This window comes from Pinus tabuliformis, chromosome 9 (genome assembly GCF_031772625.1).
Source record: "Pinus tabuliformis cultivar Carrire ecotype Pingquan chromosome 9, CPIR1, whole genome shotgun sequence".
NCBI lineage: Eukaryota > Viridiplantae > Streptophyta > Pinopsida > Pinales > Pinaceae > Pinus > Pinus tabuliformis.
In genome coordinates, this window is record NC_142307.1 from 1,559,517,325 (window position 1) to 1,559,589,413 (window position 72,089).

At 37.3% G+C, this 72,089-nt stretch overlaps 1 protein-coding gene and 1 pseudogene across 1 annotated transcript; both read right to left on the reverse strand.

Annotated features, from left to right (window-relative positions):
• Nucleotides 1-31,136: 31,136 nt before the first annotated feature.
• Nucleotides 31,137-31,742, reverse strand: LOC149154568 (PHD finger protein At1g33420-like). The gene has a single exon (XM_089444164.1). It carries the CDS (start codon nt 31,740-31,742, stop codon nt 31,137-31,139), a length of 606 nt encoding a protein of 201 aa, XP_089300290.1.
• Nucleotides 31,743-43,218: 11,476 nt separating this feature from the next.
• Nucleotides 43,219-44,270, reverse strand: LOC149154569 (glucan endo-1,3-beta-glucosidase 7 pseudogene; annotated as a pseudogene).
• Nucleotides 44,271-72,089: the final 27,819 nt, after the last annotated feature.

A 72,089-nucleotide genomic window follows, 5' to 3' on the forward strand; every position in this document is an offset into this window, starting at 1 on the left:
GCAACAATTAAAAGTAAGATGAGAGTCACGAGGACAGGGAAGTATCCAAGTACATGGGGTGGCCTTGATCTCTACGATGTGCCACTGCTGCCAATATTGGAGGTAAGCCCATTTCTACGTCGGAAAAATGGCCTTCGACATCCATCAACAACATATTTAAATCATCTAGTTTGTGTAGAATATTATACCTTGCATCATGTATTTCCATCTGTACTTTCCATAGAAGAAGCTACAAATATAAATCCACTATATATAGGCAATGGTTATGTCTTCTTCTAGTATTCCTGGTTTTAGGAATCTAGTTAGAAAGAGTATCCAAAACCTCAGAATCCAAAATTACCTAACAATCATGGCAAACCTCATCCTCCACAACATTTATGTCAGACTGAATCTCAGGGGGAACATGGTCCTAAAATTGTCTTGCAAAAGCCTCAACACGAAATCGAGCTCATGAAATTTCAATTCCCACTTGACCTTTGTTGCCTCAACAAAAATGAGAACACTAGCATGCCATTGTTGGTGACAAAAAGAAGAGTCGTGATAGATAGAGGAACCTCAGGGCTGAGCGATGGACAAAATATGGTTAGAAAAGCAGATAAAAACCTTCTAAGAGGACCTCCATTGAATCAGAGAGAAACATCAGAGATAAGAGTATTAAGAGTATTAAGTTGAAGTGATGGAGCATATTTGGGAGTCTAAAACTCAAGTCATTCACGAGAAGTCTAGATGCATGAAGGAGATTAATTATGGAGCATATTCGGGAGTCTAAAACTCAAAGGCACAAAGGATATTAATGCAGGACAACATGTGAGGTGATGGATTCCTCTCATGAGATCATAGTTAATGTACATGTAGTCCAACTGGTACATTGGAAGCCTACAGTTCTTAGAGCCAAGGCGATTCAACCTATGGTGCCCAAATCCAAGGTAATTCATCCAACCACCATGTCATCATCAACATTGTACACCCCCACTGGGGAATTATAACCTTATTATTACCTTAATAACATTTATCTAATTACATGAGGGTGAGGGAGAGGGTGGAGTGATGAGAAATATTAGAGAAAACATGTAGTTGATATATGTTTTTTTTTATATATATTTCCTTCCGCCCCCACTCTCACATACCATCATATCCTATTTTTAGATTATTATTATCTTTATCCTTATTATATGACTGCTATATTATTAATAACATTTATACTATTAGAACTTTCTATTACTTTATTGTGTTATTATATTTCTTTATAGCACTATTTCCATTATATTATTATTATTATTATGTTGTTGCTACATTATAAGTATTTTGTTTCATTTTCTTCATTTTATTTTTAATTTTCTCATTCTCTCTCTCAAGGTTTTTTTTGTCAACTTTGTCTTTTTAGGTTTTCTTTTTGTTTTTTTTGTTTCTCATTCTCTATTAATATTAGGTTTTGTTGACCTTCTATGACAAACTTTTTCCTTTGAAGGTTTCATTGTATTATTTTTCTCTTCTTTCATCCTGATGATGGATTGTTTATTGTTGGTACAAAACATTGGCACTAATTCTTCATACACAATGGATCTGAAAACTCAAAATGCCATACTATCATTTTTTTTTGAGGAAAAATCATAACATTTTATTAAGAAGATAAAAAGTTACATGTGCACATGCAGAGAATTTCACCACCTGGTTCATAGACTAGTAGCTAGCTACAAAAAGACAATAATTAGATCCTCCTAGAGAAATTGACAACCCACTGAAAACTGATCTAAACAACCATACACACCATCCTCCTGAGGCATAGAGATCTTGAGGAAGCTATCAAACAAAACTGTAAGAGTCTGACATATATATGAAAATTACAAAAAAGCATCATCATGCTGTCTGATATACATGCATAATATAAAAGCGAAGACAATCACTGATATGAGAAAAGTAAAGTATGAAGCAAAATTACAGAGTAGTGAAAGGATGATGAAAGTAGTTATGTATAGTCCCCTCTAAGTGTTCTTTGACTTTCCAGACACCTAGATCTTGTCCAACACCATCCTTAGATAAGAGATCTACCTCTGAGTTTCGTTCTCTGTAGATATGACAACAAGATATATAGTCAAAAGATTGTTTTAGAAGGTGTATTTCCTCAAGAATAGGCAGTAACAAATGATTTTGACATCTCTAAAAAACATTGAACCAATTGATGACATTTAGCGAGTCCCCAAAAATTTGCAAAGAATTACATTCTAATTCTTGGGCCCAACATAACAGAAGTTTAAAGGACATTCTCTCAACATAATTGTTGGTGCCTCTACCCAGGCTGATTTTGGATTTCAGGAAGTGTTGTTGGTCGAGGTGGATGATCAAGTCTTCACCACACATACTATTTTCATCTGACGCTCCATCAAAATAAGACCATGAAATTTGTGTATTAATCTCTTCCTGGACAATAATCCGAGGGTTAAGATTCGAAAGCTTTGAAGGGAGAAGAGCATAAATTGCAACAATTTCTGAGGCAATATGGTCCAAGGCTAAAGCTTGGTTTCTAAAGATAGCCTTGTTATGAGCTAGCGACACTCCCTAGCAGAGTAAAGGGGGGATGCTTATGATTATTTCCTCATGAGCCTGATCCCACCAAGGTTTCTAGGCTTCCTCAAAACTTTGTCCACTCCAATCGAAGGTGTAGTCGAGCCATCGATTTACAAACTCTAAATAGCTAATCACGAAAGGACAAAGAAGGAACAAATGCTTGACAAGTTCGACCACATTTTTGCATAATATGCACTAGCCAGGGCCCTACTTTTGTCTTTTTTGATGGTTGTCCCACGTCAAGAATTTATTTCTAAGCAAGCGCCAGAGGAAAAGCTTAGACTTTGCTCGACATTCCAACTTCCAAAATTTTCTCCACCACCAGATTTTTTCCATTTGCAGTCAAATTTCAATTTGATGACTCTAGCCATATTTGGGGGAGTAAGTGTTAGAGGGAGCAAAGATCCATCTAAGGGAGTATTTTCGATCCCTGATTCGAATGTGTGATATTTGGAGGCTTGCGATATATTCTTTCCATATAGCTGCACAATCCTCATTTAGGTTGAGTTGTTTAGTAGTTTTCCACCCTTGCAACCAGAATGTTGACTTACCTGACTTAAAAAAGCAATTCCATACTCATTCAGGGAAGCCACCATTTCCGAAGGAAGTTGATAGTGGTTTGAGCATCCCACCCACGAATCGATTCCAACTCTGAGTTTTTCTCCGTTACCAACAACCATACTATCACATTGTGAAAACTTTAAACATAAATAAATGGTTACCTATAATTAACCAATTATGTATTTTTTTTTTTTTCATTTTATAATGCTAGATATGAAAATTTAGCAATCATTTACATTAAATAGTTTTCAAATTTTAAGCTCTTTCATAAAATATGAATAATTTTTAATTATAACATTTACATGTTGTTTTTTGGGCACACACACACACATATATTAAAACTAATAAAAGTTTTTTTTTTTTTTATGTGCACGATCATCTTTGTCTTTGTGTAATAACGCTTAGTAACTATTGGATTGAGTGCACAAACATAATATATGCACAAGCATATAAGATAATCAATATATATTAGATACATATTTAACAATATGCACTAAAGACATTTTGTATAAAAATAATTACATACTAAATATGTTATTGCAGCCGAAGCCAAGTGCATTCTACAACATAATATGAGTAAAATACATATGTTGGATAATGCTCATAAATATATCAATTAAATGAATAAATTATTAAATTCAACATCAAAACTAAAAAATGTTGAAGATGTTACAAAATTTTCACAAATATCTCGAACCTCAAACTAGAGTATTCACAAAAATTGGTCCAACCAACTACCTACTCCAAATCATCTGTATGTCCAATACATATAATGTTAAAGAATTCATTTTCAATCAATGACCATAAGTTTATGTGCAAAGGCTATCCACATTAAAAAGAAATTTGTGCTCATTCATTTAATGGTAAATGCAACCAACTCTAATTTGTTTATTTATTCTTTATATCAAATACACCCTAGGATACCCCTCAAGGCTCTAAGTAATGATGACTCTTGTAATTCTCCCCACGAAATACATCTCTAAAGGAATCCCACTAGGTATTTTCCCCCATTTCAAAGATGGTACTAGAGGTAAACTAGATTCCAAAGTAGATTTAGACTTTGTCAACATAGAGTTCAAGCCCATTATAACAATATTATAATTAAGAATTGAACATATCACTTACAAAAATTGAACTTGAGAGGGGAGGGTCATGACCATTCCTCTCAACCGCCTTAACTGGGCCCATTGATAACGAGTCCTGTAGATACTTACAACTCAGATTGAATATTAACATCTAAGATTATTTTAATTAATATTTTTTAATATTAAATTGTAGTTTTATTTATTATCAGTAAGTGTAATTATGATTTAGTTATTGAAACAATGCATCTTAAATTCAAACTTATTCAGTGTATAAGTTAACCAGAGTATATGGTTTGTCTTTAAAATAGACATGTTATCCTTAAAAAAGATTTAGTGCACACCTAACATAATGAAAATAAAGTGTATGGAATCTAATACAACAACATATTCAAATCAATAAATGCATAATTAAGACCTTCAATGGTCTATAACCTATGTTGTATTAAAAAATGTTAAAATTGTTGTTTTCTTATTAATTACGTGAAATTCATTAAAATAATTAGTTCTTACTTAATTATATTGATAAATGTATATCCATATTTTTTAAAAGAGATTGATTATTTTTAATTTAGAGGAAAAAATGAATGAAAAACATCTTTTTTATTATGGTTTCCCTTAAATGGGTTTAATTTTTGGTTCTCTTTTTAAAAAGTTATTATTAATAGTCAATGATCATTAAATTCTTAAAAAACAAAAAAATGATAAATTACTTAAAAAAAAGTTATCCGTATATGGATGATCCTTATGCCTATTTTTAGAATAGGCTAAATGAGTAAAGTCAACCGTTTGATTTTGCTTATACTCATTCAGTTTTCAAATATTTTAAAATCTACCATCGACTTATACTCAAATTAATATACATCAATCAATATATATTAGCCCGTCAATCAATATATATTAGCCCGCTAATATATTGTATTTTACTTATTCATCATCTACTTTCTCTATGAGGCATGTGATATGTGGAAGCACATGTACTATAAACTCTAAATAACTCTAAAATATTCTCTTGCTAATGTACTTGTGCTCCATAATAAAATTTCTAATAGAAACATACTATGGACATGTTGGATACCATCATGTGACTCAAGATGGTATTGAAGCAATTAAATATACAACTAAGAGAACACAATAAGATTATGTCATAAAATATCACAATATTAAAAACTGGATCCCAACTTAACAAGAAATTTTCCACTGTGTTATTTGTAGTTTCAAGGCTAAGGTTCAACCAAAATACGTAAGTGTGGGTTATTAATTTACATGTTTTGATACCCAATGCCAAACTATGATAATCAACTTTAAAAATATTACATTATGAAATTGAATAATAATTGAAGTTTACATTAAAAAAAAAATGAAATTACTAATTTTAAAAATACAAATTTATTTTAAATTAGATTTAAATATATTTTTTTAAAGTTTAAATATTTTTTATATAAAATTTAAATTTTTTTTTGTAATATTTTTTTTTGTAAATTTGGTAGGATTATATCTTCATTGTATATAATGTATCACTCTAATTAAAGTAGAGAATTAAACTGGTAACTTCATATCAAGGAGTGTTTTAATAAAGCACTCGATCACCATCTATCCAAGATCCCGTGAACAAATTTTTTGTAATATTTATTTGTAAAATTCAAATTTATTTTCTCATTTTTAAATGTAAAAGTGAAATTTACACACCTAAAGATATTAAAAAAAATACCAATAAAAAAATAAAATAATAAAGATATTCCTTCATTTAATAACTTTACCATATAGATATAATATCACATTTTAAGATACAAATATATATGTATATAATGGCATGCCCTTTCCAAGTATCTATTTTTATATAATATTGTTAATAATATAAATGGTTTTTTTTTTTTTTTAATCATATTAATTTAGTTTAGTATTATTATTTATAAGTGGTTAATTTTGATGAACATGAATTAAAAAATAATATATATAAATAAATAAGGGAAATAATTGCTTTGCAAGTCCCCGCCTTTATACCGTGATTTTTAATTTGGTTTTAAACGTTAACACGAGGAAAGATAACTATGTTACAATTTGTTCAAACAATCATAGAGTTTGAAAATTTGATAGAAAATAAGACAATGCAAAATATTACATTGCACAAACAAACACAACATAACACAATGAGCTAGTTAGAAGTTTCTATATAGATTCCATGCACCTAAAAACTTGCAAAAAAAAAAACATAACATATGGATGAAACGTATGGAGTACTAAACATAATTTATAAGGTGTAAAAAACCATCAAACAATGATAAACATTATACCACGAAATCTTTCTAATCATAACAGGTGGCGTGCAAGCAGTTAATAGCGTTGAGCAGGAAAGCATGCAAGAAAGGACAAATGAAGAAAAACAATCGTGCGAAGTAGTACATGTGTGGAAGAAGTGTTGTGTGGAATGAATGTGTATGGAAGAAGTGTGCGGAGGCGATAAAGCGTGCGGAAGTTCTAAAGGGGAAGTGTTGTGCAACTAAAGGTTGTGTGGAGTTAAAGATTGTGCAGAGCAAGGCACGTGCAGAGCTAAAGTCTATATAGGAGTAAACTATGTGTAGAGGTAAAATGGTAAGTATCATTTGACTCCTTCCGTAAGTTAGAATATTTTTTTTGTTTTATTTTAGTTGATTTGGTCTCACACCAAATTATTTTTTTTTTCCCGGGGAAATAGTATCGTAATTTTCATTATCAAGGAAAATTACATATTGTAAATTCCATAGGCATATGCAGAGTAAGTGACCAAAGTCATCTGTGGTCTGTTAGATCTATAGGATTCTATACAAAAAACCCAAAGGAGGGTATGTTGTTTGTATCTGTTCATATACATTATATATACATATATTAAAAAATTTCAAAATGTCACCCATTGTGATTACTGTTCTGTAGTAATAGATCAAAACTGAAAAAAAAATTAAGGTCTGTCAGCCCTATGCAAATCCTGATCAATTTATGGTCTATGGAAATACTGGTAGATCTACTCTGGTCTGTGCTCTTTGATCAACCATTCCCCTCTAAGATGATGTGTTGCCTCTTTTGAAAGCCTATCCGTGAGTTCATTGTGCTCCCTATAGATATGAGCACATGAAATATGATCAAAATGAGATTTTAGAAACAAAACATCATCCAATATGGTTATGAGAGTATGAGCATGGCATATAGAAATGCAGTTGAACCAGTTAATAACAATCTTGGAGTCCCTAAAAACTTGTAAAAGCTTGCAATTTTTGTTTAATGCAAAGTATAAGAGATGACAAAGTGTAAGGAGCTCCGCAAAATTATTTGTGCCATCCCCTAACCCCATGCAAATATGGAAAATATGTGTCTCAGAAAAATGTAGAATAATGCCACCGCCACAACCCTGATCTTGTGTTGAACCGTCGAAATAGGCCCAAGGGTGCGATTTATCTATGACCTCTGGAATGATTGTTCTAGCTGTGGCAATCAGATCATCATCCAGAATTTCCATGAAACTGTTGCGTATCTTTGGTATAATGAGTGGCCAGAATATATGCTTTCCCTAAAATATGTTGCTGTTTCTGCTCATCCAAATGTGCCAGCAAAGCATTAATGGGAGATTTCGGGCTTTTGGATTAGGGGCTTCAGACCACCAGTGGTTCCAGGCGTTTAGGATACAATCTCCCTCCCAATGCAGAGATAAATTTAGAGTGTGTATCACCTGTTCCCAGACTTGCTGAGTTATAGGGCAGGAGAGAAAAATATGGTGATTTGATTCCTCCTCCCCACGACATAAGACACACCATGAAGGTCCCTGAAAAGAGCATTTCCTGAGATTTGTTCCGGATGGGGTCTTATCCATAATTATGTTCCACATCAGGAGACGAGTACGCGGTGGGCCTTTCAGCTTCCATATCTAGCTCCACCAGCTTTCCAATGAGTTTGGTTTATGGCTAGCATGGATAATAGGATATCCCTCCTTTGGTGTATAAATCCCCTTCTGAGCCAGGCCCCAAATCAGTTCATCATCTGCGTCCCTAAGTCTCACATGGGATTCAATTAATGTCGCAGTGTATCTCCTCCACTCCATATGCCACTGGGCTGGTATATCAAGGGCCTCCGCTGATAGCCACCCTTGCTGATAAGTTGCCACATCCAATCCATGGATCAGTCCCAATGCGAGTAGACATACCATTTCCAATCCGCCAAGTTAGGCCACTTCTTATGATGGGGAGGGTGTGTATAACAACTCTCCAAATCACTGATATTCCTTTCCTGTTCTAGGCTGGTAACCATATCCAGTCCATAACTACACAGGGCTAGATATATTTATAGGTCACCACCTCCGTCCAGAGGCTCTTGTGCTTCAGGAGAAGCCATCCTTGTTTAGCCGCCAGTGCTTGTGCAAATGCAGAGAGGTTTTTGAGGCCCCAGCCTCCCCATTTTTTGGGAGTTGCAATTCTGTTCCAATTGACCCACGCATAGGGTTTCCCATCCTTGTGCCCTTCCATAAGAAATGACAACATAATTGCTAAATCCTTTGTATAATACCTTGGGGGACCTAGGCCAGAGACATCTAAAAGATCGGGGTTGCTTCCAGAAAAAATTTAATGAGCACCAGTCTACCAGCTCTGGACAGTAACTGATGGCTCCAAGTGTTTAATCTTTTTTCCACCTTGGCAATCAACCAGGTCCAATCTGCAATTTTGTATCCATCTGCTTTGATCCTGAAACCCAAGTACTTCAATCCATCTTCCATTCTCAGGTTTTGGAAGGGGAAGTTATGGTATGCTTGACAGGTCTCATGTTGAGAGCAAGCAAATAGAGTAATAGTGGATTTAGCTCCATTAATTTCCATCCCTGTTGCAGCACAAAATAGTTGCATCACTTCAAGGAGAGTATTGTTGTCCTGAATGCCTCCATCTAAGAAAATCAGTATATCATCCACAAAAAGCAGATGTTTAAGGGTGCAATTCTTCGTGATCTTGAGGCCCTTGAGCCTTCTAGCTCTTTTTTCCAAAGCAATCTGCCTACTAAGACCTTCCATTACAATGAGGAAAAGTAATGGGGAGAGTGGACACCCCTGCCTGATTCCTCGCTCTACCTGAAAGGAATGGGAGGTTGATCCATTGATTAAGGTTCCAAAGGATACAGTGGTGATACAACACATGATCCATCTGATGAAAGCTAGTGGAAAGCCCAAGTTAGTAAGGATCATCCTAATAAATAGCCAGTTGACCCTGTCAAAGGCCTTAGAGAGGTCTATTTTGAGCATAACCCCTTTAAGCTTCTTCTGTTTGATGGAGTGCAAGGCCTCTTGAGCAGTACCGATGGCCTCATGTATTTTTCGATTATGTAGGAAGGCAAACTATGTAGAAATTCTGCTCTCTACACATCTTGTAGAGAAACTGTAGAATAATCTGATTATGCAATGTACTAAAGAAAAATACTTAATCTACTTCTACAATCAAACTTGCGGAAGCTTAATTGATTTTGAGCAAGATCAAATAGAACACACATATAACAGAGAAGAAGATTCAATCACACATGAACCGTAGAAGAATACTCTGGGGAAAACCTCAGCTAAAAACCCCGCTATTTGTATTATCATACAAGTGGAAATATATCAAGATTACACAAAGCTTTAGCTCACAAGCTATCTAGCTCTTAGTACAATCCCTCACTGCTACTCATAGACAGAATAGACAACACATATGCCTTCCTTTAGTCCTCCAAGCCTCCTATTTCCTTGCGTAGTTTCTCCTGGGTCCTCTAGCTGCCACCTATGTGATTCTCACCTCACACACAACTCTGACCTCTGAAATAACTGCGCAATCTTGAAGGAGTTAATTCCTTATGCATGGATGAGTTTCCTCTATAGGAAAATTCCTCCAACTGATAGTACAATGTCCCTGTCTTTAATCTCAACTGGGTCTTTCTCCAAACTGACATGCATTGGTTATTTATGAGAGAATATTCAGTTATCTGGAGAACACTAGTTGCATGCATGCATTAACTGACTAAAGTCACAATTAGTTCCACAAACTGTTTGGAACTAATTTAACTGGACTTAACTCAGTTAACTGAGCTAACTAATTACAACTCAAATACAACTCATCCTTATCTCCTTAATTAAGGGATAACTTCCTCAATCAAAGGGATAACTGTTGCATGTCTTCACAAAGACTTCATGTTTGATTTTCACCAACTAATTAACTCAAGATGAATTAATTAATTAATTTTCAAACAGCTAGTGAGACTAAATTCGAATTTTAATTCTCAATTTTGATTCAAGGACAAATCAAAATTGGAATATATCTCGGAATGCTATTTATAGCAATGCTATTTTTAGCATTTCTATTTTTTTTTCTATTTCCAGCAGAGTTGGAGTATATCCTGAAATGATATTTATAGCAATGCTATTTTTAGCATTTCTTGTTGCTATTTTCCTAATAAATAGCCAGTTGACCCTATCAAAGGCCTTAGAGAGGTCTATTTTGAGCATAACCCCTTTAAGCTTCTTTTGTTTGATGGAGTGTAAGGACTCTTGAGCAGTACCGATGGCCTCATGCATTTGCCAATTATGTAGGAAGGAAAACTATTCAAAGGATATGTTGTCCGATAGAATCGGTTTTATGCGATTAGCAATAATTTTGTACAGGCAATTACAGAGGGAAATGGGCCAGAAGTCGCTGAAGGATAGCGGGGAGTCCAACTTGGGAATGAGGGCTATATAGGTGGAATTTATAGGTTCATACATTCTTCCAAATGAGCAGCATTCCTTGATCACATTGAGTAGGTCTGGGCCAATAATGTCCAAGAAGGTATGATAGAATTCCATTGACCAACGTCCAGCCCCAGACTTTTGTCCTTCTTAAACCACTTTAGGGTACCCTCCAGTTCCCCCATAATTACAGGTTTGATGAGGTCCTCCTCCAAATCTGGTTCCACAAATCTGGGGTAATGCCCCGCAATGCGAATAATGTTAGCAAGGGTTGTACCAGGTGGGGCTTTGAATAGCTTCTTGAAGTGAGAGGTCCCTAGCCTAACCAACTAACTATATGTATTAGCAGTCAGACCCTGTTTAGTAGGCATCTGCCAGATAATGTTGCTGGCTTTCCTTCCATTGGCATATTTGTGAAAGAATTTGGTGTTGCCATCCTTAGCTTGTAAGCAAATTGCTCTGCTTCTGAGTCTCCAAGTTTCTTCCTGATCCAGCAGAATCTTGGATTTTTGGGCTTCCAAGTCCACAAGGTGAATTTTAGCTGTGATAGAGGTGTACCCTCTGCCCCGATCATCCGTTATTGAGGCCAACTGATTTTCAATAACACCGAGGGTATGATCCTCCCTGACCTTTTTCTCCTTGGCCCAATCAATGGATAATATATTGAGATTGACCAGGTTGCGATAGAAGCCAACGACCTTCCTCTGATCATTTGGTAGGGGATGGGATTTCCAATAATCCTTGACCAACCTGAGATATTCAGGGTCCTTTAACGAGGTCGAGTTAAACTTGAAAGGAGCCCTAGGTTTTTTGAAGGGGCCTGCCACTTCCAGATAAATGGGGGAATGATCCGAGATCCCCCCAGTGCCCACCCACTATCTGTAATTAGTGAGGGTAATGAACATGTCTTCATGAATAAGAAACCTGTTAAGTATCCGACCTAGAGCTGCTTCTCCAGTCCTTCTGTTGTGCCAAGTTGGCATCTTCTTGTTCATAGGGACATCAATAAGACTATGTTGCTCCAAGTATACCCAACTGATCTGAGAGTGGATCTAGTTGTGAGTGGTGTCCCCAGGATTCTTCATGACCTATGGTGAAGTTAATATCTCCCCCTATAATAGTGGAATGGTCTATCAAGGGGTTCTCAAGGATCTTCTACCAAAAGTCCATTCAACTGTGATTGGGTGCATAGATGTTCATACTACGGACATTTCTTCCCAGTCCAACTGAAAAAATATCCATACCCAGGAACCCATGACCTCCCCAAGCAGAAGTGACCTTGATGGATTGAGGGTTTATCCCGAGTGCTAAACCCCCTGATCTCCCAGCAGCATCCAGAGCTTGGAATTTCCATCCGGGCTTGATAGATAGGAGGGTCCTAACAATCTGCGTAGATCTACCCAGTGATTCTTGTAGAAATATAATATCACAAGGCTTACTTCTCAAGAGTCTCTTGAGAGCTAATTTTTTAGAGGGGCTAACTAAACCCCTGCAATTGAAGGATAGCCACTTCATGGGGGAACATTTCCAAGGGTGTCCTGTGCTCTAAGTACCCTTTCAATGGTGTTTTGTCTGCCCAGAGCAACATCAGCCCCAACAATCTTGATGGCTTTGGACATCTTGGAAGGCCTCCCCTAGGAGGGTTTGTGCTCGACTTGAGAGGGAGTGATGCCTAATCCAAGTGAATCAAAAGCCTGGTGGTGAGAGCGGATGTTGTATGGATGAGAGCTTGAGGTAGAAGGGAAATAGGAATGTATTGGAGCCCCTGTACTCGTACAACCGAAGGGGGGGGGGGGGGGGGAGGTGGTGGAAAATATAGGCAGCAGGGGATCAAGTGCACAGGTAATGGGGGAGGTAACCATATAGGAAGTAGATGCAGATGATGCCAAAGAGAAATTAAAATGATTAACATTCAGTGCAGAGGAAAAGGGAATAGAAACTGTACCCATTCTAGGAAAAGCCACCGCAACAAACCGAGATCTAGTCATAGGAGGGGAAGTAGGTGGTATATGGGAAGCACCGGATGGTTGAACAATGTCCCCAACCACTTCCTTTGGACTATCTAGACCTATGGTTTGCTTGTCCACAATCAGGTCTTCTATTTGGCGGTGCTTCGTTACCTTTGATGCAGGAGGAGCAGATGGCGAGAGCAGAGGGCAATCCTTGTAAAGGTGTCCAACCTTATGGCATCGCCGACACTTGAATGGAACACCTTCATAATAAATATTTTATCTGCGCAAGAAGTGCCTCCAGTGTAGGGTAATCTTCTCCTCCAGGCCTTCTCTCGTATCTAGATGTAACAGTATGTGAGCCATAGTCATATTCCCCGATGTTTCATAGGACTGGTCATGTTCCAAATAGGTGCCCAACGCATTGCCAATGCGCTTGAATACAACCAGATTCCAATATTGCATAAGAAGCCCTTGCAAATGAACCTAGATCGGCCCAGATCCCAGCTTTTCCCTCTCCGGGTCAAATAATGGATCCCAACGTTTCAGTAGTACTGGGGCTAATTCAATATGCCAGAACCTAGAAAGTATCTAGTCAGTATACTCTTCCCTGTGAAATCGAAGGGCGAACCAACCTCTCGTGAGCACTCGAATGGTGGGCAATTATTTGAGTAAGGTGCCCTAAATCTCCAAGGTCCAGAGACGAAGTCTCTCCACAATATAATGCCGCCCTCGAACACGTCCCACCAGAACCTTTTTAGTTTTATCAACAACTTCCCCCATTGAGAGGTCTTCCCCCAGTGAGAGGTTGATATCCCTATCAATGGACTTCAGACACCTTCCTTTCTTTACTTTGTCTGACCTGCGAGCAGTCGGGTAATCCCGAAGGAGACCCCTGATGCCCTGGTTAACCATCTGTGGGGTGGAAGGGGTAGATTTAGGGTTTGGGACCGGCGTGCTGAAGCAACCAGACCAGATAGGGGTGCAGGGTGTAGGGCTGCTGGGATTGAGGGTGCTTCCGGACTGAGCAGGAAAAGGGTGGTTAGGAGCTCCAATAGGGGGGATGCCTAAGGAGGAAGGGTAACAGGGCGGGGTAGAGATATGAGGTAGACGAGGTAACGACACATCAAATGAAGGGGACGGTTGCAGGCAGGTGCTGAGGAGATTCAAGGTAGCGGGGACAGCGGAGGGCAGTCCAAGCCGTAGGCATCTTCGAGGTTGACAAAGGGCGGTAGATGGGTCACATATGGCCCAGGTCGGTCTAGTGTAGCGTGAGGAGCAGACAAAGGTCGCAGGGATGAGCCAAAGGAGCCGGAACTCGACACGGCGTGCTGGCGAGTTCAAATTACCTCATGGGGATTGGGGTCCTCTGAATAATCAACCTCATCCAGTTCCATTGCTAACCGACAGGGAGCTGGTTAATGGAGTTTACTGTCTACGTGGAAAGCGTGAGGACCATAGTAACGGACCGCCAAAGAACCCACGGGAGGGAGGTAGGCAGAAACAGATTCCGTATCACACTTAATATATTGGAAGAAGTTAACATATATTATGACTTCGATGCATGCAACACAAACATATAACCGAAAGTAGTATATTCAGTTTAAATTCAGATTAATTATTTAATTGGAAGAATTTACTAAATTTGATATATTCCACTAAGAAAGGTTTCCAATGGTATTTATATAAAAACTAAGGGTAAAGTCAACAATGAAAGTCTCCATCATTGGGTAATGTCTATAGGCTTGTGTTATAAGTCTCCCCGCTTGAAAAATGTTACTAACTTTGAAACGGGTGAAAGTAAAGGATGTGTGCAATAAGACATGTGTAGAGGTAAGGCATGTGCGGAGTTAAAGATTGCAAAAGCAAGGTATGTGCAGAGCTAAATTCCATGTGCAAACATAAAACACATGTGAAGGTAAAATGATAAGTTTCCCTGCTCTGTACAAGTTGGGACCAAAATGAAAATATGTAAGTCATAATCGTGTTGGTAAAGATACCCAACTATTTAGACTTGGGTGTAAATGTTAAATAATAAATTTGTGATGAATAAATTAAGAAGAGGTAATAAATGATTATCTTCTTTGGAATTGGACCTGATTATTTAAAGTGAAAATGAAATAATAAAATAAAACAACTATAGAAATAAAATAGAGAATTAACATAACTATATGTTACCAGCTATGTAGATCCTGCAATTTATACAAGGAGCCCATCTTTCGACATCTCTTCAATCATTATGCATAAAACACCTCTAACTGGAAACAACAAGATTCGAGTCCATTCTTTATAGATTGAGATAATCATACGCAACAACCAGAGCCACAGTAGCAAGAACTCAATCTAGATTTAAATCCTAAGTAGGGTAATTATCATTAAAATCAATACTACACATTGAACACAAATATGAGACCCAAAACTCATGTTGAACCCTTATAGTCATATTGATCAACAAAAAAAGATAAAATATAATATCCAAGCTGAAAGCATAACCTGAAAAAATCATGCTCAATTAAAATTTCTGGCCAGTGTAATAGGATTTAGACTGACACAAGATTTCATACAAAATCATCTCAAATTTCTTCACAACATTGCTCAAAAAACTCAAAATATGCAAAATATACGAACTATACAACATTGCTGAACAAACTCAAAATATACAAAATAGACATACTATAAACTAGGATTCCCACCAAAGCACTAGAACTATAGTTGAAGACAAAATTCAAAACCCCTTATTTACAATGATAAACCTTTTTATCCTAGAGGTTGCTCATATCCAACATTGAGAATATTTTTTCAATTCAGCTTACCAACTCACCAAGTATGTTGTTCTCGCACGTTCCCTCCTCAACTATTTGTCTATCAATTCCAGAAAATAGTTGCAAAGTGAAAGTTGTAAAACCTAGTTTCAAATATTTCATGATGCCCAAGATCAAAGTAAATGATAAAAAATAAAGCTGTGGTCAATAAATTAAGAAAACACAATAAATGATTATTTATCTGTGGAGCGAAGGCATATGCTAAAGGGAAGGCATGTACAAATACTTAATTGAAAAATAAATGCATTCATCCCAAGGGGATTTGGGAACCATAATGTAAATAAGGTGCCTAGAATAAAAATGAGTTCATAGAGGCATTTTTTGATGAAATGAAGCATAAAATATACACACAAAGAAGAAAAAAAATTACTAATTAGGAGCAAACTATGCAAAGGGAAAAATTAAAAACAATATCATGTTTATTTATTATTATTGTTAAGTGCACAATGTAAGTGAACTTAAATTTAGATATTAAAAGTTGTCTAATTATATATATATATATATATATATATTTATTTTATTATTTTATTATTTTTATGTCGAAAATATTGTTTGGTGCCTAAAGCACTCATCAAAATCCTGATACTTAATCGAAAAAGTAAATGCATTCGTTCCAAGGGGGACTGAGATTGGGCTCTTGTGAACTGTAATGTAAATAAGGTACATGGACAAAAAACAAGAAATTGTAGCTAGGGATTGGCTTAAGTCATGGATAACACAATTAAGAAAGCTGAATAATCAAAGAATGGAAAGAAGATAAATGAATGCTTCAAGATTTAAGTATACTCACAAAATGTGAAAGGATGGACCATGGTTGTTGAAGTGTCGACTAGCTTTTATCATTATTGTTGAATTCATTAAGATAACTGGTTGATAGTCAACTTGGATTGATGAATTCTTGGAGGGATTGCTTTAGCCAATTTTGAATGTAATCTTTCATCAGAGGGGCTGTAATGTCCATTTTGATACATTGGTTGAATACCTCCTCCTCAATTTTTTGAGTCTCCACTTGTAATTCCACATTAAAGACAGATTGATCTTCATTTTCATTATCAAAAGTAACTAACCGTTTCCTAATTTTCTCTGCAGTAAAGTTAGTTATATTATCAAACTTTGCTCCCATTGACTCTTTTAGATTGTCCAATTAAATTATTAGCACGTCCTTTATCATGCGTGGACCATGTAGATAATCAACAATTTAAACACCTTGAAAAAGGCATTTCTTATTCTATCATTTATCTTGTTACAATCATAATATATCCCCTCCAATATGTTAGTTTTCACACACCATCTAGCTTTTATATGCTTCATTTGTTTAGTGCCTAGGAGGTTTTATTGTTTTCTTTGTACTTCAATGAGTGAACCAACCTTCAGAATAAAAGTAGATAAGTGATTATCTATGAAATGCTTATCGTGATTAAGGTCACTTTTAACCCAGTTAACAAATGATGTAATTCTATATGCTAAATTCATCAGATGGGAAGCTACTTCCCATGCATCTTCAATAATTTTCAATCTTTTTTTATATTACTGAAAAATAATCATTTTACTCCATTTAGGAGGTGGGTCGCTTTCTTAAATCTATGGGGTTTGTTAGGGGTAGAAATTTTCGATGTTGGTGATTGTATTATGAGTGGAGTCATAAACATAGGAATCATATTTAGAGATTATTCTAGCTATTTTATTCTTCTTTTGAGCCTCAAGTTTTCTACTTCTTGTTTCATAACAAAGTGTGCCAGTTCCTCTCCAATAGTTTGATGCAACTTTCTGAGCCTGATGGATCCAACTTCAGAGACATCAATATCCATTTGTATTGAGTAGTAACATTTTTATTACGAACCTTTACTCTTTCAATTTTCAACTTTTTATAGCCTATGTCATAGCTTGCATTCTGCAATGTGACAGGGTGGTGATTGAAAGTGATGAATTCCTCAACAATTTGTTCCTTTATACTTTGATTTTTAGATAAATGAGAACTAACCTAATCAGTTGGTCTAATGCTATCAAATTCCATGTCCATAACTTCTTCTACACTTATTTTTTCTTTGAGACTTTTGACTTTGGTTGATTGAGTCGTGTGCGCTCTTTCTTGGGTGAATTTTTGGGGGTGGAGTCTTCCTCATCTCTACCACCTCAGAGCCTATCATTACTTAGTCTTCCACTTGAGGTAACGTTTCTCTTTCTTTGGGTGGAAGATGAACTTGTAAAAGTCTTGAGTGTGGAGGTTGGAGGTTTCTCTATAAGGTTTTTGCCTCTCTGTTTGTATATTCCTCCCACACTCGTGTTGATTTCTTAAACAAATTCTTCAATATGTATTAGAAACTCTTTGTTTCTGGGTGTATTGATGTGACTTTCTTCATTTGACATTTTCCTCTGACACTCTTGTAATTTTTTTTCCATATCTAATAGTAGCTAGGTGTCTAGAAAATATAGCTGCTGGATCAAATCCTTGAACGAATTCAACTTCACTTAAGTTAAAATAATTTAAATACTCTACAAACTCTGCAAGGTGAGTCCCATACTTCACACTCACTTCTCCAATAGTAAATGACAAAGAAATAAATTCTTTTTTCTTTTTGTGTTCAAATAAAAGTAACTGTTGATGGTGCTGGAAATCCGTTAACCAAGGGGTCTCACCGATGTGAATTCCCAATCATACCTCACACCGTTTGGAATAGGAGCCCCATCTGGAGTATTAGCCTGGTTTCCATGTATTCTTACAGATTTTTCTTGGCTCTAACTATCAGTAAGAGAGAGGAACACATGGTGCCTTCGAAAAGCAAGAAGGTGTGCTTGGTGAGTGTTTGGTTGTAGGTGTGTCAAAGTTCTTCTACTGCGGAGGGAAAGAGTAAAGTAAGCAAGAGAGGTAATAGTACCACCCAAGTAGAGACACACGTGAACAAGAAGGATTTGTCTGACACCTAGTGGAATAGTCCACAAAAGATGCGACGATCATTACAACTAATGTATGAGAAAGATCTGTCTAGTATCCTGCAAAATAGTCCACAAGGATGGGACAACAATAACAACCATTACAACACATTCTCAATAAGGTAAGTACTAAAATAACTGAAATAGTTCAACTTATTTAAGACAGATGAAAGCGGACATGAAATACAAACATCTGCAGAATAGTCTTACAAATATTCATAATCCATGCATGAAGAACATGTCAACCATGAAGGATTCTGCTATTAAGTAAAAGTCCCAAGACACATATATACAATGAACATCACTAACTCTAATAGTGGAGCGTTGGATCCACTCCTTGCTCCTCAAAAGAACTAGTTTGTCTCTCTAATGCCTTGTGGGAGGAGCCAATGTGAAAAGTCCTTTGATCATACAACGAGGGTGTATATATAACCAAGAGGTGATGCTTCACCTTCCTTGTGACTCTTTGACTACCCTCATGAGTGTTTGACTTTATGTGACTTTTCAAATTTACATGACTCTTCATATTCTGAATGTGTCCTTTGGACTTCCACTTTACAATACATTTTGAATAGGTAATTACATAATCCACATAAATGATGTGGCATATGATGAATTGTGACAGGACATGACATGACATTGCTGACATGGACTGCATGATGAAGTGACAGTGCCAAGATCTCCTTCTTGCTGCTTCTTTCTTTGTGTCTTCTGTAAAATATGGTACATGTTCTTCTTCCTCCTCCTCCTTATGAATTGAAGATGAGGAGTCTTCCATGTGATCTTGATCTTGATCTTTTGTTATAGTCTGTTGTTCCTTCGTCTTCTTTCATGATGATTATCTTATCTCTTCATCTCCATATGTGTCTCTTAACATGTCCTCCTTCTCCATCTCCTTCTTCATCATATTACCATCGCATGATAGAGTGCCTGCATCTACAATCCACTAATGACAAGACGACATCAGTCCGCTAAACCCTTAGTCTAAGTTGGTGCATATTAATCCACTGACTTAGCTGGAACCGGGTGACAGGCTGGGGAAGAGGCTCAATAATTTTACAATTTCATAGCTCAGGAAGTAAGGGGTGAAGCTTGATCCTTGAGACTGTGTAATGCGTAGTTTAGGCTGGACTGAGGAAGAAGATTGCGCAGTTTGGGAGCTCAGTGAAACAGGCTAAGGGGTTGGGCACTGTTTCAGTCAATTGCGCAGTTCTGGGAGGCAAATCAGATATGGTGATTGTGAAGTTGTGCACATCAATAGCTCAAGGGTTGGGTTTGAGGTCTAAGACTATACATTCCACAATTTAGGCCTGGCTAGAAGGCATGATTGTGCAGTTTTGGAGGCTAAGGCCTAGGTTTGAGCATAGAAAATGCGAAATGCACAATACTGGAAGGAAAAGAAACTAAATGATTTCATAATTTAGGTGATCAAGCCTGAGGCTTGAGGAATGAGACTGTGTAATGTGTAGCGCTGGCTTGGCTGAAGAGAAATATTGCAGAGTTCTAGGACTGGGCTTGAGCACTGAGGTTGTGAAATGCGCAGTTCTGGGAGGCATAGACTGCACATTACACATTGCTAAGAGATAAGGTTGTTGCTTGAGGGCTGAGACTACGCAATGCGCAGTTCAGGAGGGTTGAGACTGTGGAATGCGTACTTCAGGAGGGTTGAGACTGCACAATGCACAGTTTAGGAGGGCTGGATGAGGCTAGGTTGCAGGGGAATTTATGGAAATTTGCCTAAGTGTGGGATCAAAGAGACTGTTGTGAACAATGATATGACTTCATTGTGATCGCACACTTGAAACAATTTGAGAACACAACAACATAGATCATCCAAAACATGTCAACAAAATATTTCCCTCAATGTGACAACTTTGTGACGACTTTATGACAAGTGTGACATGCCGTGATGACACTTGTGCGACAATGCTTAAAACTTTGGTAGTGAGCACGATTGATGTTTACATGGTTAGACTAACTTATTCACATGAATATAACCCTTTGAAACCACTAGAACACGCGTACATACATTGTGCGACAACTAATATGCGAAAATATGACAATTGATAAATTGCGAACGACCCTTGCGATATGTGAACAACAGTGATAGTGAAACATGCCAGAGAAAAGATAACATAAAAATGACACTAATTAAAGTGAAAACAATCAATAGAGACATCCAGAATCATGAAAATGACACTCGCGAGAATAAAGGTGCACGAAAGTGACAGTTTGAAAAGCTCACCGAAATGGAAGTACAAACGTAGCTAGAATGTGATAAATTGTCGTTGCCAGTGCACACTAACTATCGACATGGACAGGACATTGCACGTGCATAGTCTTGATGGAATGTGCTATGCTTGTTCAAGCTTGCATAAAGTAATGCACTCATGCACTTGTTACAGGATGAGCATGTGTGAATAAGTGAGTTTGACACTTTCAAGCCAAGGAGGGAGCTCAAAAAGCATCAGCTGAACAAGAAGTGACTACGGAACGATCGATCGTAGGATCCATAGTAGGCTCCAAAATTCGAGTGTACGCAAAATTTTGGAGGGTTTTTTTCGCAGCGACAACAGTAACCATGGGTGGTATGGCGTGCAAAGTTCAACAACAAAATAATTATCCATAACAAATTTGGGTAGCGGTAGTGGCTTATCTTGAAATCCATATATTTGAATCATGGTATTACTCTCTTTGTCTTAATGGACACCTTTTCCTCGTAGGAAAGTTTGGGCTTCTGCTGATATTCAGGTCAGATCTCGTCGAGTTATAATGTAATGGACTTGCTTTACAAACAAATCTTGAATTTGATAAAAATAAAAGGAATCTTTATGCTTCCACAATATGGGATACTAGAACTTGGTTTGTTCTTCATATGGGTTGAAATTAGCTTTATGGGGTAGGTCGTCAAAGACATGGTTGGACACAATGGTTATTATCAAATATGCCATCATAAATAGTCTATGGATATTGGACAAATTGACCAACTGGATATCCAATGAGGTTAGACTAGTCGAATAAATAATCTCTTTTGTAAGGTTGTTAGAGGACATAAAGTATGGCTTTTGCGATATTTGTTGTAGTTTCTCACCCCATCACATGGGTGAAAAGCTAAGAAAAGTCTATAAAATGTTGTCTAAAAAGTAAATATATAGAAAGGAAATATCACAAGGAAACTGGGAAGTTGCTGAAATGAATTCTTGAAAGATGTTCATCCTGCCTGCTTGCGACTCTAGGAAATTATTTTCTTCCGATAGATTTATGCACTTATTAAGCTCTAGTAGATTGAATATCCTTTTGAATGCCTTGGGAGTGAGAGGATTTGGTCTCTTCTTCACTCATAGTGCAATTGTTCTTGTTGTTGGATCAAAATTCTTTTCACACAAATAAATATTTTCTTTGAAATAAAAAACCTTTGGGACACATGCAACATTTTTTAATCCACTCATCTAAATTTTGTTGTTGTTCTTCTGTTTGGTGGGTAGGTTCACATACCATGGGTACGAACTTGACTAGTGAAATTTCTTATCAATACGAACAAGTGAGTTAAATGTATCAGTGTAAATAACTTATTTCCTTCCTCTACCTTCCATCTCTACTTTGCACTTAAAAATACCTGGTTAAGCATCAACGTTCTCAATGCCTCTTAATTGTAAATTCCTATTTTTTCCTTTATAATCACCATATGTTACTATTTTGCGTGTGAAATATGTTAGGTATGACAACCTTAATAAATAACAATTTAACATACTAAGGCCATCGTTTATGGGAGATAGGACTCGAAATTTTAAAATCATCTCATCCATTTATGCTGCAACTTGCTCCTATTTTAATATCCTTGATATAGATAAAATAAGTGACAAAGGAATTTATGAAGTGAAATAAATATGAAATATTTGTGATCAAGATAGTTGGTGTACAAGAAATTAATAATAACACTGAGTGGGAAAGAGTGCAAGGATAAATGTCGTGAAATATTATGTCGAGTAGAGTGTGTGTGGAGGTATTTTTGCAAGGAAGTAGTGTTGTGCACGATGGAGGAGTGCCGACGGAATTGTGTGCGGAGATTCTGATGCACTGAGAAAGGAACATGACAATTTCCTTGAAATTAAAAACCTCAAGGACATATACACCATTCACCAACTTAGATGTCCAAATTTTGTTATTATTTTCCTGCTGTGGTGATAAGTTCACATACCCCTAATATTCCATTGATGAGTGCAAATTCTTATGTTGATGGATAAGTGAGTTAAAGGTATCACTACAAATTGCTTCTCTCATTCCTCTATCAACCATATTGCGTTTGTACTTAGAAATGTGTGATGGATTACCGAAGTTCTCAGCGCCACTTACCCATGAATTTTTCACTTGCCTATTACCAATTGTTACTCTCTCGCGTGTGACTTCTATTGGGCCCAATAGGATCATGAATAGAAACTTAATAGATTAAGCACGTTGTTTATGGTAAATAGTGGAAATAAACCTCAAAGTTTTAAAAACATCTTGTCAATTTAATTTGAATATTGATACACTTTTAACATCCTTGATATCAGTACCATTGAATGACATGGAAACGAGGCAAGATAAATCTTGTGTCTTGAAATATTATGATCATGAATAATGGCGTGTAGGTAATCAATAGTGGGGAGTGGGAGAACATGTGAGAAATGAAAACTATGGAAGAAGTATCTATGTGGAACAAGAGGTTTGTAGAGTCAGATATGTGTGTGGAATAAAAAATATGTGCAAGAGGGAGTATGTGTGGGAGAATGTGTGTGTGGAGAAAGGAACACAAACATTATTCCTCACACATAAAATTTGTCTAAGTATAAAAACACTTAAGAGAGAAATTTCGAGGGTCAACATGCACAAGGTGAGGCGAAAGGAAAATATTTAATTTATAATCATGTCGAGAGATTAAAATTGAAATAATTAGTGTAAAACACAAATGTAAAAAATATTAAAATAAAAGAAGGACCAAAATATTTAAACAATGCCCCTGTCTAGACTATACGATTACATAATCGAGTTGTAGGGTTAGCCAACATGCAACGTTTCATTAGGCCCACATGTTCTCGCATCCTCACTCCCAAATGTAGGAATTTGGACAAAACCCCTCCCGATTATGCAGTTTAGTTGATTTCTCTCTCTCTCTTTTTTTTCATTTGAGTTTCATGGATCACTCTACATAGAGAAAATGGAAAATAGTATTGGTTATTCCTTCAACAACTATAGAACTACCAGAAAGGAGTCAGCTAGCAAGAATTGACAGTGAGGAGGCACAAATTACAATAACCTCCAAGCTTATTTATCTTAAATCACTACACTTTGTATTTATGATGCACATTGTCATCCTTTCTCCCCTTGATTCCTCAGCTCAGCTCGATGGTCCTGCTCATGGTTTAAGGTTTGTGTTTTCACAAGACAAAGGGCATGTTATTGACTCCCTAGTTGGCTGACCCTTCATTCATCTCACCTCACTTCCTTTAAAGACTAGGTACTGTCTGTTTGGTTAAAGACTCCATCAACAAAACACCTAGACAATTGGATCTTGACTTCTATAGTTCTTGGCTTGAAAATACGAGTCAATAAAGTAGCCACATAGTGTATTCAATCTGCTGAAACTAAAGAATACATTACTGAACATTTGGTGAATATTTGTATTTGATTACGGTTTGGTTAAAGGGTCTATATTACGGTGTAGATGGCCTAAAATTGGTGTTTCCGACCATTCTTAGATACACAAATAAGTATAATTGTTTGTGCATATTTGGATTATGAGCTATGACATTATTTCTTCTATTTTTTGCTATGCATGGTCATGTATATTCATGAATGAGTAATGAAAATTTCCCTCATTTGCTAGAAATATTTTATTTTTTTCCAACATTTTTGGTGGGTTAGAGTTATTCCGTGTGTTAAAAAAGATAGTATGTCCAAATGCAATTCTCTTGTTTTTTCTTGGCAACAATTACATAGAAATTTATACTTACGAGATAAAATTTTAGCTTATGGGAACTAGATTTATTAATTCCATCAATGGAAATATCTATGTCCATATATTAATGTTTATAGGCCTATGTGATAAGTATCCTGCTTGCAAAAATCTTACTAAGTCTAAAACTGGTGGAACAAAGTCATGTGCATAAGTACCAAGACATGTTAGGAGCTAAATTTTGTGTGGAAGTAAGGCATGTGCGCAACTAAAGCCTACCTTTCGGATCCATCTTATGTGGAGCAGTGGAACTTACCCTATTACCTCCATGCATGCTTTACCTCCACATATAATTTACTTCTTCACAAACTCTACCTCCGCATATTGGTTTCTCCCACACAGAATTCAGCTTTACACATGGCTTACTTCCACCAGTTTTAGAGCTAGTAATATTGTTGAATCAAGGAGACTTATCACACAGGCCTATAGACATTAGCATATTCACATACATATTTTTGTTAATGAAATTAATAAAACCTGTTTCCAAAAATTAAAAGTTTATCTTTGAAGTATAAATTCCTCTCCAATTCTTCCCAAGTAAAAACATGAAAATTACTATTGGAGGCAGTGAATAAAGCACCCGCACAACGGACTCCTTGCCTTGATTATATGTTAACGAAAGTTTTTTCTAAACTCACTCCAATATTTAACCCCTTCATACTTTGAATTTGACTTGGGAGTGCTCAACTGCACCAAAGTTGTGGTGTAGCTAGCATAAAAATGGTGTTTCCAACCATTTTAGATACACATATAAGTATAATTGTTTGTGCATAATTGGATTATAAGGTATGAAATTCTTTGTTGTGTTTTTGACTGATGCACGATCATGTACATTCTTGCAATTCACCAAGATACTTGTTATCATCATAAACTAGTTGTAGTAGGGAACCTACTCAGTTAGTTTGTTTATGATGCAGATACACTTATTGCATCTAATTTCTAGAGGGCATGAAAATACGAGAATATCACCATGATCCAAGTATTTTTGACAATGCTCGAAAGAGTATTCTTTTTCCAATTCCACGTCTCTAGTTAATATATATATATATATATATATAGATATAGATATATATTTTTAAATCAACTTGTTTATTTGTTATAAGATCCTTTCCAAAGGAAGTTCAACAACAACATGAGCAGTCCTAGATAGGCATGTCAACAACTATTTTTTCAAACATTTGTTCAATGAGTGTGACAACATTGTTTGATTGATACTTCCTATTCTTATGATGAACTCTAACTGCTTTTGATTTCTTATTGATGTTTTTATGGTTTGGTTCAATGTTGTTTCTAAGAATTTTTTTATTGCTCAATGATTATTATTATTATTTTTCGTTCCACATAATTGGTACTTGTTCAAAGCATTAGTGTGTTATTTATAAATATATTGCCTCTATGTTCCAATGGTTCAAAATGACATTGCGCCAAATTATTTTGATACTGAAAAACGTTGAATGTGACTGAATTGGAATTGTCTGAGTTGAATTGAGCCAAAATATCTCCTATGTCTATAGACCACATAGAAATGTCTAACCCCAAAACATAAGTCATCTAGGCAAAAGAAAAAACACCACCTATGTCACCTTTAAATACTTATGAGATACAATTTAATTTTTGGGAACACAATTTATTAATACCATTAACAAAAATATCTATGTGCATAGACCTAAGTGATAAGTGTCCTGCTTGGAAAAATATTACTAAGTCTAAAACTAGTGCAACAAAGGCATGTGAGGAAGTAATGCATATGTGCATGTAAGGCGTGCAGAAACAAGCCATGTGTGGAGCAAAATTATGCCTTTTTATCCACCTTGTTTGGAGCAATGGAAATTACCCTATTACCTCCACACATACTTTACTTCCGCACATACTTTGCTTCCACATAGACTAACTCAACATATTTCTCCCTTCCACATAAACTTCAGTTCCACACATGACTTAGTTCCACAAATTTTAGACCTAGTAAGATTTTTTAACCAGAGAGACTGATTGGACATGGATATTGGCAATAATATATGCACATATATATTTCCATTAATGAAATTAATAAAACTTCTTTGTAGAAATTAAAAGTTTATCTTTCAACTATAAATTCCTCTTCATTTTTTCCCATGTAAAAACACGAGTATTACATTTGGACATAATATCTTCTTTCACACACATAATAACTCTAGATAAAGTCTCTATGGAAGTAAAGTATGTGTAGAGATAAAAGGGTAAGTTCCATTACTTCGCACAATGTGGGCCCAAAAGAAAATATATTTAATTTATAATCAAGTTGGGAAAATGACCTAGATATTTACACTTGGTGTAAATGATAATAATAAAGTTTTAGTGAATAAATTAAGAAGAGGTAATAAATGTTAACATCCACAACCTGTTCACTCTTTTCTGTGAGTTTGACCACAAACCCATATATTCAAAATTTTCTTCCTTTCTATTAACGAAATAGAAAACAAAATTATAATTTTACAATTATTGTAAACTACCATCATCTTTATGTAAAAGTTATGAAATTTAATCAAAGACAAATTCATCATGTAGATAGTTTAGAATCTTGATGGAAATGCTCTATATATAATCCTCAGATTTACGAATTTGTTAAAAATATTTCTACAAATAAAACCCCAACTTATTCACAACTACTACTATTAACTTGCAATGAACTTGCAGATTTGAAACAAGATAACAAGACCAATGAATACTAAATTTCGTAATCAAATGGTTCTACTCTTTAGATCCATATACAACCAAAATCATATATGACCAAAATTAATCAAATTATGATTAAAATAAATGAATTGCAACCAAAATAGGTCCAAAAAGTAAAACAATTAGACAATAACCTAAAATTTAGGAATTCCAGGGTTTGCTTATTGAAACTTGACAAAAACTTATACTAGCATTTGCACCAAGAGGTGCAAAAGAAGTCAATAGGAGAAGTGGGGAATATGGAAGTAAGTAAAACCAACATTTGAGTAAAACAACATCAAATAAATTTAATTTTCATTTCTAACTGCAACACCTAAAAAATTTCGACTAGTTGCTTAAAACTCAGATACATCTTTTTTCACATTCTACATATGCTTGAAATCCATGAATGTGGTACAAACTTCAAATATATTTATGAAAGAATGCCCATGACTTCATGTAACCACCATAGCGATAAGTACATTCCTTGGATCTGGATCCAACAATATTCATCCACCAAAACTTGAATAGGTTTCAAATATGCAAAGTATGGCATGCTCTTGCCTCAAAAAGACCTAAAAACTATATATAGTTGAAATATTATTAGATTCAAGCACTTTCAACACAACATTTGGTAAAGTTCAAAACTTTGCATATAAGAAATTCAGAGATCTGATCCATAAGTAGTTCCTATATAGGGAATGGTTTCACATTAAAATAGTCCATAACATGTTCTTTTGGTGGAAATCTTCTAGGAAAAGGGTCTACCCTAAACATTATCCTCTGCAGCATAGGCAAAGCCATGTTTTCTGAGGAACAAGAATCTATTGTTGTCGAAAGGAGGAATAGCTCTGAGCTCTCCTAAACCCGACGTGTGTTTGTTGCATCCTATGTCACATTGTTCGATTTCGAATTCGAGTTTGACGACCTTGAAGTTAGATAAAAAATCGACAGCAAATATTTTTGGAATAAAATTCCACATTAAATTTGATATGCTATATATATATTATTAAATCAATTTTAAACCTTAATAAATGTTAATTATCATCAACATCAGTAATATATGTAGATTGATAAAATTCTAATTCTAATTCTAATTTAAACAAATAAAAAACATATATTAAATATTGCACACTAACTAAAAAACTAAAATTGCTTTGCTTTTGTGTTACATTATTTCCATAATCATTCCCTTTCATTAAAATCAAGTAAGGAAATTTTTTAAAGAGAAGCTACATTATTTCCCAACCATTCTCTTTTATTTGCATCGAGTCTCTTTTTATACAATTTTTCACTTTAAATTAAAATTAATTATATAAAAGAGATGGGAGGCGAATAAAAGGAAATGGTTGGGAAATAATGTAGCTTCTCTTTTATTTTTTCCAGTACTTGATTATAATGAAAGGGAATGATTAGGAAAATAATGTAACACAAAAGCAAAGTAGTTTTAGTTTTTTTTTTAAATTTTTTTAGTTAGTGTGAAATATTTAATATATGTTTTTTATTTTTTTATGCTAAACATAGCACAAAAGTGGCGAAAGTCTTCATCACAAGCTTCCAGATGTCCTTTTATGCTAAACATAGCACATCTCCAAGCTAAGGGTTCAACTCCGACAAATTAGAAGACAACATAACTATAACTGGATTGATGCAAAGTAATGTACGCAAGGTGTAGTTTTAACATTATTACAATTGCATTATCGTTATAAACTATTGGCACTACAACTTTTATCATGTTACATAATGAGACTTTTATGGTTCTAGTGTATAAGAGAAGGAAGCTTTAAATCTGATCCAATGAGGAGGTTAGTTGAACAGGAATAAACCTAAATCTAGAATTGTTACAAGTTGAGCACTGCGATTCTGTCAAAATCATCAGCCTTCACAAGCTACAACACATTTTGAGATTGGCCCAAGTTAATTATAAGTAAGTCAGTACATTGAATCAGTAGCGTGGCATCACTGTAATTTCTTTGTTTGTTCAGGATGTCTCTCCTCATCCTACTCTCACTTCTGTTATTGATCTCATTAGTTCTTAATGTAGAGCCAGATTCGAGTTCTACTCAATTGGGGGCCAATGTTCTATATCGACAGACGTTTTCAGACAAAGTTCTTGCATCGTGATTCTTTAGTTCAGGGCCCAGAGAGACTAATGTGTGAGCTTCTGGGAGCTCTGGATTCACATGGGCTTAGTAACGATCATGATGAGGGTTCGATTTCTAGAACAAGGGATTATTTGTCTCAGAGAAAGTGCAGGTTTGAATCCAAGCAAGGCCACCAATTGCACCGTTATGCTACACAGGATCCTCACAGCTTCACAAGGTTATGAATAAAGCACATGATTCTTATCTCCACTTCTACTTCAGTTGAAATCAAGATAATCCCTTAGCCATGTGCATGCCCATATCATCCTAGTTCACCAATAGTTAACTGAAATGCATGGAAATTTAAGGTGAAGTCTTTCATCGATAATTCAACTTCAATCATTTATAAAAGGAGAAGGTCTAAAATGCATGGAAATTGAAGGCGAAGTCTTGAATGGATAATTCGACTTCCATCATTTATAAAAGGAAAAGGTTAACTTGATAGCTAAGTAAGATATACATTGTGAGTTTCTATTCTACGTCATTGTAGATTTGGGCTTAAAGTCTGACAACGTTGAGTATCTCTGGTTTCAGAGAGACATATAGACTCCCATAGTCAGAAGGGTTTGTTTCAGTGGAAGAGCTTCGGTTTGTGAGACCCTAGCACGCCATCTTCTCTGGGATGAATTAGAGATAAAATTCAAAATACAATTTCAAATTTGTGTTCATTTCAACAAGTAATTTTCATAATTGTAATTCCTTATTTTTATAGGCAAATAAAATTTCAGATTCTGTTGTGCTCTAGTTTTAAAAATATTGTTATTTTTCTAGTATCTCTATTTAGAAATATTACACATTTTCCTCAACTAATCAAAATTGTAGTTGTTTATCAAATTTGTGGTTGTTTATGATCTTACTTTTCCTTCTACAACCATAATGCTTACAAATCTCAGAATAGTCATTAACGTTATATCATTGCAACCAGTGGTTGCCTGCCTTGTATTGCAACCCATTTCTTACAAGCCATTGATCCATAGCAGTGGAACATACAAAGGTAAGCATTAGCATTGTTGCATTAAATTCTATATATCTTGAGATAACAGTATATATGGAAGGACATTTTGATTGTCCATAGAGTAGATCGAGAGTCCTGATTATTAATAGTAATTTTTATTTTTTAAACAATCGATCCATTTATTATGATAATCAATCCTAATAAGAATCAAAATTGATATTCATATTTGTGTTAATCATTAAGAAATGGTTAGTACAAATTGATTTAAACTACATTACAAAATAATTATTACAACTTTAGTTATTTTGATGATGTAATGGAAATAATGGAATAGCATTAGATTTTTTTTATTGTACAAACTAAAATGATAAAAGACTGTTGCGATGAAAACTGAATATGTAAAAAAAATGACCGTGAAAATGATTCCAATTTGCTTTGTACACTTTCATGTACTGTCCTTGAAATTTAATATTACCACATTAACCACTGCATGGCCGTAAAAAATCCAGAGATGGAGACTCTGAATGATAACAATATATATTGCAACTCTTATCAACTTCGAACAAAGCAAGATATAAACTCATATTTTGAGCCACAGTATACTGCCATTTTGACAAAGATGAGCATTGGAATAAGGGTATATTTTGCTTTCCAAAATAGCTCTAAAGTAACCCAATAAGAACCTCATAGACAGATTCTTTGATCCTTTACAACCTCTATAGGCACAAAAAATGAAGCTCAGTAAAAGCTTGAGACAAATGAGCTACCTAGCAAACTATGATCAAAATCAACATCAACTTCTAAAGAATTATCATTACAATCTTCACACATGTATTCTGTTGGAACATCCTCTGAATCTGAAATACCAACACATCTGGTGTGCTGCCAAACCTCACAATTATCATAGGTAATCATTCTCTCTCCATCATCCTCCCTTGTGCCACATGGGCAACTAATAATCCATACTTGTGTGCCTCTCTCTGTCTTGTACTTAGAAATATCACCATTGCAATGACCTTGAACAATAACAACACTCTCTGGCCCTATGAGTAGCATCAAGGTAGTCGAATCTTCGATATTTTGTAGCTCTCTTACATTTTCTACTTGAAAACTTTTGAAACAGATATAAACATCTGCCACAACAAACACTCTTATGCTCTCACTGTCTGTTGTAGTCATGCGATTTTTTGCCTCATAATTTTTAATAAACTGTTTACAATCCATTAAATTTCTTGAGGCATTAGTGAGTTTCTTTCTTAACCCATAACACCATAATTTCTCTTTTATTCCATAACACCATAATTGCTCTTTTATTCCTGTTGATGGTGCTGGACCCGCCAACATTCAGGGGATCACCTTGGTATGAAGTCCCAACTAGACCTCACACTATTTTGTGTGGGAGTCCCATCCGGTATGATGGCCCGGTTGCCATTATCTTAAGGATTTGCCTCAACTCTTTCTTGTCAACACCGAAGAGTGGTCTGCTTTGTCTTTGAGAAGTGAGGTTCGCGTGCTTAGTGATTACTAGTGTTACTTGTGTCAATGGTTCTTTCATTGTAGAGGGAGAGGGTGGGAGTGAGTCCCAAGTCGGTTGGGAGGAAGCCCCAACTCTGTTAGGAACACACAAAACAACAGGATGTGCATAGCTTCTGGAAGAGCAGTCCACACGAACGCGGCAATCATAAGACACAAGGGAAGATAACACGTACAACACTCAACGGATGAGCCCGCACGAGTGCAACGATTGTTATAGTGAGTTTTATGTGAAAGGTCTGTCTAATGTCTGGGGAGGTAACCAAGACGGGCGAGACATCATTAACAACATATAAACCACATTTTCATTAATAGATATGTATTACAACAAGTGAATGAGTTCAAGTGTTAAGCACAGGTTAAAACAACATGCATTACAAGTGTTCAAGACTAGTCTTACAACAGTTACAATAAATGTGTGAAAACGTGCTATCCTGTTAGCAGGCTTTTGAATTAAGTGAAAATTCCAAGACACATCATTACACCATACATCGCTAACCCTATGGGTGAGGCGTTGGAGCCACTACTTACTCCTAAAAGAAAAGATTATAGACTCTCGAGGTTATGTGGGAGGAGCTGAGGTGAAAATTCCTTTGCATGTACAAATGAGGGGGTATTTATAGCCAAGGGTGAAACTGACCCATGGCTGTTCGAATACCATCATGACTGTTTGACTTCCATGACTTTTCGACTTTACATGACTCTTCATACAACAATTGGGTCTCTTGTACTTCTACGTTACATTACATTGATTGACAGTATGGCCCATAGTATAGATGTGGATGACATGACTCGACATGATAGTGCTGGTACATTCGTGCTGCGGCTGGTGTGCATGTCGAGCTGCAGTGCTGCTGGGTGATGGATGTCCTCATGGTGTGTCCAGCTTCACCTCCGCATGACAAAGTGCGCGGATTCTTCAATGGTCGTTGGTTCGCTTAATGTTGTATTCACACATTTCTCCTTGCTTGTATGTTGGTAAGCTCGACAGGTTCGTCCGCTCACGAAAGGTGCATGTTCATCCATCCATCCGTCCTTGAGCACATCTTGCATGTTTTCTCGTCTGTCCATCCAGGAACACATCTTTGCATGATCATCCGTTCGTGAGCATATCTCTTTGCATGCATCGTCTGTTCGTCTATTGGTGAACCTGTCCTTATGCATGTGCTCCCTTCATTAATCCCATCCGTCATCGTGCCATGTTTGTTTGTGTACCTGTACCTACAGTCACTCATGATGAGATGACATCAAATCCAAAAACCTCCTAGTCTACCATGATGCATGATCATTTCAGATGTAGGTGACCGGGAGAGGTAACAAGGTTGCGAGGCCAGATTAAGGCTACAGACACTTCTGATGAAAACTGTGCAAGAGTCACTGGGTGATGAAGATGGGCAATCCAGATCGATAGTGACTTTCCGTGGGGTCTGGCTCAACTGGAGGACAAAACTGCGCAGTTTTGGGAGGAATAGTCCGGGTTGCAGGAAGGCTGGGCAGGGAAAATCTGTGCAATTTCTGGAACAAGCGGGTAGTGGGAGCTTGGTAGCCAAAACTGCGCAATTACTGGAGGGAGCTTGCAACTGGCTGTCGGGACACTGGAAACAAAAATTGTGCAATTCTTGAGGGGAACTGGCAGTCAGTTGCTGGGTCACTGGCAGTAAAAAATGCACAATTCCTAAGGGGAACTGTTAGTCGGCTGCCGGGAGCTACTGGCGGGAAAAACTATGTTGATGCTAGGAGGCTGGCTTGTTGATCACCTCTGCGCAGTTTCTGAGCTAAGACGATTGCTAGGCAACAAGACTTGCTCATGAAAACTACGCAATTTTCTTGGTGAGCAACCAGTCGACGGTTAGGAGGTATGGCTGGAAAAACTACGCAATTTTCTGAGGGAGATAGGGATGGGCATTAGGTGTCTGTCTGAACTGTCTACGTAATTTTCCCAGTCAGCGGAGCGGGCAAGGTCTACAGCCTCTGCGCAATTTTTGAGGGGAGTCACTCCTGGGGTGGCTGCTAGGTCAAACTCTCCAGTTGACCAGCATGAAGGCTGATTGATTTGGTTGTGGGCAACACAACTTGAAATGGCTTGCTTTGTGCTTCTACACTGTTCTGGGTGACAGTCAATTGAGTCGATGGCGGGGTGATGGCCTGACTGTCAGAGGGGAGTCCAGCGGTCGAAACTTCAACAAAATGACTAAGTGTGTGAATGAGTGAAAGATGCATATGTGATCCTACAGACACACACTTACATGAATTGACGACGAGATGACTCAAACCATCCAGACACACATGCTCAACATGACTGACCGACGGTGTGAGCGACAAGCGCGACAGTTGTGATTGATCGTTGGTCTACCGCGACGACGCTTGCGCAAAAATTTATGTGACTCCATGTGTGAGTGCAATAGATGTTTTCATAGCGAACACAACATGTACACATGAAGCGAAGACCTTGATCATGACCAAAACATGGTCGCAAGCATGACATTGACATCAACATGCAAAAGCTTGGGTGAAATGATCAAGAAAGGTGGTTGCGAAGACTCACACGAACTCACTGAGTGAACCCGAGTGTTTGCAATCATCAAGTGAAACTCTCAAGGGATGCTCCAGAATTGGGTGCAGGCCAAAATTTTGGAGGGTGGTTGTAGCTGCTGCAACACTTGGTGATGCACTGGTAGAACTCCAACTTCTCTATTTTGGTTCATTGCTAGAACAGGGCCTTAGTCTTTTAGGGAGTATTGAATGGTTGTGTGGGTTACTTCGACTTATGCACTTACCCCATGGTCATACATGGTTCACCTATTTCCAACTCAGTCAAACACAATCAAAAGTCCAGCTTGATCATAGTGTTTCGAATTCGGGAAGGGTAGTTTAGCTCACGAGTTGAAGATTTTTAGAGTATAAGTTTTAATCTCTGGTGTTGCTCCGCTACCAGCAGGCCTGGACAGTACCCTGGCGGAGTCACGTAGGAACACACGCATCACTCCATTGCCAGCGAGCCTGGTTAGTACCCCAGTGGAGTTGCATGCTTCACCTCTCTATGCTAGAAACCTTTCTCTTCTTTCACCTTTATATTTTTTCAAGAGGACTATGCATATGCACTTATTTATTTTTGGGGCGGAAGAGGGATCTCGACTTATTGAGAGAAGAAGAGTTTGTTCCTTCAAAGAAGCATGTAAGACCTCTGACATAGGTTTGATCGTTTATATTTCCCCTTCTCCATTTCTACTAGTTGGATGAGCTTGAATACACAGAGAAGAAGGCTGAGTACAGGCATGGGGCTTCCCAATGTGGACACAGGTTCATGGTTAGACAAAAACTTCCCTTGCAGATGGTTCATATTTTCCATCAAGACTTCATCGGCCGAAGGTTATAACCAAGCACATAGAAGATGGACACAAGACTGGCCAAGTGCTGCAGTGTCACAAGTCTCTTCAAATCTCAACCACATATTCTATTCAAAAGTCAAAACGTAGTAGTTGGCAATGCTTATTTCTAGAAACAAAAATAGTAAGGTATCAAGCAAACAAAAAAACGTAAACAAAAATAGTAAGCAGAACAAACAAAATAAAAACAAAGATAGTAAGCAAGGAAAACAAGATGAAAACAACAAGCAACAAGTAGACTATGTACATGGCACGGGTGCGGACCGACCTACTGGAAGTGATGCTTGAGATCTTGGTCATTGACAGGAAGGTTGTCAACCCTCCCATCAAGTGATTGCAGATGGCGTGTGTGTGTGCCAAGCTTCTCACGGACCAGTATAAGGCTACCGAGTTTCGCTACCGGAACCTGGTGGTATTCCAAAAGACCTTTAAGTGAGGATGACACCACTGCTTCAGATACTACATGCAACATAGGCTTTGTTGATGGCACGAGGTAGGGTTTTTTTTTTTTTTTTTTTTTCTTTATTTTATTTTATTCCGGGAGCGGTTCAAGTTTCTGAAATCAATGCATAAGTGGATTTCATCGGATTTCTTACATGTAGAACTTAAATTAGAAACCCATGTATGGTGATGAACTTTGTAAGTAATCCAAACATCCAACAACTTAGTCAATTCTTTCTGTATAAGGAGTTCAAATGACATATGTGTTTTACCTAGATTTTGCTGCAATGGCTTGGCTCCTCCTTTACTTGGAATCCCGTGTTGGATTATCTGCGTGTCGTATGTACTCAGCTCGTCATCTGCCCACACAGACACATCCCTGCACTGTTTGATCAAGTGGTCAAAGACTTGCCGTTGTTGCGGTGTACAGTTTGTACAGAGACTGGCTATCTTCGGATCGTGGTTGGTTCCCAGGTTTCTCTGTTCGTTCGTAGTGGTGGACCTGTGGGTTCTGCTATTTCTTGGCCCTTGACAGAGGTTCTGTAAGTCATAGAGCTTTTTGAGAGAAACCACACCCATGGGGATGGGGTTGCCTTTATGCCACCAACTGCAGTATTCAGGGACTTCTCGTGCTCATCTTCTTCAGTTGTTGTGTCCTTGAAAGCATCAACACTGAACGCAGGGTGCATTATCACTTTGAGTGCAACCACATTGAGGCCGATGGCCTTTTGTAAGCCTAACATGAGTGCCTTATACTCATAAACGTTATTTGTGCACTCGAACTTCAAATGGCTTGAAATCATGCATTTTCTATTGTTTTGGGCGATCGAGATACACTCGGTTCTTGAGCCGTCATGTGTCTTTGATTCGTCAAAATACATGGCCCACAAATCATCTATACAAGGACCGTTTGCTGCAATTGCACTGTTGCTACTGCTACTACTACTATTGGTGCAATGCATTGTACATGTTCAATTACCACCAGTTGGGCATGGAAGGAGTCCCAACTGCGTGTCTGGTGGGGTTGGAGCTGGCCGTGCAAGATAACACCCCAATGTTGTTTCAAGGAGGCAGTTGCCAAACATGAGTTCTGCGAAGGCCAACGGTTCATTTTCATTGTTAAGGGAGTGACATTGTGCTTCATATACCTCTCGGACAATACCTAGATTTGGTTGCATTTTCCCTTGTATGGAAGCCACATGTGGGACCAGTCTGTAGCAAAATATCCGTCCAGCTTGTTGGACCAGTCTCTGCTGAGTAGTAGACCGTATGCTTCCGGTATGTCCACAAAAACTATGTTGATGCATTGGTGGACTCGACTGTCATGAGATAGTCGGATGATAACGTATTGCAGTACACCAATGGCTGGTACTGATGTTCAATCAAGGTTGATGATTCATGTGGATGTCTCGCTCTATTGTGCATTGATCTTTTTCACAATGGAGAGTGGCATGATGTTGGCGGTCGCGCCAGAATCAACCAAGCAATTGTGAACATTGTAGTTAAAAATTTCAAATGATAGAAGGAATGGAGGGAAACCCAAGTTTGGTTTTTCCATCTGGAGCGCATTGAGCACAGTAGAAAGTGATCCGAGAGGTGCGCCTGCTCCCTTGCTCGTAGAGGCTGTGTTGTCCGTTGTTGTCTGTCCGAATGCACACAGAAGGATGTCTCGCTGACACTGGATCTTAGCTAACTTGAACAAACTAATGTCCGCCCGAGTTTTCTTCATGTCATCTACAATGTTGTAGTCCAGAGGTGGTAGGCTCACTGAGGTGTCCGGGGTGGGACTGATGTTCATGTTGTCCGGTAGAGTGTTTTTCAGTTTTTTGCTTATGGAGGTACTCTTGTCCACCACTGTCTTCCCGGACTTGTTTTGTGTCTTCTTCTTTGGGGCAGTCAGTGGATCAACCTTCCTCATCAACAATCTCATCTTTTCTTGTGCTTCCCCAAGGGTGAGGGGAGCCCCTTTACTCCTGAGATTATATCGATCATTTTTCTTTTGGGGCTGCTTCTCGGTGTTTGTCTTCAACATTGCTTGTGAGCACTGATATGCATTCACCACATGCCCAGAACTTGATGCTTCATCAGGTGCAACCTCTTCATCGTTATCAGTGTCTTCCGACTGCTCCTTCATACTGCTTTCCACATCAAATGTATGACTGCATACAGAGCTTGCAACTCGCTTCCAGTACGAACAAGAGTTCTCGGGGTGATGTTCTTCGTGGAATGAGCAGAACTTAGAATTTTCGCACTGTTCGACATGGATCATAAAGCTCTGAACAATTTTTGGAGCGAACTAGTTGCTGCCTAATGAGTTGCTTCCCTGTCTCTGTATAGGTAGATGGTTGCTTGCAAATGTGTCTGTTTTCCATTGCTTAAGCTCGGAAACTTCCGTTGTTAAGTTCTTGATGAGGCAAGTGAGGGTTTCAATATCATTTGCTTCCTTGTCTCTACCCTTGCTCACCATCTCTTGGGACTTCCTGCTCGCGTCCTTGGAGTCCTTTGCTGGTTCATCATCCTTGATGACTCCAATCGCGCACAAGTCTTTCTCTACAACAATAGCCTCTTTGCAGTTTTCCAAGAGTGTTGGTTTCGCAGCTTTCTTGACGAACTACACAATGCTGGTCGGCAGTGCAGACATGTAGTAACCGACAGTGATGGAGTCATGAGGTTTGGTGTCCGCTGCAAATTTGTTTAATATGCATGTAAACCTCTGATTGAAATCTTTTACCTTTTATTTTCCCTCCATCTTCAGGCTTCCCAATTATTTGAGTAGCATGGGTGGGGTCTTTTCATCAACAAACATTTCAAGGAACATGCGTTTGAATGTACCCTAGTTTTGTATGGAGTTCAATGAAAGGTTGTGATAGCATGCAGCTGCGTGACTGTCCAAGGTACATGGAAACAATCTACATGCTACGTCGTCATACCGTACCTCAAGGGTTTGCAGCTGTAGGTAGAAGTTGTCCAAGTGATCTTCTGCCTCCACCATGCTGGCAGGGTTAAAGTTGATGTTCATTATCTCCACTCGCTTCGGCACCTTGTGCAAGACACCTGGGAAAGCCAATGGTCCTTGACTCATCCATTCTAGATTTTGGTCAACCATCTCTTCTTCTTCTTCTTCCTCCTCCTCTCCTTCAGAATATGGTGGTTCCAGCTCTAAGTTTGTTGGTTCATCTCCGCCTCCGTTGCCTTCCCCTCCACCTCCTATACCAAAGTCTGATCCTAAGATCACAAGGGTGTCTCGTTCCCCTTGTCAAAAGAACAGAGGTTCCTCTCATTCTTCGATAGCTTCTACCAGACCTTTAAGTGTGGAAAGAACTGCTTCTTCCACTTATGATACAACAACCCCTGTGGGAGTGGCTTTTGGCTTCCTTGATGTGTATGGAAGACGTTGTATGCTTGGGATCAGTCTGACTGATTGCGAAATGGCGAGTGGTGGGACGGACAGAGCAAAGGTGATGATATGGAATTACGTGTTCAGTCCTGGGAAGTGAGAAGTAATCAATCACAGAGTAGCGCGTAGGTGAGAGGGAGTGCAAGTTACTACCTTGACCAAATGGTTCATGAATGAGTGTGAGAGGATGTTCAGCCATATACCACTGGATGCCCTCCTTCTAAGGCCAGAAATGTTGATGGTGTTGGACCCGCCAACATTCAGGGGATCACCCTGGTATGAGTCCCAATTAGACCTCACACCGTTTGGTGTGGGAGTCCCATCCGGTATGATGGCCCAGTTGCCATTGTCTTAAGGATTTTCCTTAACTCTTCCTTGTTAGCACATGAGAGTGGTCTGCTTTGTCTTCGAGAAGTGAAGTTCACGTGCCTGGTGATTGCTAGTGTTAGTTGTGTTAATGGTTCTTTCACTATAGAGGAAGAGGGTGGGAGTGAGTCCCAAGTCAGTTGGGAGGAAACCCCAACTCTGTTAGGAACACACAACAAAATAAGACGTGCACAACTTTCAGAAGAGCAATCCACACGGATGCGGAAGTCACAACACACAAGTGGAGATAACACGTACAACACTCAGCGGAAGAGTCCGCGTGAGTGCAACGGTTATTATAGCGAGTTTTATATGAAAGGTTTGTCTGATGTCCGGGGAGGTAACCAACATGGGTGAGACATCGTTAACAACATATATAACACATTTTCATTAATAGATATGTATCACAACAAGTGAATGAGTTCAAGTTTTAAACACAGGTTAAAGCAACATGCATTACAAGTGTTCAAGATTAGTCTTACAACAGTTACAATACATGTGTGAAAACATGTTGGCATGTTAGTAGGATTTTGAATTAAGTGAAAGTTCCAAGACACATCATTACATCATACATCACTAACCCAGTGGACAGGCCGTTGGAGCCACTACTTACACATCAAAGAAAAGGTTACAGACTCTCGAGGCTATGTGGGAGGAGATGAGGTGAAAAGTCCTTTGCATGTACAAATGAGGGGGTATTTATAGCCAAGGGTGAAAATGACCCTTGTGGTTGTTCGACTACCCTCATGACTGTTTGACTTCCATGACTTTTCGACTTTACATGACTCCTCATACAACAAGTGGATCTCTTGGATTTCCATGTTACATTACATTGATTGACAGTATGGCCCATAGTAGAGATGTGGAAGACATGACTCATGACATGACTCGACATGATAGTGATGGTACATTCGTTCTGCTACTGGTGTGCATGTCGAGCTGCAGTGCTACTGGGTGATGGATGTCCTCATGGTGTGTCCAACTTCACCTTCACATGGCAAAGTGCGCGAAGTCTTCGATGGTTGTTGGTTCGCTTGATGTTGTATTCACACATTGGTCCTTGCTTGTATGTTGGTAAGCTCGACAGGTTCTTTCGCTCGTGAAAGGTGCATGTTCATCCGTCTGTCCGTCCGTGAGCACATATTGCATGTTTGCTCGTCCGTTCGTCCGCGAACACATCTTTTGATGATCATCCATTCGCAAACATATCTCTTTGCATGCATCGTCTATTCATCTGTTGGTGAACTTGTCCTTCTGCATGTGATCCCTTCATTCATCCCATTCGTCGTTGCGCCATGTTTGTTTATGTACCTGTACTTGCAGTCACTCATGACGAGACGACATCAAATCCAAAAAACTCTTAGTTTACCATGATGTATGATCATTTTAGATGCAGGTGATTGAGAGAGGTAACAAGGTTGCGAGGTGGGATGGAGGCTCTGGAAACTACTGATGAAAACTGCGCAAGAGTCATTGGGTGATGAAGATGGGAAATCCAGATCGACATTGACTATCCATGGGGTCTGGCTCAGCTGGAGGACAAAACTGCGCAGTTTTTGGGAGGAATAGTCTGGGCTGCGGGAAGGCTGGGTAGGCAAAATCTGCGCAATTTCCGGAACGAGCGGGCAATGGGAGCTTGGCATCCAAAACTGCGCAATTCCTGGAGGGAACTCGCAGCTGGTTGCCAAGACACTGGCAAAAAAAACTGCGCAATTCCTGAGGGGAACTGGCAGTTATCTGCTGGGTCACTGGCAGTAAAAACTGCGCAATTCTTGAGGGGAACTGGCAGTCAGCTGCTGGAGCTTGGCAGCCTAAACTACACAATTCCTGAGGGGAACTATTAGTTGGCTGGCGAGAAAAACTACGCTGATGCTGGTAGGCTGACCAGATGATCACCTCTGCATAGTTTTTGAGCTGAGTGGACTTCTGGGCAGCAGAGGACTTTCACATGAAAACTACACAATTTTCTTGGTGAGCAGTCGGTCGACTGTCGATAGGTCTGTTTGGAAAAACTGCACAATTTTATGAGGGAGACAGGGACAGGCACTGGTTGTTTGTGTGACTTGTCTACGCAATTTTCCCAGTCAGCGGAGCGGGCAAGGTTTGTAGCCTCTGTGCAATTTTTGATGGGAGTCAGTCCCGGGGTGGCTGGCGGGTCAAACTCTCCGGTTGACCAACATGAAGGCTGATTGATTTGCTTGCGAGCAGCGTAGCTTGAAATGGCTTATTTGGTGCTTCTGCATTGTTCTAGGTGACAGTCGATCAAGTCGATGGCAGGGTGATGGTCTGACTGTCAGAGGGGAGTTTGGTCATCAGAACTTCAACAAATGACTAAGTGTGTGAATGAGTGAAAGATGCATATGTGATCCTGCAGACACACACTTACATGACTCGACGACGAGACGACTCAAACCATCCAGACATAGATGCTCAACATGATTGGCCAATGGTGTGAGAGACAACCGTGACAATTGTGATTGATCGTTGGTCGACCGCGATGACACTTGCGCGACAATGTATGTAACTCCGTGTGTGAGTGTGACAGATGTTTTCGTAGCGAACAAAACATGTACACACGAAGCGGAGACCTTGAGCATGACCAGAACATGGTCGCAAGCATGACATTGACATCAACATGCAAAAGCTTGGGTGAAATGATCAAGAAAGGTGGGTGCGAAGACTCACATGGGCTCACTGAGTTAACCCAACTGTGTGCAATCATCAAGTGAAACTCTTAAGGGAGGCTCCAGAATTGGGTGTAGGCCAAAATTTTGGAGGGTGGTTGTAGTCGCTACAAGAAGTCCATAATACAATGAGCCAGAAATAAGCACTTGATGTAATGGAGAATGATCAGCGGTATGCAAAGGTTGTCATGGAGGATGTAATAGGGCATGATAGAGTGTCTTCAGGTCTTCCAAGATATGCTCTTCCTTGAGTTGTTTTAGGATCAGTAGCACTCTTCAAGTCAATGGATGAATTGTTTCTGTTTATCAGCTCGTGTTTACATTAATACACAGAATGTCAGTTAATTGAAATTGCACAATAGATTGATTAGGAAGAACAATAAATTGGACAACGAGGAACAAAAGAATGGATGCAATAAACCTGTACTCAAGAATTTTCCCTCTGAACAAGTTAATATATTGATAATGTTTAAAACTTCGAAACATGAATAATGACAGTAATAAATACAATAGGTAAATACAACCTTAATAATAATTTTCTATAAGATCCTATAAAGTCTCCTGATGAATTAAATAAAAATATTATATTTTATTCTTCTAATAATAATCCTAATAACCTATCCTTTTTCCTAACTTTCTCTATTCCAAATTATGCAAGACAAATGATTATAATACACATCTCCAGTAATAACTAGATGTACTTTTAAAACATTTGACATATACTCATGGATATATCCTCTACCCACAACTACTTTCATAGTGTTTCAATGGTTGTGTCACGTATAAAAAGGCCATTCAATGGGTTTATAATGCCCCATTAATAGATTGTAACCCTTTACTGGCACCCTATCAGATCCATAGACCTCGAGCAAATCAATCCCAGATTAGTGTAGTGCCCAAGGGTAAAATCCTCACAGCTGACAAGCCCACCCCTCCCCCAACAAACAATCTCGGATCATATTAATACCTCTCGGCTACACATGAGGGACTTGATCAGTTGCTAGTCTAGCACATCATTCATTTTTTACTAGGACTTTCTGGCAGAAGACAAAAATAACAGTGTTGAAAGAAATATTAAAGTTGAGACGTTGAGCGTTAAGAAATACCTCAGACTTCACGAGGCCAACATCATAAACCATGGTCATGTCTGGCTTGAATAACCCAAAGTTGCGCTCTGCAGTAGGACCGAGCTTGAGATCTTCATTGAAGAGAGAAAACGTATAAGTATCTAAGGTTTTGTTGGGCATCAACGAAGTTCCTACATTGGAATTGACAAGTTTAATGAGATTTCCATTGTAGGAAAGAGCATTCTCCATATTGACAACTGGTTGGTCAGGATCTCCGACTGATGGCCACCCAGTTTCAGCCACAACAATATCTACATATGAAAACCCCAGAAGTTTCATAGCCGAGTAGACATCATCCAAGTGAGCTTGGAACATGTTGGTATAGGTGATTCCAGCATTATCGTCAAAAACACCTGTATTTGGATTAAACAAAGCATAGTCGAAGGTCTTATCTATGTAGCCAAAGTATGGATAAGGGTTGATCATGAAAGGAGCCCCTGTTGTTCTGAGAAAGTTCAACAATGGATTTAGAATAACTCTGTCATAGCCTCGACGGAAGCTTCCTATGGATGGGGGCTCAAAAGAAGCCAAAATACCAAGCGAATGGGGTGTAGAAACCTTGATTTGCTTGTCGAGCGAGGCACCAACAAGAGCAGTATGAAGATTTTGCATGGCAGGGATGAGTTGGGATATTAGCACTTTGTTTCCCATGGAAACAATCTCATTTCCCAAGACATGGCGATTATATTTGTAGTTGGCACGAAAGGAGCCACGTTTTTCTTCACCCAATCCTGCGCTGCAGGCAGTTTGTTAAGGGTTGCGATTTGGTCATTTGCCACGGCGACAACAACCCCTATATTTGTATTGGCAAAAGTCCGCAAGACACTAGGATCTGCATCGAAGAGCTTCACTTTGTCAATCATTGTGGTCTGTAGGTATTTCACCACTTCACTCGGAGGAGGAAGATTGTCTCCCATTCTTCCATAGTTCACGCCTATTGCTTCAGCTGTTGGAAAACCAAAAACACAATGGAGTCATATAGAGCCATTATATACAAACCAAATGGTATCATATAAAGCCATTACATACACAAACACAATTGAGTCATATAACTGCATTACACATCATTACACATTGTTACTAACCATTTGATGTCCCCTGCAACTATAAACAACAAAGAAGGTAAGATTTTGATTTCTAGCTCAGCTCAAACACTCATGCCCAAGATTTTGAAGATTTTGAGTTTTCCTGAACTCCAAACTAAAAACCAACTACTACATGTTGATATGGGTTCTTTATAAAATTCCACTCAAAGGCATTAAAAAAAGTAGCCCACACCAAAAGAACCAACCTTTATCACCAAAACATCTAGAAATATATAGATACTTTGATCTGGGTTAGATAAGATGGGTTATCAATGTCACACCAAGATTCAAATATTTAAAGATGTGTATCATCCCTCAAGCACTCTCACAACCATGCAAGCAGTTTCAAGCAGTTGGGGTAACTGCAAGTCCTAGACAAATTGGCAAAATAGCTACCCCAACAACTAACTTCTTGCTTGACAGAGATGTACGTTATAATATTCATCTATTGGGAAAACAAAATCTTACCTAATCATAAGAAAGCATTTGGTATTAAATAAGATATAGAGACATATAGAACACATCTCCAACTTCATCACAATAAAAAGCAACATTTTGTATTAAAAGAAGATACAAAAACATCTCCAACTTCATGATAATAAAAGGCAACATTTTGCATGAAAAAAAGATATAGAAACATACATAACACATATTCAACAAAATGAAAAGCAAGCACAAAGAAGAGGTGTTTTTGCAAAGATTTGATACCTGGCAGCTGTAATATCATCTACCACCTTGGGTGCACACTTTGATTCAGTGGATTCTCTATTGATAGAATCTTTGCCCTTGTTGATCATGATGTTCCCTAAATATTTCTGTCAATGTTATTATGGAATTTGTGTAACAATTGCATTATAAAACAGACCAAATATTGTACTGTTACAAGGGGATTCTTAGACAGGGAACGGTAAAATGATACAATCTGCTTGAACTGTTGGTCAAATCCACCCACACCTGAAAGAACTAAATCCAAATGAAGCTTTGATAGACATTGAAGAGCTCTCTTGTATGTCTCATGTGTTGTTCCAAAACTTCCTCTCCCAAATTCATAGCCCCAATTACCGTACTAGGGGTGCCCTTTTTTCACAGTATGTAAAAGTCGATAATCAAGCTCGTATTTCTTTGAAACATCCATGACACTAATTTTTCTGTGTAACAACGATTAGAAATATTTTTTTATCACTTATCAAGTATTAAAACAAATTGATGGTCATAATTTAACATAATCTCTATTTTGCAAAATGAAAAATGACAGGTGTTTTGTATGATTCCATAGAGATTTATATCTACATATGAGGAATAAATTCCAATTTCATGCACATCGCCTTTGTTATTTTCTGAGTTCAATATGGAAAAAAATGGTTCTCACAACAAGTGAATCGTATAGAGAAGTATACAATATTTATGAAGTCATGAAGAAATTCTTTGCAGATTTTTTTGAAGTGACAAAAAACATAAATTCATTTTTTTGGGTAATCAATTGTTGGTCTCTCCTGTAACTTTTTTACTGTCAATATTCCCAAGGTATTAGCCTCTCCTATGCAGGTTATAAATCATCAAACATGGTCAATTGCTGCATATTTGTAGAAGTGTAGTCACAATTTTAGTTTGTCACAGATAAGTGCATTTTAACAGACATCCACTGAGCATATGTAGACTACATCTTTTGTTAGTAGTACATTTGGTTTGAGGATCACAAATTATCAAAAAAGTAATCACAAGGACTTCACACCACCATCTTTTTCCAATAGAACTTTACATAGCCATTAGGACTCACAAAGAGTTTGGTATTGTAAAATTAGTGATTAGGATAATTCATTTGAACATATTTTTAAATAGATTGCATAATCACAATACAACAGGCATAGATGATAACTAATTCTGGGTGGTAAAATGCTACTTTTTCCTTCAAGTTGGGAATGTACACTGAACTTTTGCACATTCCAACAGGTATATAAGAAGTTTTCTCAAGTTCTTCATCATGATATAACATCTCATTTGTGTTTTTTCACAGTTTTCAAAATATTATTTCACAAGACCTTCAAATGGTCCATATTTATCGGTCTGGACAGAATACACATATCCTTTTGGAAATCACATCTATAGAACTTGCAGGAACTCATAGTGTTCCTTTTCGAAATACAAAGTTCCTTTTGCTTCTACACAAGGAAAATTGATAATGGAATCTAATGTTGAATCAAAATTGAAAAATCTCTCAGGTTGCCCTACCTTTCCTTTCGGAAATCACATCTATAGAACTTACAGGAGCTCATAGTGTTCATTTTCGAAATACAAAGTTCCTTTTTCTTCTACACAAGGACAATTGACAATGGAATCTAACCTTGTATCAAAATTGAAAAATCTCTCAATTTACCCTTCTTTTACCACACAATTCCTTAAGGCAAGGTAAGCCTTGAGACACAAGTGGACAAATGTCCAAAATAATTTGTATCATCAAAGTGCCCTTCTCCCACAGAGCCCTTACAGCATGAAGGTTCCAGTATACAGAACCCTAATAAGAAAGGATCATGTCATAAACAACCCTGACCATTCAAAGATATCATGGCAACAATACCATAAACTAATTCAATTTCCTAGGCACATCGTGAGTTGGAGTGGATTCCAGAATTGGATGTCATTCAAATTGAGTATCAATCCATTCAAAGCACCTACTTAATTGTTGTTACCACATAACCAGCCATGCAAATCCATATTAACCTGATTCAATTTCTCAGAGTATTAATTTCTGTGTATTTTGTGGAAATTACAGTTCATGCATGCATAACCTTCATGTATTCAAGGCTGAAATAAAACTGAAGCTTACCTGGCTTTCAACATGATGCCATATCATGTCCCATAGGCCCATAATATCACAGCCAAAAAGATACCGTGAACCACCTTCCCATCCATTCACACGAAGCAAGTGGCCAAACCCATTTACATGTATTATGCCATGTAGCAGGTGCCTTTCATCTTCCAAATCGAGCCTAGTTTCATCTTCCAAAATAAGTATCCTTGCTTATCTCCAATTCACATGCTTTGCATTTGAAACCACAACAATCTAGTTTAGGTAAAAATTCAACCAAAAAAAAAATATAAAAACACCATTCACTCATCTAAAAATTAATATAAATGACACCAAGATCACTAAAATCTTCATGGTGGCATGGCAGGGCTATCTAAAGGCTCTAGATCCACCACAAGGAGCTTTAAAAGCTGAAGTTGACAAGAAGAAAATACTCACTAAACACTGCAAGATTTACAATATATGCATATATTGGGTGTATAAAACCACTGAGAGGTACACACTGACAGCAGAATTGAAAGAGAGCATAACATAAAGCAATACAGAAGATTGCACGAGTCTCCAACTATGCATATAATATGCTTTTCTTTCGATTACGCTAGACAGGCATTGCGATAAGTAATACAAGCTTTAATACCAATTTTTTAGGAAAAACAAAGAACAAATGAAAAATACATCTTTTAAGTCACCCACAATCAGAGAAACAGATCCCCCAAATAGAGATTCTCTTTGACTTGGATGTTTTCAAGTTTAATCATTTTCCCCGACGTCTTTGCCTCTCAAAGAAGACATCTCAACATGAAATACATAACCCTGATCAAAGTCTTTTCTCTACCAATCAAAGTCAATACATAACAATAGAAAAGAGCTTTGGAAACCTATAATAAATAAATGCATACATGAAAAAGTTAACAACTCTCTAACTGGATTTGACCCACATTAGCTAGCAACCTGGAGACTATACAAGTCCACATACAAATTCCATTGACCTGGGTCATGTACATACAGGCATATAAAACAGGGAAAATGCACAAGATTCCGTGGGAGTATAACTTGAAGCTTGTGAATCTAATACACTAGCACAAACACATTTAAATCCGGGTCCAATATGCAAAGTGGGCCTTGTGTATGACATCAACATATGCATCCTCCAGCATTGAAACCTTCAATCTTCATACCCAAGTTTAAATGAGTCTCTCTTGCTGTACATATCCAGTGTACCCATCACAGAGTCTAGATTACATGGAACATGGGGCACACATATTGATGGATCCCTAAAGCTAGTTCTTTAGGTGTGTTAGTTTTAAATGAAGAACGCATGGGAAATGGAAGTGAGGTGCCACAAAGAAACACTCCCTTGCAGTTCACTTGGAAAGTCTAGTCCCAGTATTCGACGGAGGTTTGGGCGAGGCATTGATACTTGGCGTTCAACACTCTTGCACAATGCACCAAGATGTGAACGGGCCCAAAAGTCTGCTCAGCTATGTCGAATAGCTAGGCGACCTGGGAAGGGTTTGCGATGTCGTCCTTGCAAGAAATTGCCTTCACACCATCACCAGAAGAAGAGGAGTTATTATTAATGGAGGAGACCACCTCCTATGCGGTCTGTTGATTAGAGGAGTAATGGACGACCACTTTGGTTCCCTTCTCTACCAAATGGATTATGATTTCCTTGTCGATCCCGCCGGACGCACCTGTCATGATGGAAACTCACCCTACTAAAGGCATTCCCATTATTTTCTTGTCTCGTGGGCTAAAGTCCAGTTAAAACGCCTAAATTGAAAATCTGAAAATTTGATTTACCAATAATTGTACCTTTCCCTAGGGTTTGAAGTGGATCGAAATTACAAATTTAACAATGTATTTTTAAACACTGTAAATTTGGTTAGAGTTTTTCCAAATCATTTAAATTACAAATCAATCTATTGCGCAAAAACTACAAGTCTTAGATGACACCCACTTCTTCTTGTTGCGACTTTTGTTTATTAGTGCTTGCCTTTGTATCTAAAGAAACCCTTCGCCCTAATAAAAAATTATGACTGGTTTGCAGACATTCATAGTTGATAGTTCTGCATAATCGACTACTTCAAGTTAACATTTTAAGCTAAAGAACTATACCTTCCAATGATCTCACGATATCTTTACCCATAACACTGTTGGGAAAAGACACAACCATCAGAGGCAGTATGGGGAGAATATGCCGTGAGTATAGAACAATTATAGGCAACATGGTGAGAACGTGGGTGGAAGGCCACATGGAAATTTTTTATTGTATGGATAGATTGAACACATGGAATAATTTAACTGGTTGGAAGGGCGAAATTCAAGCTCTCCCATTGGTTGGGTGAATAGTGTTTTCCCACCCAAAACCAGCAAAGGAAACGCCTATCGGCGTAAAGATCAGCTAATGATATGTCTCAAAATAACAAAGAACAATTTGAGACATAGACCCTTGAATATTGTAATTGGCCAAAGTATGATCGTCTTCTAGCTGCTATGTCATAAAGATGAACCTCTGTTAGCCAGAATGGATTCTATGGTTATCCTGATTGTAGCATTCACATTATTAATGCTATCTGAGCTCTCCAATGCCAGAGTGGTGTTTTACCTACAAGGTTTTTATGAATAATTTCATACCAAATTTTAGACGGACCAGAAGAAAACTAAGTTATTTTTGAATATATAGTTGACCAAGGTCCTCTAGACATCTTTTAACCACTTATTAGTGAAGACAAGTCTCTGCTAGTAAGTCGAAAATCCTTGCTTGTCCTAGATATTGACACTGATTTTGTCAATTGTATTTGATCTCTCATCTCCCAATGTTAATGTATTTCTACACTTAGACATAATAAATCTGTCTAATCAATGATCTTGCACGCAAGACATTTTACAAAACAAAGAATAACATTGTAAAACAACTAAATAAGTCAAATTAGTAAATAAGTCAAGGTAGTAAGGATACATCCCAAAAGGAACACAGAATAATGTGAGAATTTCCAAAACACTTGAACAATGATAGTTTCCATCTTCGAATTCAAAAATGTGGACACTAAATATACAAACAAAAAAAGGACAATGCATAAGGACCCATAGAACAAGACTTAAATTTGACGAGTACAACCTATTATGTGTATATCTGAATCTGTTCCATTTACCAAACACACAACCAAGCTTAGTCATAATAAATATATTTAATCAACTCCTATTTTAAGTCTGTATCAGATTGTGCATTTCATTTGCCAAACTAAAGATACTTTAACATAGTAGGTCTATCTAATCAACTCCATGGTAAATAATGACATTTGCAAGATTTAAAGTACATGTTTTTATTCAAATCACCTAGGAATAATACCTCGCGGTGTTTCTCTCCATTTTACAACCATTGTTAATCACTTCATTTAAATTTGAAAGGTCCAATAACCAACTTCTTGTCTGTTTCCAATATATGGGAGTCTATGCAAGCTTGAACTACTATGTACTCGAAACAAAGCAAGAAAGATTACCAACGTTCCCAATGCCACTTACGTGTAAATTACTTGTTTTGCAATATAATTATCAGCTTCTATTCTGTCACGTGTGACTTATGTTAGGTGAGAGAAGATAATAAATAGAAACATAATACATTAAGGCCACCATTTATGGGAGATAGTGGCAATAAACCTTGAAGTTTTAAAATCATCTCGTCCACTTAATTCAGAGATCAATTCGATTTTAACACCCTTGATATTAGTACCATTGAATGACATGTAAAGTTGATGAAGCGAGGTAAATATTGTGCCTTGAAATCTTGTAATCATGGCAAGTGGCATACATGCAATCAATAGTACGCAATGAGAGAAAATGTGAGAAAAAACATGCGTCGAAGAAGTAGCTGTAAAGAAACAAAAGGCATGCAAAGATGACAATATGTACAAAATAAAAGAGTTGGGAAGAGGAAATATGTGCAAGAGAACGAGAGTGCGGAAGGAATGCATGTGCGGAGAAAGGAACACAAACTTTCTTCCACACATAGGAAATTTGGCTAAGTATGAAAACACTTAAGAGAGCAATTTCGAGGGTCAACATGCATAAAGTGGGGCCAAAATGAAATATTTAATTTATAATCATGTTGGAAAAGTGACCTAGGTATTTAAACTTGGATGTAAATGATAAATAATAAAGTTGCGGTGAATAAATTAAGAAGAGATAATAAATAATTAGTTATTTTCTTTGTTACTGCACTGTGACATAGGCCTAAAGTGAAGTGTGCCTTACATTTTGCCACTTTCTGACAACGTAAACACTATTGCAAATCAACAGTGAGATTTTATCATAAATGTTCTTAAAAGGCTAGAATACAATTCTTTTATTTAATTTTGATCTTCACTCTGAGGCCTCAAGTGAAGTGCCCTTGTTTCCAGTATAAATCTAACTGAATTGAAGTTTTTGTAATTAAATTTTGGTTAAAAAATGCCAAGAAATGAGTAATAATTTTAAGTATCATCATATGATAAAATTTATGTATCATGACATAATGTTTTTCAAAATTTCTCCAATTTTGAAATGACCCAATTTTTCAAAAATTCAATGTTGAATTCTTCGCCATTTTTTTTTCAAACTTGAATTCTTAATGCCATTTAGCGGTATTTTCCCTGATTGCCTATATAATTATGAGATGTTGCTGTTGCATGTGACTTTCCTTGGATGGGGCACGCTAATAAATAAAAACTTAATAGATTAACACAGTCATTTATGGGAGATAGTGGCAATAAACATCGAAATTTTAAAACCATCTTGTCCAATTAATTCAAAGATTGATTCAATTTTAACACCCTTGATAACAACTCCATTGAATGACAGAGAAAGTTAATGAGCCGAGATAAATATTGTGCCTCAAAATCTTGCAATCATTTTAGCATGAATGTTTCCACAGTCCATAACTTGATGTAGTTGAAAACTTATGGTATACCGTGTGTTGTGTTTGTTGATGTGCCCGATGTTTCGGGTGAACACTTCACCCATTCAGGGACATTAAGTTGTTCTAATGATGTGAAGAGTGCTAGACTGAATTAAATAGAAATTGGAAGTAGAATATCACTATTAGGGTAGGTAGGAATGAAGAGAATATAAAGAAAGAAAAATAATAAATATTATATTAGAATTGAATTTAGATTGAACGAATGAATTTGAGAAGTTGAATTAATATTACTTGGTCAAAATGAAAGAGATATAATTACAATAAAAAAAATAAAATAAAAATAAAATAAAAAATATTGATTATAGTAAAAATAATATTAATTTAATTTAAAATAATTTGTTAAGAATAAGGCGAATATATATTTTGAGATAGAATGATTAGATTGAAAGATTATTTATTAGAATGACCCTATGTTAATTTGAGATAAATATTTATTTTAAAAAAATATAAGAATTAAATTGTTTTTGATTGCGTCAAATTTAAAAATAAATTTAATAATAGTAAATATTTAAATTAAATAAATTTAGGTTGAAAGAAGTTAAAATTATAAATTAACCAAATTTAATAATAGTAAATATTTAAATTAAATTAATTTAGGTTGAAACAAGTTAAAATTATAAATTAACTTAGAATCAATGAGATTGAATGAAAGATGATAATGGGTAATGATTATAGAAAGGGAAAAATTAATTGGTCAAAATATAATTTAAAGAGGAATTAATGAAATAGTTCAAGGTTTAAAGAATTAAATTAAGGTTTAAAGATTTAATTAAGCATTAAGAATTAAATAAAAAATATTTAGATTAAAATAATTAAGATTAGCTAAAAATTTAGATTAAAAAGAATTAAGATTAACAAAAAATTGATGGCGAAAATTAATTAGTACAAAAATAAATTTAATTAGCTTAATGTCTATTTAACTCGGTTTAGCACTCTTCACATCATTAGAACAACTTAATGTCCTTGAATATGGGTGAAGTGTTCTCTCGAAACGTCGGGCACATCAATAAATACAACACACAATATACTCGAAGTTTTCAAATACATCTTGTAATAATGACCACTAGCGTACAAACAATCAATAGTTCGTAGTGAGGCAACATGTGAGAACTTTGAAGTGTTGATGAAGTAGTTGTATGGAACAACATGTGTGCGGAGACGAGAATGAGTACAGAATAAAAGGGTTGGGAAGATGCGATATGTGCAAGAGAACCAATGTGCAGAGGGAATGCATGTGTAGAGTAAGGAAAACAAAATTTCTTCCACCATGAAATTTGGATAAGTATAAAAACACTTAAGAGAGTAATTCAAGGGTCAACACACTCAGGGTGATACCAAAGAGAAACATTTAATTTATAATCATGTTGGAAAAGCGACCCGGGTATTTAAAGTTGGATGTAAATGATAAATAATAAAGTTGTAGTGAACAAATTAAGAAGAGGTAATAAATTCTTATCTTCTTTGTTATTGCATTGTGACTGGGGCTTGAAGTGAAGTGCCCCTTACACTTTGCCTCTTTTTGACAACGCTTTGATGATGAATTTCATCATCTTTTGCATATGCATGCTTGATTATAACTCTCACCTCACCGCATCATATTTCATGCCCTAACCTCATATTGACGCTTCCATCCTTGTGAAGCATATATTCTCCATCCTTGTTTGTTGAAAAATTCCCTAACTTGTCCTATGATTTTTTTTTTTGTGTTTTTTAAATAAAAGGGGACTCATTCCCTCCTTCCAAAGCACAAAAAGGGCTTCCCTTCTGTCTTGAAAGTCCACATTACCCCTTTAAAAAGAAGAAGAAGCATAGTTTCCCCTAAAGGCTATGTTCAAACTATTCTCATAACTATTGTTATCCAAGTGATTCCCTCACTAAACCTGATCCATGTGGCTCCAAAAGTGCTCAAAAGTCAAAGAGGGCTTCAGAAAGGCTAAAAAATAAAAGTCCTTGGATTGCAACGAAACTATGATGAGAACTAAGAATTACTTGTAAGACTTCCAACGACGCAAACGACACCTCAATCTGAGTTCTTATGCAAAAATTATGGCCAATTAAAGTTTTGGTCAACGAGGCCCCATTGGCTAAATTTAGCAAAGCGCCAACTAAATTTGGAAGACAACTAAATTTGGTGGAGCTGCTAAATTTGGCGGAAATTAACTAGGCGATAAATTAATACTTATCGGTGGCAGTTTCTGACGGTCGAAAATGACGATATTTTCGAATACATAAAAAGTCAATGACCCTAAATTTTCCGCCAACGGATTTTGACTATTCTATTTTAAATCAAAATAAATCATAAAAAAAAGGAGTGGGGTGGGCTCGACAGACCTGCCCACCCTAGGCAACATTTAAATATTAAAAAAAAGGGATGAAGCCCAACCATATACAACGAAACCCATATAAAAAACAAGGCCGACGGGATTCGTACCTGCCCGGCTGCGTAGGCCGGCCCCCAAATGCGGGCCACATAATGGTCGAGGCAATTTTCCAGTTGCCCAACGGGCTTTACCATTGATTGGAGTGTGTACAGAACCCGGAGCAGAGTAGGAACCGATGCCAAGTTGGGCATGTTTTTTGAGGCATTATATTCCAGGGGAATATTCCCTAGAATATTCCATAAAATATTCCCATGCAAAATTAGTGAGGAATCTTGGAGCTTCCTTGGAGGCCAATTTTTGCAGGTGTCAGATTCATGGCAAGTTTACACTCATTTGAACTAGAATTTTGCCAGTGGTTTAACCGTGTTGTCAATTTCTTTATATGAGCAACGAATTTTTAGTCCATCTCCAGGGGAGAAGCTTTGAGGAATCTTTGAGATTCTGGGGCTCCAGATTTGACCGGAGCAGAAAGAGTTCGAACTTATAGTCATTTTTCACGATTTTTTCACCATGAATTCAATGGTGCAGTTCATTTCTTCAGTAGAGTTGTGCATTTTTAGGCCATCCCTGTAAGTGGAGTTATAAGGTGCCTTTTGTAATTTGTATGCATTTCGATTTCTGCTGAAGATTAATGAAATAGGTCACCCCATATTGAGCAGGGTCCAGAGACATAACCCACACTGGGTGAATTCCGTTATCAATTTGTGTGCATCTTTATTTCTAATAGTTGCCTTTCATTTCCACTTATATTATGTGTATGCATTTTATGCTTACATGCTCCTTTATATGCAATTATGAATGCATCAATGAAGTAAAAAATGCGGATCAAAACCATAGTCCTCATACCCGACATCGACACCATTTGAGGACATGTCTAAAATATTTTCTATGATTCTATCATTCATTAAGTTCTTGAACATTTGATGTATTATTGAATCCTATTTACCCATTTTGACCCTTTACAGATATACAAATCCTAAAATTCTTTGTGTGTTCCTTTCAGCCCACATTATTGGCCCTTTACTGATATACAAATCCTAAAATTCTTTGTGTTCCTTTAAGTCCACATTATTATTATCAAAGTCTGAAATTGTGTATGCCTAAGAAATCTTCAACCCTTTTATCATTATAAGAGTCAAATTGCACCTAAGACTTCCTTTATCGTTCCAAAAAAATTACATTCACTTGACCTTCTTATCTAACATGATATAAATGTCAAATTGCACCTCATTTATCGTTCAAAAAATATATTCACTCGACCTTCTTATCAAACACGACCTCGAGCAACACATTTTGGTAAATCAAGAAATACCCTCTCTAAAGGTCTAAAGGTTTTGATACTCACACACTGTCAAGAGTGCTCATGTCTTCTTCGAATAACAATAGGTAGCGACCATAGGATATGTATAACATATCGAGGCGTTCCCACCATCCATGTGGGATAAGGGTTCATTAGATCAAAACGATGATATACATACAACTCATCAAATAGTCTCACATTGCATATGGAATAGTATTCTGCAATTATTGAACAAAAATAAAAATCATTGCATATGGGATGGTATTCTGTAATTTTTGAACAAAAATAAAAATAAAATAAGTCCAATCCTATGTGGCCACGTGTTCACTCCCTTCCGCAACTTCCAAGTTTAATTTGGAGGCTCACAGAAGAAACCCATCACTATCGGATTGAATCAGAAATGGATGCCATATGAGAACTATATAGTGCATCTTCCCATGGTACGTGTGGGAAACATAATTCGAATCAAGCACCAAGGTTGCCCAACAAAACTGCTTGCCGTTGAATGGATCACATGAAGACAAATATATATATGACGCCCATATACATGGAATATTCAAGTCAAAGTTCAAAGTGCATTAAATAGGAAGTGGCCTCACATGGATCCTTGAACACTGGTGTGGGGAAACTATTGAAATTGCAAATAAACATGAAATGATTCTAATGAATCTAAAATGTAGAAAATGTCACAATATGAAGACTTTCACTGGGATTGGACTCAAAGAATTTATGAGGTTAAAGACAACCAAAATGCCTTATGGAAACAAGTCTACTTAGCAACACTTCCATCTAAATTTGTAGAATATATCCAAAGACAAGACGTTTTCCAAACATCTTTTGAGACATATACATGGGGAGAAATATATTGTAACATCACAAAAGCATTGGTAGGCTTATGTATTAGAACGAAGGTAAATAAGTCTCTACATAAATTATCTAGACTACTTGACAGTAAGTCTATCTACAACAAATATGGATTATCAATTGATGATCCTATTGTATAGAAAAGAAAGATTAGAATTTTTTTGAAGAAAAGACAAAAACAACCAACCAGAAATCTCTTCGAGAAAACAAGAAAACATCCCAGAAAAGGGTATTACAGGACCATGCCCAACACACATTATTTTGTGCCAAAGGATATTCACCTCAAATCGCAGAGGCAACAAATGATCACTTGTTGGCTATGTGGAGAAAGCAGGCATACAACAAATAGGTGTCCTAAGGGAAAAGAATCCAGAGCAAACAGAGGCAGGAAGTCACAAGAAGAATTCCTCAGAAGAACTCAGAGACAGGTAATAAGACCACTAGTGCAATTCAAAGAGGAAGTACATTTGATGAAACAAGACTGTTGTAGTTACCCATAATCAAATGATAAATTTAGACCCATACTATAGTGATGAACATATAAACATGCATATACAATAGTGTGATTGCACATATACTGACGAATGTCATTGCAGCCTCTCTGAAACTGAATCAGACTTTGATTCAGAAGAACAAGATGAAAAAACTACATAGAAAGAAAAGGTGTGTATGACACATACCATAAATGATGATGAATCTAAAGTACTGTCAAGCATCAAGATGCTTGCAGAAGGAGAACTAAAAGAAAAACTCCTAGAAACATTCCTACAAACCATGCACAGAGGCAGTAGTAGTTCTTCAAAAGGTACCATCTCTAAAGCTTTGTTTGTGGATGCCTCTTATGAAAAGAATACAAAGTCTTTTCAAAGAAACCAACAACATACAAAGCCCAGATCCTTGACCCTAGGGGAAGTCAACCATGAAATTCATCATCTAAAGAAAGAAATTGTTGAGCTCAAAACAAAAATTTCAAAAATAGAAAAATAAAAAGAAATAGAGCAAGGAGATTATCGGATAAATCCCAATGTAGATATTTTTGAAGGGAAACAACATGAGAATTTGGGATTTGGGAATATGAAAATAATCACCATACAGTATCAACAACATCATGCGTTGTTAAAAATAGATATCCAATGATAAATCTTCACAATGAGAATATTAATAGACTTAGGAGCAAATATTAATGTTTTGAATAAAAAGCTAATCCCTGCAAAATTTTGGATAGCTGCACACAGGCAAGTTACTAGAGTAGGAACACAAGAATTCAAATATGAAGTTCCTAAAGCCACAATCTGTTTCTCAAATTACTGTATGAATGTAAAATTTGCAGTCAGCAATATTCCCATAGATTGTATCCTAGGAAATGTTTTCCTAGCTGTTGTTGAGCCACATGGGTCAACCAAATTACCAGATGGTAAGGCTGGTTATTTCATATCCGTCCCCAACCATAAAGGATTTTTGCAGACTATTACTCTGCCATTTATCTCAATGCCCATGATCTCTACAATGGTCCAAACCATGCAAGAAGTAAGTCTGATAGCACAAAAGATAGAAGAAATGAAAGATTTCAAAATTTCCTTAAGGATAAAAGAACAACTCCAATCCCTCAAATTGAAACACAGGATTTCAAATCTAAAAGAATATCTTGAAAGACAATGTTGTTCAGAAAACCCAAATGCTTTCTGGCACAGGAAGCAACACACAGTCAAATTTCCCTTCAAAGAAGACTATGCAGGAAAGCCTTGCAAAAGTCGGGCAATTCCTATGAACAGAGAATATCAAGTATTATGTCAAAAAGAGATTGCAGATCTCTTAAAAAGAGGGTTAATCAGAGAATCTAGCAGTCCCTGGAACTGCTATGGATTTTATGTCAACAAACACTCAGAACAGATTAGAGGGGTCCCCAGATTGGTTATAAATTACAAACCTCTGAATACTGTCCTAGCTGATGACACATATCCAATCCCCCACAAAAGCAGTTTGATAAGCAGGATAGTGGGTGCCAAAATCTTCTCCAAGTTCGACATGAAATCTGGTTTTTGGCAAGTTGCCATACAAGAAGAAGATAGGTTCAAAACTGCTTTTAGTATTCCTGTTGGACACTATGAATGGAATGTCATGCCTTTTGGTTTAAAGCATGCACCATCCAAATTCTAGAAGATAATGGATCAGATTTTTAAGCCATACTTTGATTGGCTTATTATGTATATAGATGATGTACTCATTTTTTCAAAATCTGTTGAAGAACATTTTAAACATGTTCAGAAATTCTCACAGATAATAAAGAATAATGGTCTAGTACTAAGCAAGAAGAAAATGGAGTTGTTTCAAACAACCATCAAATTCCTCGGCCATAGTATTGAAGATGGGAAGATCACACTATAGAAACATGCGTTAGATTTCACCGACAAATTTCCTGATAATATTACAGATAAGACGCAGCTACAGAGATTCTTAATATGCTTAAATTATGTCAGTAACTTCTATAAAGGGTGTGCTTTAGACTGAAGCCTACTGAACCAGAGGTTGAAAAAAGAATCAGTACCATGGATTGGAGAACATATTGTTGCAGTTAGGAAAATAAAGCCAAGGAAAAAACTTTACCCACTCTCTATGTTGCAAATGAAAAGCTTCCAAAAATTGTAGAAATTGATGCCAAAAATATTGGATGGGGAGGTATTTTAAAGAAAATAAAAGATGGAGAAGAACAAGTCATACAATTTGCCTCAGGAACATGGAATTTGGTCGAATAGAATGATTCAACAATTGCAAAGGAAGTCAAAGCAACTTGGAATTGTATTGACAAGTTCGATCTCCACCTTGTACACAAGAAATTTTTACTTAGAACTGATGCCTCTGCACTCAAAAAAGTTCTGACAAAAGACATTAAAAAGTCTAGTGAATCCAAGTTTGCTAGATGGCAAGCATTGTTTGCAAATTTTGATTTTGATGTTGAGCATATAAAGGGAGAAAGAAACTGTCTACTAGATTTCTTGAGTCGGGAGTATCTGAAAAAAGAAAATCATCTAATGGTTATTGTCACTGAATGGGACCCTACAACACAACAAGAAAAACTTAGAAATATCCCAGACAACACCTCATGGCCAATCTATGCGGAAAAATGGAAACCCACTTGGAAATTAAGAAACACCAAAGTTATGGATGCAAATCTACAGCCTCATAAGGACTTACAACACCTTGTACCAGAAATAAATATTTACCCTAAGTCCAACACTTGGATACATGATATGGTGTATAAGAATTCAATGATGTATTCTAATCTTGCAGACGAAGCATTAAGGGAAAGTTTTCATGATATCAGTCTGATATGGAATGAGGGAAGCAATAGAACCAAAACATTCCATAAATATTATACTATCAATAGAACCAGATATCCTGAACATCCTGCAAGAATAATGTGGCCACAAAAGGATCCGAACCTTGTATTTCTTGACATTGTCTATAATTTCCAGGGCTATAAAGATCTCTGGTGGGATCTCTTATGCAGAGAAGAAAAATCAGAAATACATTACACATTATTAAAATTTGGACCTGTCTTCATTACATAGTTACTGTTACAACCAACTTGGTTACAGGAATGGTGGAGATGGTATGGGATAAATAAGATTGCTATGGATCCAAGGTACTTTGAAAGAGACTTTCAAAGTGATTTCTAGGAGTGCATGGAGTGTAATGGTATGGAGTGTTTTCACCTTCCCTATAACACTATTGCAGACCTAAATAAATTTTCTAATGATCACATATTAGGCTACTTCATGAGAGGACATCATCATTGGTTAGTCTTAACCAAAGTAAACCATCAGGTTATCCTCGGGAAACCAATGATTGTCTGAAGGATTTATACAAAAGCATGGGATACCAGTGGAGCATACCACCATAATAATGGTTGATTCCTTGGTACAAATCCATTGGGAATGTAACTTAACAGACTCCAAGGGTTCTCGTGGGCTCCTCCTGAAAATCATCCACAATGTACAGTAATGTCTTGTCACTTGACTTTGATAGTGACCGATTTTCGTGGGATTTTATGACAAAAAATCTCCACATTGTAAATATCTTTTCCATAGGATTTGGAATAATTCCAATTTTTGAGACTCGGAGCACTTCTCCGACTTTTGTTGTGATTTGATCCACATCTCGAAATATCAGTACAATTTTTTTTGGTGTGATTTGATCCTGTCATGCGGAAAGAGTCAATTTTGCGGACAAAACCGACCTCCCTAGAAACTAAGGCTTTTCTAGTGACAAACAAAACAATCAAGCACTATCTTTCCCTAAATATGCATTTAAAATAAAAGCAACCAGGTGTTTAAGGCTTACCTTTAGTCCAACGCTGTTTGTAGCAGCCAAGCCTCTTCGATCCAGATGAGCTCCTCTCCTTGAAGCCTGCATACACAAACAAGCAAACGATTACATAGCACCTGAATAACTCATATAATAAAACATATTCATCATAAAGACCAAGGAGTTTATGAAACAAATTATATATAACAACTTGTTGAGAAAAATGAACTTAATTGTATTAATTGGAAACAAAAGAAACCTTACAACCAACGCCTTGGTGTTGTGCAGGTCCCTCCCAGGGTCCAGCAAGAGTTCTCCTCTACTTTGATCAGCTCACCGACTTCCAAATGAAGCTAAGAAAAGAATGTGATCTCTCCTCTCAAGCTCTATAAGGGAGTCCTAATTTCAGCATCATCTACCCTTAGGAATGTTCAGCTTTCAACCTCCTTTGCCTCTGGCCCAATGCCTATATTTATAATGCTTTGGAGGAAGTTAAACAGGTCCACCATCAATGGGATAAGCCCCTCTTTCTAAGGGATAGCTCCCCTCTTCATGGGATAAGTTCCTCTTTCATTGGGATGCATGAACCATCTGGAGGCGCTCAATCCACGTCAAACCATCTTCTAGAATGCTCTAGAATCGATCGCAAGTAAGTTTTTTGAAGTAAAAATTGCGCCTTTTGACTTTTACAGGGGTACGCACCCACCCCTTTACAGATAGAGCGTACAAGTACGCAGGTATTATGTACTTGAGGTGCGGGCCGCAGGTAAGAGTAAGAGAAAGTGCGGAACCAGAGTTATATTGATTTTTTAAAGGCTTTCTCTCTTTTTTGGAGTTTGACATGAGGAGCAGAGGTATAAGACTTGCCAAGGAGGACAGTATGGTTATTGATGGAGCCATACTAACTGCAAATAGTCATGGTGACAAATTTTAGTGTAACAGATTGCCCCCTAAAGTGCGAGGTCTGTAGTAGATTAGGGTTTTATATCATCTAGGAAGGGTGAAGCACTTTATCATTTCGAGGATTATCTTGTGGAGAGCCCAGTCAGAACCTGCAAATATTCAACACAAAATACATATATGAGATCATATCATCGCTGAGGTAGGCATTCCCATACTCAGATCAAAAACTTAACTAACAAACTAACTACTGCTCTGATATAGGAATGATTTCACAATACATCATAATCATAGACACATGTAGACACAGTATGGACGCAACCATCTGTTTATAATTAGTCTACTGTATAATGAATACAAAACTCCTTGCAGCCTGGATGGCGGAAACTAGATCCAGGGTCTTCATTTCTGCTTTCCGAAATAGTACGATTCTATCCATGCGAATAAATGAGTTGATGTCGAACATGGTAGAAACCACTTGATTACCAGTCAATGATGTAAACTGTTAACAAGTGTGAGAGAGACCACCAGTGATGTCAATGGTTCTCAAAGTACCCAGTACAATCCATGAGATGTGAGTAGATGTGTTGATGTCGAACATGTCACGGAATCCTTCGATCGAAAGTCAATGATGTAAACTGTCGTCAAAGGCGAGAAACCTGCCATTGAGGCATGCAGATTTCAAGGTACTGATATTTCCTAGATCATCTTTCTAGATAATGTGCTGATGTCGATAGAAAGCGATCCGTCGTAGGCAAGCCCACAACACGAAATCATAGATCAAGTTGAAGAAATGTAGCTGTAAGGACTGACTCAGGGATGGTCAAGATGGATGACAGATATTTTGCAGATGAATGGCTTATTGGCAGTGACCTCTTGAACACATAACGACACAACAGATGGCTTGGTGACAATTGACCCAAAGTTAATACCCAGAAACCGGCTGAAGACTTTCAATGTGGTTTGATCAACTGTTAGGCAAAGGATTTCCCAACCCAGGTGAATAAAAGTGTCGTGTTCAAGAGTGGTTACAAAGTATGACAAATAGGCTCATTTTCCTCTCTTTTCCCCCACCATTTCTGGCAAGTACCTCTTTATTTTTTACAAGCTTGAGGAGGATAACATTTGCTTGATTATAAGCTCATCCTTCGGATGAGTCCAACTTAGTTTAGATTCGAACCCTAAGAAGGAGTGGTCCGTTCCTATTTGTAATCGAACAGGTCCTTTACTGTGAAATTTTAACGAGTCCAGTATAGGAGAAACTCGACGTTTTTCAATTTTAGAGAGTCTGAAAAACTTAAGAAGACTCCAGGGTTGACCTTTTTCGTAAATTTGTGTCTCCCAAGCCCGAAAAAGTATAAAATAATACTTGAGAGAACCGCTTGATCTTTTACGACCAAGGAGTACTTTTCGTTATTAGTGTCACTGATCCGAAAAAGTAAAAAGCGATCAATGACACGTCGTTTTATAACCAATATCGAATTTGAAACGACAAAAATCCGGCAATCTTTTCATGTTTTTACGGTCGGAAAAGAGCTGTAAGTGGACCGTCTTTTAATTCTGTTTTAACGAGTGTAAAAGAAACGCTCGGCAATCTTTTCATGTTTTAGGAGTCAGAAAAGGGCTTAAAGATGACTCTAAGGTTTCATTTTTTTGTAAGTTTTCACGAGATCGAAAAAATGATAAAAATTTACTCATGGTTTTCACTTTTTCGTAAGTTTTAATGAGTTTGAAAAAATGATAAAAATTTACTCATGGTTTTCACTTTTTCGTAAGTTTTAATGAGTTTGAAAAAATGATAAAAATTTACTCATGGTTTTCACTTTTTCGTAAGTTTTAATGAGTTTGAAAAAATGATAAAAATTTACTCATGGTTTTCACTTTTTCGTAAGTTTTAATGAGTTTGAAAAAATGATAAAAATTTACTCATGGTTTTCACTTTTTCGTAAGTTTTAATGAGTTTGAAAAAATGATAAAAATGTACTCATTTGGCCGACTTTCAATTTAATTTACGAGCGGAAAAGACGGAAAGAACTTGGCATTTTCATTTGTTTTACGAGAATGAAAGATAACAAAATAATCTCGAGATTTTCATGAGTTTAACGAGTCTTGAAAATAACTGAAATTGACTCGAGATAGGTTTCATTTTTACAAAAGCTTGAAACAGAGAAAACTATGCTTCAAAGTAGTTTCATTTTTACACAAGCTTGAAACGGAGAGAAAACTGTGCTTGATGCCCCCTAAGCATAACTGCTAGAGCGCATGCCCCCCAGCTTCATTCAACCAGTTGGATGAAATGAAGATTGAGTTACGAGATCATTTGAAAGACTCGACCTAAAACTGTAAGAAAATTATGCAAAAAACTGAAATAACTAACCTAAATATACAACTTAACATTTATGAGATCTAGTCAAACTCTCGACTCAATTAGAGGAGGATTTGTTTCATTTTTTAACGAGCTTGACACAGGAAAAGAATTATGCTCGGATTCGGTTTCATGTCTATGCAAGCTTGAAATGAAAAACTATGCTTGTCATAAGTTCACATGCCCCCAGCATAATGACGCAAATCAAGGTACATGCCCCCCAAGCTTCATTGCATTCAACCAGGTGGATGAAATGAAGGTTTACTTTCGAAATTTTTGGAAAGACTCGTGGGAGTTGTTTCATTTTTTAGTGAGGTTGACACAGGAAAAGAACTATCCTCAAACCCTTGTTTCATTTTTTAAACGAGCTTGACACAAGATAAGGAACTATGCTCATAACTACTCTCTACAATCTACCTAACAAGGGACTATACTCTAAAAAACCTTGATTCATTTGTTAACGAGCTTGACACAAGACAAGGAACTATGCTCTAAAATCCTTGATTTATTTTTTAACGAGCTTGACACAAGACAAGGAACTATGCTCATACTCACTGATTCATTTTTTAACGAGGTCGACACAGTAAAAGGAACTTTCCTCGAAATCCTAGTTTCTACAATCTACCTATATAACCTACCCTTGTTTCATTTTTTAAAGAGCTTGACACAAGACAAGGAACTATGCTCAAGACTCCTTGTTTCATTTTTTAACGAGCTTGACACAAGACAAGGAACTATGCTCCAGACTCCTTGTTTCATTTTTTAATGAGCTTGACACAAGACAAAGAACTATGCTCCAGAAGTTCGCATGCCCCCAACATAATGATGCAAAGCGAGGTACATGCCCCCCAAGCTTCATTGCATTCAACCAGGTGGATGGAATGAAGGTTTACTTTCAAGATTTAACTTGAAAAGGGAGTTGTTTCATTTTTTAAGGAGGTTGACACAAGAAAAGAACTATCCTCATAACCCTTGTTTCATTTTTTAAACGAGCTTGACACAAGATAAGGAACTATGCTCATAACTACGCTCTACAATCTACCTATATAACCTACAATCTACCTGATTCATTTTTTAATGAGGTTGACTCAGTAACAGGAACTATCCTCATACTAGCCTGTTTCATTTTTTAACGAGGTTGATACAGGAAAAAACTATCCTTGCTACATCCAGTTTCATTTTTTAACGAGGTTGAGACGGGAACAAACTATCCTCACCGCATCCAGTTTCATTTTTTAACGAGGTTGAGACAGGAACAAACTATCCTCACCCCTGATTCATTTTTTAACAAGGTTGACTCAGTAAAAAGAACTATCCTCTAAACAACTGATTCATTTTTTAACGAGGTTGACACAGTAAAAGGAACTTTCCTCGAACAACTGATTCATTTTTTAACGAGGTTGACATAGGAAAAGAACTGTCCTCATACTAACTGATTCATTTTTCAATGAGCTCGACACAGTAAAAGGAACTTTCCTCGTCCCTGATTCATTTTTTAACGAGGTTGACTTAGTAAAAGGAACTTTCCTCGAATAACTAATTTCATTTTTTAACGAGGTTGAGAGAGGAACAAACTATCCTCGCTTCTACTCTCTACAATCTACCTAACAAAAACTCTACTCTAAAAACCTTGATTCATTTGTTAACGAGCTTGACACAAGACAAGGAACTATGCTCTAAAATCCTTGATTCATTTTTTAACGAGCTTGACACAAGACAAGGAACTATGCTCATACTCACTGATTCATTTTTTAACGAGGTCGACACAGTAAAAGGAACTTTCCTCGAAATCCTACTTTCTACAATCTACCTATATAACCTACCCTTGTTTCATTTTTTAAAGAGCTTGACACAAGACAAGGAACTATGCTCAAGACTCCTTGTTTCATTTTTTAACGAGCTTGACACAGGACAAGGAACTATGCTCCAGACTCCTTGTTTCATTTTTTAACGAGCTTGACACAAGACAAGGAACTATGCTCCAGAAGTTCGCATGCCCCCAGCATAATGATGCAAAGCGAGGTACATTTTGCGGACAAAACTGACCTCCCTAGAAACTAAGGCTTTTCTAGTGACAAACAAAACAATCAAGCACTATCTTTCCCTAAATATGCATTTAAAATAAAAGCAACTAGGTGTTTAAGGCTTACCTTTAGTCCAACGCTGTTTGTAGCGGCCAAGCCTCTTCGATCCAGATGAGCTCCTCTTCTTGAAGCCTGCATACACAAACAAGCAAACGATTACATAGCACCTGAATAACTCATATAATAAAACATATTCATCATAAAGACCAAGGAGTTTATGAAACAAATTATATATAACAACTTGTTGAGAAAAATGAACTTAATTGTATTAATTGGAAACAAAAGAAACCTTACAACTAACGCCTTGGTGTTGTGCAGGTCCCTCCCAGGGTCCAGCAAGAGTTCTCCTCTACTTTGATCAGCTCACCGACTTCCAAATGAAGCTAAGAAAGGAATGTGATCTCTCCTCTCAAGCTCTATAAGGGAGTCCTAATTTCAGCAGCATCTACCCTTAGGAATGTTCAGCTTTCAACCTCCCTTGCCTCTGGCCCAATGCCTGTATTTATAATGCTTTGGAGGAAGTTAAACAGGTCCACCATCAATGGGATAAGCCCCTCTTTCAAAGGGATAGCTCCCCTCTTCATGGGATAAGTTCCTCTTTCATTGGGATGCATGAACCATCTGGAGGCGCTCAATCCACGTCAAACCATCTTCTAGAATGCTCTAGAATCGACCGCAAGTAAGTTTTTTGAAGTAAAAATTGCGCCTTTTGACTTTTACAGGGGTACGCACCCACCCCTTTACAGACAGAGTGTACAAGTACGCAGGTATTATGTACTTGAGGTGCGTGCCCGTAGGTAAGAGTAAGAGAAAGTGCGGAACCAGAGTTATATTGATTTTTTAAAGGCTTTCTCTCTTTTTTGGAGTTTGACATGAGGAGCAGAGGTATAAGACTTGCCAAGGAGGACAATATGGTTATTGATGGAGCCATACTGACTGCAAATAGTCATGGTGACAAATTTTAGTGTAACAGATTGCCCCCTAAAGTGCGAGGTCTGTAGTAGATCAGGGTTTTATATCATCTAGGAAGGGTGAAGCACTTTATCATTTCAAGGATTATCTTGTGGAGAGCCCAGTCGGAACCTGCAAATATTCAACACAAAATACATATATGAGATCATATCATCGCTGAGGTAGGCATTCTCATACTCAGATCAAAAACTTAACTAACAAACTAACTACTGCTCTGATATAGGAATGATTTCGCAATACATCATAATCATAGACACATGTAGACACAGTATGGACGTAGCCATCTGTTTATAATTAGTCTACTGTATAATGAATACAAAACTCCTCGCAGCCTGGATGGCAGAAACTAGATCCAAGGTCTTCATTTCTGCTTCCCGAAATAGTACGATTCTATCCATGCGAATAAATGAGTTGATGTCGAACATGGTAGAAACTACTTGATTACCAGTCAATGATGTAAACTGTTAACAAGTGTGAGAGAGACCACCAGTGATGTCAATGGTTCTCAAAGTACCCAATACAATCCATGAGATGTGAGTAGATGTGTTGATGTCGAACATGTCACGGAATCCTTCGATTGAAAGTCAATGATGTAAACTGTTGTCAAAGGCGAGAAACCTGCCATTGAGGCATGTAGATTTCAAGGTACTGATGATTCCTAGATCATCTTTCTAGATAATGTGCTGATGTCGATAGAAAGCGATCCGTCGCAGGCAAGCCCACAACACGAAATCATAGATCAAGTTGAAGAAATTTAGTTGCAAGGACTGACTCAGGGATGGTCAAGATGGATGACAGATATTTTGCAGATGAATGGTTTATTTGCAAGACTCCTCTTGAACACATAACGACATTGCAGATGGTTTGGTGACAATTGTCCCAAAGTTAATACCCGGAAACCGGCTGAAGACTTTCAATATGGTTTGATCAACTCTTAGGCAAAGGATTTCCCAACCCAGGTGAATGAAAAGTGTCGTGTTCAAGAGTGGTGATAAGGTTTTTCCGAGACAAAGTATAACAAATAGGCTCATTTTCCTCTCTTTTCCCCCACCATTTCTGGCAAGTACCTCTTTATTTTTTACAAGCTTGAGGAGGATAACATTTGCTTGATTATAAGCTCATCCTTCGGATGAGTCCAACTTAGTTTAGATTCGAACCCTAAGAAGGAGTGGTCCGTTCTTGTTTGTAATCGAACAGGTCCTTTACTGTGAAATTTTAACGAGTCCAGTATAGGAGAAACTCGACGTTTTTCAATTTTAGAGAGTCTGAAAAACTTAAGAAGACTCCAGGGTTGACCTTTTTCGTAAATTTGTGTCTCCCAAGCCTGAAAAAGTATAAAATAATACTTGAGAGAACCGCTTGATCTTTACGACCAAGGAGTACTTTCATGATTAGTGTCTCTGATCTGAAAAGTAGAAAGCGATCAAGGACACGTCGTTTTATTTCCAATATCGAATTTGAAATGACAAAAATCCGGCAATCTTTTCATGTTTTTACGGTCAGAAAAGAGCTGTAAGAGGACCGTCTTTTTAGTTCCGTTTTAACGAGTTTAAAAATAAAAACTCGGCAATCTTTTCATATTTTGAGAGTCTGAAAAGGGCTTAAAAGAGAACTCCAAGGATTCACTTTTTCGTAAGTTTTAACGAGTTCGAAAAAATGACAAAAATGTACTCATGGTTTTCACTTTTTCGTAAGTTTTAATGAGTTCGAAAAAATGATAAAAATGTACTCATATGGCCGACTTTCAATTTAATTTACAAGCAGGAAAAGACGGAAAGAACTCGGCATTTTCATTTGTTTTACGAGAATGAAAAATAGCAAAATAATCTCGGGATTTTCATGAGTTTAACGAGTCTTGAAAATAACTGAAATTGACTCGAGATAGGTTTCATTTTTACAAAAGCTTGAAACAGAGAAAAACTATGCTTCAGAGTAGTTTCATTTTTACACAAGCTTGAAACAGAAAGGAAACTGTGCTTGATGCCCCCTAAGCATAACTGCTAGAGCGCATGCCCTCCAGCTTCATTTCATTCAACTAAGTACAAGCTGGATGGAATGAAGGTTCATGTATGAGATCATTTGAAAGACTCGACCTAAAACTGTAAGAAAATTATACAAAAACTAAAATAACTAACCTAAATATACAACTTAACATTTATGAGATCTAGTCAAACTCTCGACTCAATTAGAGGAGGATTTGTTTCATTTTTTAACGAGCTTGACACAGGAAAAGAACTATGCTCGGATTCGGTTTCATGTTTACGCAAGCTTGAAACAAAAAACTATGCTTGTTATAAGTTCGCATGCCCCCAGCATAATGATGCAAATCAAGGTACATGCCCCCCAAGCTTCATTGCATTCAACCAGGTGGATGAAATGAAGGTTTACTTTCGAAATCTTGGAAAGACTCGTGGGAGTTGTTTCATTTTTTAGTGAGGTTGACATAGGAAAAGAACTATCCTCAAAACCCTTGTTTCATTTTTTAAACGAGCTTGACACAAGATAAGGAACTATGCTCATAACTACTCTCTACAATCTACCTACTTAACCTACCCTTGTTTCATTTTTTAATGAGCTTGACACAAGACAAGGAACTATGCTCAAGACTCCTTGTTTCATTTTTTAATGAGCTTGACACAAGACAAGGAACTATGCTCTAAAATCCTTGATTCATTTTTTAACGAGCTTGACACAAGACAAGGAACTATGCTCATAACTACTCTCTACAATCTACCTACTTAACCTACCCTTGTTTCATTTTTTAATGAGCTTGACACAAGACAAGGAACTATGCTCAAGAATCCTTGATTCATTTTTTAACGAGCTTGACACAAGACAAGGAACTATGCTCATGACTCCTTGTTTCATTTTTTAAAGAGGTTGAGACGGGAACAAACTATCCTCGCAACATCCAGTTTCATTTTTTAAAGAGGTTGAGACGGGAACAAACTATTCTCGCACCTGATTCATTTTTTAATGAGGTTGACTCAGTAACAGGAACTTTCCTCAAAACATCCAATTTCATTTTTTAACGAGGTTGAGAGAGGAACAAACTATCCTCGCGGACACCTGTTTCATTTTTTAACGAGGTTGGCACAGGAAAAGGAACTATCCTCGCAACAGCCTGTTTCATTTTTTAACGAGGTTGATACAGGAAAAAACTATCCTCGTGACAACCTGTTTCATTTTTTAACGAGGTTGATACAGGAAAAAACTATCCTCGCAACACTGATCATGGCTTCCAACTGGAAGAAAGACATGTCAATGGACACACCTTGATCATGGCTTCCAAGAGATCTTCATCAGAAGGAAGAATAGTTCTCTGGAAGGAACACATGTCAAGGGACTCAAAAGGGATAAGAACATCGCGTTCAAGTAATCCCATAGAGTTTTCCATGTCAATTACCGGATCTAAATCAAAGGAAGATGAGCAAACAGTGGGAGGCTCACATACATCGGTAACTGAAAACATGGGATCAGTGGCCACATAATTAACTCGTGGCGGGGTAGATACCACTTTAGAATCAGGAACATTTAGGGGTGTCATATTATTGGTAGTTGAAACAAGACTAGGGAATGAAAGCTGGTCTACAATCACAATACTGCCATTGTGAGGGAAAGACATCACGCGAAAGAGTGTCGATACAACAGCTTTCATTGCATAAACATAGTCTCGCCCAAGGAGTAAATTGAAATCCAAGGGACCTTGAACTACCATAAGATCAATACAAACAGTTTTACCCTCCAAGGTAATAGAAAACTTAGGAAGGATCCCTAAAGGTTCACTAATGGTTCTGTTAAAAGCTTTCAGATTCTGCGTAATAGGCACAAGCTGAGGGGAACCCAAAGCTTTCCAAGCAGTTGAGGATAAAATACTAACAGAAGCACCTTCATCTACCTGTGTGCGGCGTATGTCCCTACCACCAACCTTGACAATGATTTGGAAAGGGATGGAGGAAGGAAGACGAGGTTCTGTCAGTCTATTCCAATCAAAGGAAAAGACCTCAGTACTTGGAGGGGGTTCTGTAGAAACAGGTGAAATGCCCCCGGCATAGAAGAATCTGATGTAACAAGAAGAACCTGAGCGGTATGAAGTTCACTCTCTAAAGGGAAAGTGGGATCGACTGAATGTGAAATTGAATCGACCACTTGATCAACTAATGGATCATCAACCTGAGTGACATGAGTTTCACTCTCCAATGGAAGAGTGTGATCGACTGTACTTGAAATTAGATCAATCACTCTGTCAGTTGACGGTAGGTTGGGAGAAAGTTTACGGTAACCAGTTGGAAATTCTTGCTGTGGAACAGTAAGGTTTTCCAACAATTTTGAGGCTTCATCCATGTGAGGGCAAATGTGAGTTTGATGACTCCCTTTGCATAACTTACAAGGAAACCTAACTTTACCTTTTTTCCCAGGAACCTGACTATCACTGGTTGATGCATCAATGGAAAGTTGATGAGATTTTTCTGACCATACTTCCAAGACCTTTGGAATACCAGGACAATTGACAAGGAAGTGGTCACCCTTACAAAGCCTGCAAGGGTATTTGGGTTTACGATGCATGTCGGAGTTTTCCTCAACACAACTAACACTTACGGTTGTGGTTGGTTGGTTGACTTCTTTCTTATCTTGCTTCTTCTTCTTCTTCTTCTTCTTCCCTTTCTTCTTCTTCTTAGCCACCTGGTTACTAGCGTCAAGGCTTTTACCAAGCAAAGAGGAAGAAATGGAGGAAGAA

What these genes read in the sequence shown, in the direction of transcription:
- LOC149154568 (XM_089444164.1), bottom strand. Translation starts at nt 31,742, where the DNA reads ATGTTGGCGGGTCCAGCACCATCAACAGGAATAAAAGAGCAATTATGG.